The sequence below is a fragment of the Delphinapterus leucas genome, chromosome 1 (genome assembly GCF_059928025.1).
Source record: "Delphinapterus leucas isolate spDelLeu-1000000601 "Yukka" chromosome 1, BTC_Dleu_Yukka2, whole genome shotgun sequence".
NCBI classification, from domain to species: Eukaryota; Metazoa; Chordata; class Mammalia; order Artiodactyla; family Monodontidae; genus Delphinapterus; species Delphinapterus leucas.
Window position 1 is genome coordinate 164,451,893 of NC_143129.1, and position 63,277 is coordinate 164,515,169.

At 47.5% G+C, this 63,277-nt stretch overlaps 1 protein-coding gene across 4 annotated transcripts; it reads left to right on the forward strand.

Annotated features, from left to right (window-relative positions):
• The first annotated feature begins 14,968 nt into the window (after positions 1 to 14,968).
• AK2 (adenylate kinase 2) lies at positions 14,969 to 35,427 on the forward strand. 4 transcript variants are annotated; one of them, XM_022575136.3, is made up of 7 exons: positions 14,978 to 15,164; positions 24,451 to 24,576; positions 26,351 to 26,461; positions 26,590 to 26,684; positions 31,775 to 31,847; positions 33,033 to 33,228; positions 35,314 to 35,427. In XM_022575136.3, the coding sequence occupies exons 1-7, from the start codon at positions 15,066 to 15,068 to the stop codon at positions 35,316 to 35,318; spliced, it is 705 nt and encodes a 234-aa protein (XP_022430844.1). In that variant the 5' UTR covers positions 14,978 to 15,065; the 3' UTR covers positions 35,319 to 35,427. The 4 variants fall into 4 exon arrangements, with proteins under 4 accessions (XP_022430847.1, XP_089752770.1, XP_022430844.1 ...); XM_022575137.2 differs by lacking the exon at positions 35,314 to 35,427 and adding an exon at positions 18,495 to 18,526 and having other exon boundaries at positions 15,064 to 15,164; positions 33,033 to 33,399; XM_089896644.1 differs by lacking the exon at positions 35,314 to 35,427 and having other exon boundaries at positions 14,977 to 15,164; positions 33,033 to 33,399.
• The last annotated feature ends 27,850 nt before the right edge of the window (positions 35,428 to 63,277 follow it).

Consider the following 63,277-nt stretch of genomic DNA (forward strand, 5'->3'; position numbering starts at 1 on the left):
CCGTCTCACACTGCGCACACCTGCCTCATCCTTGGCAGGGCCCTGAGGAGACCAGGGCTAAGGCTCCAACACCCAGTAAGCTTTTTGAAATCCCAGGGTCCCTAGAGCAGGGACTTAGGGATCAAGGTGCTGAGTCCCTGCTCTACCACCCTCGGGCTACATGACCTTGGCCAGATGAATCCCTCCTCTGTAAAATGCGGTCATAGCTAGTAGGATGAGTGTGGGGTAGACTGAGGCAAAATGCTAAGTGCAAGGACTTCCCTGGTGGTCCAGTGGCTAAGGCTCCATGCTCCCAATGCAGCGGGCCGGGGTTCAATCCCTGGTCAAGGAACTAGATCCCACATGACTCAAGTAAAAAAAAAAAAAGATCCTGCATGCCGCAACCAAGACCCTGTGCAGCCAAATAAACAAATATTTTTTAAAAAAATGCTAATTGCAGTGGCTGGCAAAGAAAGGGTAGTGCAACTTGGTGGGACAAGGTGCCAGGTGGGACCTTCTCTGTTTATCCAGAAAGATAGAATTAACACCAGAATCCAGAGATGAGAACAAAAGGCTGGAAGTACTCCACCTTCCAAGCTCAGAGGATTGCTGGCTCCCTTCAGGGCTCGGTAGGAAGCGTCTTTTAAGCAGAGCCAGCACTACTCACAGGACACAGGCTGTGTCTCTCTCTCCCTGAGGGTCAGAGCAGGGATCGATGGATTGTTTCGTCTCGGGCTGCTATGTTCAGATATGGCCACCATAGTATCCGTTGTCCCACTTGGTCTTCTGCAGTGTAATCTGATCACTCCTCCATCAGGAGGACCAGTCACATCCCCTCCCCTTGAATGTGGGCTGGTCTTGGTGACTCACTTGTAACAACAGAATGCAGCAGAAGGTGACCCATGTGACTTCTGAGACAAGGCCAAAAGGAACCTTGCAACTTCTTCCATAGTTTCTTAGAAAGCTCACTCTGTAGACTCTCCCTCTTGAGACATTCCCTCTCGGAGCCCAGCTACTTTGCTGTGAGAAGCCAAGCCATGTGGACAGACCACATGTCGGCCCTCCAGGTGACAGTGCCAGCTGAGCCTTCAAGTCATCCCAGCTCAGGCACCAGCCCGTGAATGAAGCAGCCTTCACATGATTCCAGCCCACAGCTATTTGAGTCTTCCCAGCTAAGGGCCCAGACATCATGGAGCAATGTATTAGTTATCTATCACTGTATAACAAATTACCCCCAAAGTGTAACAGCTTAAAACAACAAACATTTATCATCTCACACAGTTTCTGACAGTTAGGAATCCGAGAGCAGCCCCTCTGGGTGGCTCTGACTCAGGGTCTCTCATGAAGTTACAGTCAAGCGGTCTGCCTAGGACTGCAGTCATCTAAGTCTTCCTCTGGGGCTAGCCGGAGGCCTCAGTTCCTCTCCAGATGGGCCTCTCCATATATGAGTGTCGTCACAACGTGGCAGCGGGCTTCCCCCAGAGTGAGTGATCCAAAAGAGAGGCCGAGCCTCAGAGTTTTTTCAACACTATTACCAGGTTTCCCCAGGGAGAAAAGTGTGCCAAGTTCAAAGTAATTTCTGTTGGCCTTATTGGGATGTGCTGGGAAATGCTCTGTATTATAATTCATTGGGGGAAATAGTATGATTTTTACTTGAGATTTTTAAATCTGGGAAAAGGTCAATCAAAATTTTTTAAAAAGAGAGAGAGAGAGAGAGGGAGTGAGGGAGTGGAGGAGGGAGGGAGAGAGAGGGGGGAGGGAGAGAGAGGGAGAGAGAGGGAGAGAGGGAGAGGGAGGGAGAGGGAGAGAGAGGGAGAGAGAGAGAGGGAGAGAGGGGGAGAGAGGGAGAGAGAGGGAGAGAGAGGGAGAGAGGGAGAGGGAGGGAGGAAGAGAGAGGGGGAGAGGGAGAGAGAGGGAGAGAGAGGGAGAGAGGGAGAGAGAGGGAGAGGGAGAGGGAGAGAGAGCGAGAGAGGGAGGGAGGGAGAGAGAGAGAGAGAGGGGGGGGGGGAGAGAGGGGGAGAGAGGGAGAGAGAGGGAGAGAGGGGGAGAGAGAGAGAGAGAGAGAGAGAGAGAGAGAGGGAGAGATGCGGGGGACACGGGTTCAAGCCCTGGTCCGGGAAGATCCCACATGCCGCGGAGCAACTAAGCCCATGTGGCACAACCATTGAGCCTGAGCTCTAGAGCCGGCAAGCCACAGCTACTGAAGCCTGTGCACCTGGAGCCTGTGCTCTGCAACAAGAGAAGCCACCGCAATGAGAAGCCCGCGCACCGCAACGAACAGTAGCCCCCGCTCGACGCAACTAGAGAAAGTCGGCGCACAGCAACGAAGACCCAACGCGGCTAAAGATAAAAAATAAATTTAATTAATTAATTTAAAAGAGAGAGAGAGAGGCAGAAACCACATTATCTTTTATAACCTAGATTCCAAAGTGACATACTATCACTTCTGCCATATGCTATTGGGCACACAGACCAACCTGATGCAAAGTGGGAGGGGACTACACAAGGGTTTGCAGACCCAGAGGCAGGGGTCATTGGGAATCATCTTGGAGGCTGCCTATAGCAAGCAGAGCCCAAGCATTTCCCCCCCGCACCCCAGGTGCCCTGTTAAATTCCTGACCCACAGTATCCATGAGCATGATCAAGTGCTGATTGCTTATGCCGTGAAGTTTGGGGTGCTTTATTACACAGTGGTAGATAATTAGAACAGAGCCAAGGGAATTATTCATCCGTTTCGGAGTGCCACCAGAGGGCGCCTCACCGCTCATTCCCCGTGGTTGTCAGCTCAGCCCCGCACCTGCCGACCCGCCCTGGTGCTACCGAGATAGGGGAAAGGGCACTGGAGAGACAAGGCCAAGGAGGTGACCGGGTGGCAACTGGGCAAGAAGAGGAAGAAAGACTGATTCTGCGCATGTCCACGGGCCCCGGGATTGGGGCTGCAGAGGGTAGAAGCTCCGCGGGCAGCAGGCCGGCGGGGGCTACGAGGTGAGCCGTGAGGCGGGAGCCCGAGGCTGCCGGCAGAGAAAGCTGTTTGACACAGAGCCATTTAGCAGCATGGCTTGGCCTTAAGCAGCCACAGAGGGGTCAGCCAGGGCCAGCTGGGGGCACCAAAGGAAACAAGTCTTTTCTTCCTTCTTGTTCCTCCACCGGAGGGCAGGGAGGAAGAGAGAACACAGCACGCCCATCTTCTCTCTCGCCACCAGTCCTGCCTGCTGCGACTTTGAATCCAACAGAGATTGACCTTTGAAAAAGGAAAAACCAAGTTAATGCCCCCAAACAAGAGACTGCACTAAAAACTAGGAAATTCCCTGGCGCTCCAGTGGTTAGGACTCCACGTTTCCACTGCAGGGGGCGCGGGTTCGATCCCTGGTTGGAGGACTGGGATCCCGCATGCCGTGAGGGGCGGCCAAAAAAAAGAGGGAAAAAAAAGAGAGAGAGAAAAACTGCACTAAAAACTAAAAATGACTGAAAGTTTTGGAACCAGCTGGAGACATCACGGTGGGGGGGAGGAGTGCCCATCAGGAAAGGGGGAGTGACAGATTCCAACTGGTATGTTATTTTTTAAACTGTTTGATATTTACCTTTAAGTATTGATATTCCTCAAACTAGTTCCTGAAGCCATTATTATTACTGTTGTTCTTGACTTCTCCTATTTCACCTCATTCATTCACTCACTCATTCACTCCCCTTTCACCTCATATATTCATTCACTCATAAGCACTTACTGTGTGCCAGGCACTGTGCTAGGCACAGTGCTATCTTAAGTACAGTAAATTAAAAGTATAGTCAACTGGTCACCAGATCCTGTCCATTCAACTTCCAAATATCTCCTAGGCCTTTTTTGTCCACCTGCCACACCCCAGATATCTGCCTTTGTTCAAGCCTCAGTAGCTACCATTTGGATTATACACTTGGCTCTGACCTCTTACCATCTAGTCCATTCTCCACCCATGAGACACCTTTCCAAATGGCAAATAGGATTAACACTCCCTGTTGAAGACAGCTAGTTGTTCCCCAGCATCCATCCTTCCTTTAGTAACAGAGCCTCTACATTTTAGATAAGCACATGTCTGTCCAGAATGAAAACCATGTTTCCCAGCACCCTGGCTGCCAGTGGTGGCCACGTGACTACATTCTGGATGGAGCAATGTGAATGACAGTGATGTGTGAAAGTTCTAGGTTATGCCTTTCAAGGGAAGGGGTGTGTCTTCCACAGCCCCTTTACTCTTCCCTGCTGGCTGAAATGCAGACGTGATGGTAGGAGCTGGAGCCGCCCTCTTGGACCACTAGAAGCAAGCTGTATATTAAAGGATGCCCGGGCAATGGGCGGGAAGGAGCCAGGGTCCCTGAGGATTGTGGAGCCACCATGCCCACTCTGGCTTACCTACCCGGGTTTTTACATAAGTGACAAGCAAACTTCTATCTTGTTTAAGCCACTGTTATTTTGGAGTCTTTGTTATAGTAGCTGAGCCTGCTTCCTAACTAATAAACACTCCAACTTAAACTCTTCCAGTGTCTCCTACTATTTCAGGCTAAGTCCAAGCAAGTGAACCCAGAACTCAGGACCCTTTGAGATTAAGTAGTGCTTGTCAGACTATCTTCTCACCTTATCTCTTGCCTCTCTTTAGTTTAAACTCTGTGTTTTAGTCATACCAAACTACTTGCACTTACCAAATGCACTAAGCTGATTCATGCTTCGAGGCCTTTGCTTAAACAGTTCCCTCTGCCTGGAACACCCTTCCTGCTTCTTCTTTGCTGCCTCCTTCCTGCTCATCCTTCAGGACTCAGTTCTGGAGTCATGTCCTTTGTAAAGTTATCCCAGAATCCCCATCCCCATCCCAGATTAGTTTATTCACCTCTACTAAATGCTTCCTTAGTACATTGTGTATATCTCTCATGTCTGGTAGACTATAAACTTCAGCAGGGCAGTGAGAATCCCTGTCTGGTTTACACTAAATGCCCAGTCCTTAGCATATCAGGAGAGCGCAATAAATACGCATCAGATGAATGAATGAGTAAATTAGCCAACCCACCTCATTTATCACACTGTAGTATCATCCTGTACTCTCTTGTCTGTGTCCACCATCACCTGAGGTCCCTGACACAGGGACCACAGAGTTCTGACCGCCAGAAATAATAGGTGCTCAATAATTGTTGTTCTAGGAGCACTTCTAACCCAGTGCCCTCTGCTCTGTGTCATCATTTTCCAATAGAACTTCTGGCTCATTCCACAAGGGTTTCCTCACAGGCAGTGTCCAATGTGCAGCATTCCCCCCAAAGCATGTATTTGTTGCTGTTAACAACATAAGCCTTTTCTTGGGAGGCTTGCGGCATTTACGGAAATTAGCATTTGGCCACAGTGACCTCAAAACACTGTGAGCTGAAAGGGTTTGCTTGTTTAGGTCTCTTGGGCTTAGCCAGCTCTTTAGACAACCACATCTCAGCATTGTGGTTTGGGTGGCAAAGGGACAGCAAGCATGCTGCAGAGATTGGGAAGTGGTGCCAGGTCAGGAGAGGTTATGGAGCCCCAGAAGGGCACAGAAGAAGGGGTGCACTCTGGCAGGTGGGAGATGTGTGTTTTGTACCAGTTGCTTATACCAGGTAGGCACATAACCAGCTCCTGCCTGAGCAATCAGGAGGAGCCAGGAGGGAACCAGACTCCTGAGAATGGGAGATGGGAGCTTCTCACACCTAGAAGAACCCTCTTTCTGTGCAGCAACAGCAGCTTACATCTTAATGTGGAACTTTGGGAGTCCTGAGCTACCCATACCTCTATCTGGGAACATGCACGTCGTCTCCTGCTTAGTGGACTCCAAACAGATATTTCCAGGGACTTCCCTGGCAGTCCAGTGGTTAAGACTTCACCTTCCAATGCAGGGGGTTCGGGTTCAATCCCTGGTCGGGGAGCTGGAATCCCACATGCCTCTCCGCCAAAAAAACAAAAAACAGAGGCAATATTGTAACAAATTCAGTAAAGACTTAAAACAAAAAACAGATGTTTCCATACCCAGGGCCATTAAAGAAAAGTTGACATTCTTTAGTTCTGCTGGTATTTTTCATTAATCATTTCACTCTCCTGATGGAACACCCCAGCCAGGCCAAAAGTTTGCATTCTAGAGCAGCTCCTCTGAGGGCAATATGGGAGAGAAACTGGAGGTTGTAGGAGGTCAGCCAGGGGGGTAGCTGCAATAATCCTGCTGAGAGGGGAAGGTGGCCTGAGCCAGGAGGTAGAAGGAGAGATGAAAGGAAGGAGACAGGCACGAGAGGTGTTAAGGAGATAGGACAGATGCAACTTGCCGACCACTTGGATCTGGGGGAGGGGGAGGAGGGAAAGGAAGGAGTCAGGCTGACTTCCAGGACTGCTCTAGGAAAGACTTTGAAAATTTGGCACCAAAAGTAACTTGACAGCAAAATCTGACCTGAAAGACAGTCTGGTTTGAAGGATATGAGACTCTGTAATCTTTAGGCATCCCATACATTTTACTGAAGAAATATTAATGTATTTCATTACATGGGGCTGCCCCGGACCACACTAACAGTGTTACATCACACACTGCTGTGCCCCGTGTCACCTTTGTCTAAAGTCCCAAAGAACTCCAAGTTCTGAATCACATCTGGTTTTAGATAAGGGACTGTGAGCCTGTTAAAATAGCAGTGGCGGCAGCTCACCACCACACTAGGCTCCTCCTAAGAGGGCATGCAGGGCTGTCCTTGTCCCCATTTGCTTTCCAGTCATCAGTCCACAGAGGTCCCTACTGCGAGCTCCTTGTAACCCCCTCAAGGCCTCTTCTAGTCCACTGGTCACCCATGCCCACCGCTCCCCAACCCACAATGGGCAACTACACATTCTGATGCCCTGCAGCACACTGGGTCAGGAGGGGGCCCATGAGGGTATCTCAGGTCCCTGGTCTTGCCCTGAATTGGGGGCGGGCGTGGGACTCTGAGATCCTATGCTTTCTTTGCCCCCCTCTCACCCCACAATCCTGCCCCCAGAAAAGTGATAGATCCTCATCTGCTCTAGGATTTCCCATACCTGTCTGGGAATCCTATCATTGCCACTCCCACACCACCTACCCCCAGGGTCCCCCATATTTATGAAAATGCTTGGTTCTGGCAGTGGGGAACGGATTCTGTTTCTTCTGTTTTTCTTTTTCCTTAGGCCAGGACCTCAACTTTTAGCATCCTCAAATGAGACTCTTTCTTTCATTCTTTGCCTTACCTAGTGTCATCCCCGGCATGAAGCATAAAGGTAGAAAAACCATAGTTGCAGAAAGAGATTGGTTGATACTAAAAATGACAGGCTGATAAAGAGCCTGCCCCTTTCTAGAAGACACCTTGCCTTCCACTTGGCTACTCCTCAGGTTATCAGCTCCCCACTGCCTCTGTCCTTTCCCTGCCCAGCCTCAGGGATGCGGAATCTCGACTCACACCTCCCCCACCTCAATCTACCCTCCACCCCAAACTCTAACTGAAACTGCTCCCTTGTTAAAGGCCATGGACAAACTCTCGGAGGCCAGTTCCATGGAGCGTTTCTCAGTCCTCATTTTGACTCCTTCACGAAGGCAGATTATATTATTGTTCATGAATCGTCACTGCTCCTTCTACTGGGGTCCTCCCAGTGGGAGAAGTATATTCCTGTCCTCATTGCCTGCAGTATGGCCATGAGACTTGCTTTGGCAAGTAGAATGTGAGTGCATGTGACCTGTGCCATTTCTGGGCAGAAGCTTTAAGACCCAACATCATTGTCCTTTTTTAGTGCTGGGCTGGTAAATGTTTAACAACAGGCTCTCTAAGGGGAAAAAATATTTGCCAATTTCTATAGTATAAATGCTCCCACTATGACTGATTTCAAGCTACCGATGTGACATCACTGAGCACGGACTTGGGAAGATATTCACACTACCAGCTGTCACTAGTACAAGCCATCTCTAACACAGCTGTGTACCTTTTGTCCCTCCCCTGAGAACAGCATTGTTCTCGATAGGGACTGCTCAGCCACCACCCCCGATGTATAACAAAACCACAGCTGACCTGCAGCTGACATGTACCCTTTTCTGTAAGTTAATATTTTGGGGTTACTTGTCACTGCAGCATGACTGAGCTGAAGCTGACTAATGCACTCCCTGAAACTCTTTCTTTGGCTTTGGTAACACTCCTTCTTATCATTTCAATCAACAAACATTTATCAGTGCCCATGGCATATGAGAGACAATGCGGCATACGGTTAACAGTACAGGCTAGGGAGCCAGGCCACCTGAGTTTGTCGTCCAGCTCAGCTCTGCCATAGACTAGCCATGACCTTGGGTAAATTACTTAACCTCTTAGTCCTTCCATTTCTTCATCTGAAGAATGGGACTAATATTAGCACCTACCTTGTAAAGTTGTCATGAGGATTAAATTATTAAATATGTGCAAATCACTTAGCACAGTGCAGGGCACAGGGTAATCAATCACTAAATGTTAGCTTGTATTATTACCCCTGGCCACGAGGCCCCACCCTAGGAGCAAAATTTCCAGTCAGGGCACCCCTGCTCTCAGGGAGTTTATTTGCAGTCTGAGGCAGGAATCACAATATAAGCAGAAAATTACAATAAATCATGACAAGTGCAAGAAAAGGAGGGTGTGCTCTGGGAGCCAGAGCATCAGGACAACTAACTCAGAGTGTGAGGCTGTGGGTCAGGTGCCCAGGAAGACTTCACAGAGAAGGGGATAAGTAAACTGGGCTTTAAAGGAAAAGTAGGAGTTTTCCAGATGAAAAAACTTATGGTGGGTAGAATGAAATTTCAAGTTTTCCTCTTAACTCTCTAATCATTCCCCAATTCTTTTGCTGGCTACCTCTTTCCCCTTAAGTTCTGGGTCCCCTGATTTAGTCTTCATTCCCGTTCTCTCTCTACCCTCTCCCGAGACAAATGCATCTGCTCCATGGTTTTGATGCAGGTAGTAATAGTTAAGGCACTGCCCTAAATACTTCATATCCATCAGCTAATTCAATACTCACCACGATCCTATGCGGCAGGTATGATCATCCTCACTCCGCAAAGAGAAACTGAGGCCCAGAGAGGTTAGGTAAGTTGCCCAAGTCCCATATGATGCCTTCAGCAGCAGGTACCAGAGTACCCAAATGAATGTGGTTTGAACATGAGGGATTTATCTCCCATCACAAGAAACTTAGAGGAAGGTGGTGCTACTAGATTGTTTAATTGAGCAGCTAGTAATGTCAGACTCTGGGTCAGCTTCTCTGAGTCTCTTGGTTCCTCCCTCATGGTCCCAGGATGGCTGTTAAACTAAGCATTGCATCCTCCCTCCACACCCAAAAGCAAGCAGGAAGGGATATGTTCCTCCTGGGCATCTCTCTTTTTACTGGAGAAGAAAGCCTTCCATAGAAGCCCCTAGGAAAATTCCTGTGAGTCCCTTCCTCCCCATCCTCTTCTTTCTTCTCTTACCCTCTCAAGTTGTAGCTTCAGTCAGGCTGACCCTCTCTCAGCTCTGTACCAATCAGGGTTTTGGTGCCTAACCTAAACAGTGAAGGAATTGATTGAATAACATGGGGTGTTTATGAATTCTAAACATGGATAGGAACCAAAAGCAGTTAGGCTAAGAACACAGGCAAAGACATGGCACAGGAAAAGCCTGGTTGGATGGCCACTACTGGCCATTGACCACCAGCTGCTGTGGGACTCTCCCCTCCCACCAAGAACAGGCTCCGCCACTTCACCTCTCTCCCTCAAAGGCCAAAGTCCTGGGCAGGAACATCCCACTGCTCAGGCCTGGTCATGTGCTCATTCCCCAGTTGCCAGGGAGGCAAGCAAGGTTCCACGCTTTCAGTTTCTGTAGGTGAGCCGTGGCTCTTTTCTCCCCAAGCCCTTTGCGGCATAGAATTTCCATGGCGTAAGAGAGGCGTTCTTCTGCTGAGTACCACGGTTCCCTCAAATTGCCATAGTCTCTCTTGCCTCCAGACTTTTGCACACACTGTTCCCTTTGTCTCCTCCCTCCTCTCTAGGCAGATCCTCCTCATTCTTGAGATTTCATCTCTCTTAGATGTCACGTCCCCTCAAATCCGGGCTAGGTGCCACTCCATTGTGCTCCTGCTGCAGCCCGTTCTTTCCCCAGCATAGCCTCCGTCACTGTACTGAAATTCACCATCTTGTCTTTTTTCCCCACTTGACTGCAAGTTCTATGAGGGTAGATACCCTACCCTTCTCGTCCACCACTGGATCCCTAGCACGAAGCACAATACTGGGCACATAATATATGCTCACTAAGTGTATATTGAATCAACCAACTGAAGAATGAATGAGATGAATATTAATGGCACCAGCATCCCCCTATTCACCTGGCCCAAGACTGGGACATTCTCATCCCCATCTGGTCTGGTGTCGAGTCGCATTAATTCTACCCCCATAGAATAGTCCAGTTCCTCATTACCTCTCTCCTGGACCTTTGGAATAGCTACCTGTGACTTGACAGCTGTCATGTCCAACAGTTCTTCCTTCTTTATTTCGGAAACTGTCATCATTTGCTTTGGGGGAATTACTTCTCCCTTCTTGAAGTCTTGAGGGGACTGTCAGTCAAGGTACTCTCCACCTTTGCCAAGGGGCGAACATGAGATCCAAGCCAAGCCAGGACTTTCACTATTGAATGGAATGGCACAGATACAGAAAACAGTTGAGCTGAGTCATTCCAATCATAGCATCCATGAGAAATTGTTTGTTTGGGGGTAGCCTCACCCAAGTTTAGAACCAAAAGAGAGATAGCTACAGAAGTAGGGCAGAGGGAGATCAGAATATCAGCTTTATTACTGACAAAGTTGTTGGGGATGTCCCTTTCAGTCCGATTGACAAGCGGGTTTACTAATACTGAACCCCCAAATTAATCTTCTCCACCCAGTCTTAGGCAGTGCTGGAAAATTGTAGTCTTTCCTGTGAAGGCCAGACCCTGGGAAGTTTAGAACATTGAGGAAGAGAGCAAAAAACATGGTTCTTGTGGGAGGTGGATCTGAAAGAGAAAGAAGGAGGAAGAGCTGAGTTGAGCTCCATTCCTTCTCCCTAAACTTACCAATCAGGTAAGTCACTCTTCCTCCTCCTCCTCTGGGGTGGATAGATGGATGAGGGGGTGCAGCAGGAAGCAAGAGTATTACTCTAAAAGGGGTCCCTCCACATGGAAAAAAGCTGGAGGAGGAAATAAACATTCCCCTCAGTATTGTGCCCTTGTTCCTGAAATCTATTGTAGATTACCCAAAGCAGCTCTGGCTCCTCTCATTCCTGGGGCTGGGAGTTGTACAGCTGTATCCTCCCAATTAACTTCTTTCTTGCTTAATGTAGCCAGAGTCTGTTTCTGTTGCTTGCACCCCAAGAACATGCATTCATTCCTATTGCTGCTGTTAACAAATTTGGTGCCTTAGAACAACACGAATGTATTATCTTCCAATTATGGAGGTCAGAAGTCCAAAATGGGTCTTATGGGGCTAAAATCAAGGTGTCGGCAGAAACTGTGCTCCTTCTGGAGGCTCTAGGGGAGACTGTTTCCTGCCTTTCCAGCTTCAGAGGCTGCCATCATTCCTTGACTTGTGGTCCCCAGCCAGCAATCACACCACTCTGACCTCTGCTTGTGTCATCACATCTTCTCTGGCTCTCTTGCCTCCCTTTTATCCTTATGAGGACCTTTGTGATTATATTGGGCCCATCCAGATAATCCAGGATAATCTTTCCATCTCAAAATCCTTAACTTAATCACATCTGCAAAGTCTGTTTTGCTGAGTATGGTAAAATGATCATAAATTCCAGGATTAGGATGTGAACGTCTTCGGGGGGCATTATTATTATTATTATTATTTTTTTGCGGTTCGCGGGCCTCTCACTGCCGCGGCCTCTCCCATTGTGGAGCATAGGCTGCGGACGCCCAGACTCCGCGGCATGTGGGATCTTCCCGGACTGGGGCACGAACCCGTGTCCCCTGCATCGGCAGGACTCTCAACCACTGCACCACCAGGGAAGCCCTGGGGGGCATTATTTTGTCTACCACAAAACACTAACAGAAAGATTTCTTAGCTTGTCTTGCGTTCATTTCTTTCCTCTGCAGTCTGTCCTGCAAGTGATCTTTATAAAATGTGAATCTAGTCATGACGATCCTACCTAAGAAACTTCCTGATTCCCCAAAGCCCATTGAATAAACCCCATAACACACCCGACTCTTGCTCCAAACGTCCTCTCAGCCTGAAATGCTCCCCCACCCCAAAGCCAAATCCTCTGTAACCTTCAAGGTCCCTCTCACAGAAACCTCCATGATCCCTCTGGCTGGAAAGCAACTGCACCATGAGTCCCACATCTGCAGAAACTGTCTTGTCACCTGGCAGTACTGGGTACCAGCCAGTCAGACAGACCTAACTTTCTGTGCCTTTGTTTCCTCTATTTAAAAAATGTAGGGACTTACCACATGGTCCAGTGGTAAAGAATCCGCCTTACAATGCAGGGAACGCAGGTTTGATCCCTGGTCCGGGTAGTAAGATCTCACATGCTGCGGGGCAACTAAGGCTGCTTGCCACAACTACTGAGCTCACGCATCTCAACTAGAGAAGAGAAAACCCACACGCCACAACTAGAGACAAGCCCGCACGCCGCAACGAAAATGTCATGCATGCCACAGCTAAGACCCAACACAGCCAAAAATAAGTAAAATAAATAAATAATAATAAAGAACGCTTTAAAAATTTTTTTAATTAAAAAATGCAGATAATAAAGTAGTTACCTCATTTATATTTTGTTGTGAGAATTAAATGAGACAATGCATATAAAGTGCTGAGCACAGTTCTGGCACACAGCACCCAATAACAGGTAGATGATAGCAGCTATTATTAAAACTTAATAGTTGGGGGACTTCCCTGCTGGCCCAGTGGATAAGGCTCTGTGCTCCCAATGCAGGGGGCCCAGGTTCGATCCCTGGTCAGGGAACGAGATCCCACACGCATGCCGCAACTAAAGATCTCGCACACCACAACGAAGATCCTGCGTGCTGCAACTAAGACCTGGTGCAGCCAAGTAAATACATAAATAAGTAAATAAAATATGTATATTTTAAATTTAATAGTTGAGTGAATAAATGAATGGAGTACTCTCTCCTTTCCCTGGGCTATCAATATTCCCTTTATGATCCTTAGTATGCCCCCAAACTAGGACATTTAAAAAACTTGAATGAAGGGCTTCCCTGGTGGTGCAGTGGTTGAGAGTCTGCCTGCCGATGCAGGGGACACGGGTTCATGCCCCGGTCTGGGAAGATCCCACATGCCGCAGAGCGGCTGGGCCTGTGAGCCATGGCCGCTGAGCCTGAGCGTCCGGAGCCTGTGCTCCGCAACGGGAGACGCCACAACAGTGAGAGGCCCGCGAACCCAAAAAAAAAAAAAAAAAAAAAAAACTTGAATGAATAAACCTGACGTTTTTTGTATTTCTGTGTAATCTAAGCTGCTTTGTCTCCCGGGGGCTCCATGCCTGGTCAGGATCACTGCCGGGAGTGATGGTAGAAGGGAAAGGCTGTTCTTATTCCCTCTTGTCTGGTGCCTCGGGCACATGAAACCTTGATAAACTCTGGTCTTCTTGGACTGAGGTGAATTTGGGGCGCATAGAGGCTTCCACCAGAGAAAATATGCTTGCTCCCCACCCTCACGCCCATGAATCTTGTGCTCTCTAGGGCACCAGCTTGCCATTCTCAGTGTTAATTGTGGCTCTGCTAACTGTGTGACTTTGGGCTGGTCACTGCATAGCTTCCTGAAAAATGGGCATAAAAATCCCTGCATCCTTTAAGGTCAGGAACCTTGTGGAAGTCCAGTGCGGGCATGAGGAATGAATGTTAACTTCTTTTGTGAGGTAAAATAGAAGAGACCAAGCTGAAAAGATAGAAAATTTATTTCCAGGATACAGAAAATGAATTTCGGGACTTCCCTGGCAGTCCAGTAGTTAAGACTCCACACTTCCACTGCAGGGGTCATGGGTTTTGATCCCTGGTCGGGGAATTAAGATCCTGCATGCCACGTGGCACGGCAGGAAAAAAGAAAAAAAGGAAATGAGTTGCAATAAGCCTGTGGGGAAACATAATTGTTTTATAATCACTCTCTGGACTAAAGGTCTTGCCAGGACCTCAGGAGTTGCTTCATGGGGGGTGTGGATGAAACTTTCACACACCAAAAATCTGTCCAAGAGAAGGTCATCTCTTTTGAGAAAAACTACCTTCTCCTGTTTATTACAGAATTCATTATAGAATTTTTTGAAAATATAAATATGCACAAAGAAGGGGAGAAGCTCCTGTAATCACACTATACATAGATCATCACTTGTAACTATCAAACAAATTGGGATTTTGTTGCAACTGTAGTTTTGTATCCCGTTTGGTGAACATTTTCCCATGCAATTAAATATTTTATGCATGGGGGGGGATTCCAGTATACAAATTTGTTGCAATTTATTTAACTAAGCTCTTATTGTTGAACATTTAGCATATTGCCTTTGTTTTTTTATTTACTTGTTTTGGACTTTGGGGCTGTTATAAGTGCTTCAATTAGTATCTTTGTGAGACAGATCTTTACGTATATCGTAGATTATGTCCTTTGAATTCCTGGAAGTGGAATTGCTGGACCAAAGGATATTTGATACATATTTGCCAATTTGTCTTCTAAGACTGATTTCACCCATTTGTACTCTCACGGGCAATTTTATAGGACTTCACTGGGGTTGCCGGTGTCACTAACTGTCAAAAGCCAACCCAGAACTCTCAGCCGGGCCTCTAGGATTGCTTCATGTTTTCCCGCCCACTCCGCATACCCGCCGCGCGCCCCACACCCGCGTCCGTGATGGCCCTCCCCTTCCTTACTCCCTTACCGATCCTGTCCAATCAAAAGCAGCCTTCCCCAGTATCGCTGAGTGGTTGGTAAGATGAAGTTTCCGTCGCTCTCAGGGGTGGGCGGAGTGGGCTGACGGACGTGTCGACGGGCCAGTGTGAACGGTGAGTGGGGCGTGCGTGGCGTGCGTGGCGCGCTGGCCTGGAAGCGGTGGACTTGGGAGGACTGCAGGCTGGTTGGGCAGCGAGAGGCTTCGGCCGCCATGGCTCCCAACGTTCCCATGGCCGAACCGGCTAGAGAGTGTCCTGAAGGCATCCGGGCCGTGCTTCTGGGGCCGCCCGGAGCCGGCAAGGGTACCCAGGTGAGTTGCTGAGCCGGGCTTGTCGGCAGAGCCCGTGGGACTCCAAGGTCAGGGCTGCCAGAGGTCTGGGTCGCCCCTGAGCCGGGCCGCTGGCTGAAGCCTGGAGGGGTACCCTGGCTGGAGTCTGGGGTTCTAGCAGGTGTTTGGGGGAGGGTCCACATTGGAGGTCGAGGGAGTCTGAGTTAGAGTTCTTGAGGGACCCAGGCTTGAGGTGCCGTGTTAGGTGATCCTAAGGACTGATTAGATCCCTTAAGGGTTTAGAAGCTGGGAAGATTTGAAGGGTAAGGTGCGCCCTGGGCTGAGGCATGTAGATTACAACCCGAGTGGACGCAGGGACCCCAGATTGCCTGCCATTTGGTAGTGGGTTGTCGAGGGTTACGTTCCAGGCACTCGGGGTAGGGGGACGTTTCTGGTAATGACTAATGCCTGAAGGTGGAGTAGCGTCTCCCACTCATGGGGGAAAGCGGGAGCTGGCCTGTGCTGGTTAGGAGTACTGCTAAGAGAAATGAGGTATGACCTGCCTGAGACAGTTAAGTTGGGGGGATGGGAGAGAGTACCTCAATATACAGGTGAGAAAACAGGGTCAGAGAGGTCAGGCGGCTTTCTCAGGTTAGCAAAATTGACTTCATGGAGCCTGGAACCTCAGGGCTCTGAGTGATTGGGGTCTGAAGTTACCTTCTGCTGACCGTGGGGCCTCACTTGGCACCTGGGACATAATGGGCCCATAGATAAAGGTTGGGATTTATGACCTCACTTAGGATTTTGAAGCCCATAGGTTGGATTATCAATATCCTCCTCCTGCCTGGGGTCTGGCATTGCCCCCCCCACCGCCGTCAAGCTTTTGCTTGCTGTTAGGGTCTAAGGAGGGAATTCCTGAAAGTGTGATCTGCTAAGGGAATGGGGTTCTGGGTGCTGCTCTATGCCCCGTCTTCTCTTCTGAGCCCTTGCAAAGATTGCAAAGTCCTGGCAGACAGATCATTTGTCTTACTCATTCTTGGGGCTCCTGTGACACCCAGCACATTATTTCATGAGGTTACTGGAAATGGATGAACACAGATTCATGTGGGTGATGAGGAGAAGGGGAGTCTTAGAGATTCAGTTCATTCCTGTGACTTTGCTTTTTGGCTGTGTCTACTAGGTGAAGAAAGACCACTTCCCCTTTTCTTTCTATAGCCAGAGCCGATTTGCCCTTGAGGGTCATTGTTACCTAACCCCCTTGTCCTCAGTAACATTGAATGCTCCTCTTTCCTGTTGCTACCACCCTCAGTTATTAGGTAACCTGCGTTTAGGAATGTTTAATCCCAAACTCTACGGACTTTTGCTGAGTGACCGAGATAAACGAGGTAGCTCAAATGCATCAGTTGTTTTTTTCTTAGTTCATATTGAAGTTAATAATTTCAGTAGTTGTGAAATGGACAACCCATCCCTGTGCTGAGACAAGGGCTTTATAGTTTAGCAAGCTTTGTAACTTCTAAGCCTCACTGCTCTCACCTGAAAAATGGGGCTAATACTTAACCTTACTCATTCAACATGTCATGAGCACCGAACATTGGAGACAGCAGTAAAGAAGACTGATAAGGTCCTTGCCCCCCTAGACCAAAAGTTAACAAGGATACTGGAAAATTATGTTATATATGTGTGTAAAGCACACCTAGATGACAACCTGGCACATAGTAGATGTTCACTAATTATTGACTCCCTATCTTAGTAACACATCCCCCCACCCCCCAACTCAGCTGTATCTCGGTGTAAAGGGTAATGTTTTCAGGAAGTTTTGAAGAAAATTATATTATGAGCTGATTTATAAGGGTGTATGTATGATAGGAGTTGGTCAGAGAAGGCCTTGTAGAAGTCGAGGAGATGTGATTAGAGCTGGGACTTAAGGGTAAGATTTACACAAGTCACTTAACCTCTGTACACCTTTCTCTCCATAACTGGAACAATAGGAATACTGGCGGTTGTAGTTTTAATGGAGTTTTAAAGAACAGTGTTCCTAAATCAGAGGTTGCAAAGTGGCAGCCTGCAGCAGAATTTAGCCTGCAGACACACCCCAGCTTTTTATTATGAAGAGTTTGAATACACAAAAGAAGACAGGATTGTGTAATGAGCCCCCATGTACCCATTATCCAGCCCCAGCTACCATCAGCTGGTGGCCATTCCTTCCCCATCCACTCTCCCTTCACAGATTATTTTAGAGCAGCTCCCAGACATTATAACACTTCATTTGTAAATATTTCAATGTGTATTTCTAAAAGACGAATTCTTTTTTGTAAACAAGCACACTATCCCCTAAAAACGATAATAACAGTAAATGTTTACATTTCCATTCATTTGTCTCACAAATATGATCATTTCAAGTCCCTTTTAATTTACAGGTTCCCCCCTTTTTTTTTCCTTGCAGCTTTTTTGTGGAAGTTGTTTATTCTGGGAGTATCCCTCTTTCTGAGAATTTTTTTATTGTATCCCCATGCCATACTTAACATCTTCTTCTTTCTTTCCTGTAAAAAAACAATTAACCAGATCTGGGTTCAATTTTTGACCCAACTACATCACAGGTGGTGGTGTGCTGTCCATTAGGAGGCATACTGTGTCTGCTTATCTCTGGTGTTCAGTGCCTGGGTCCAGGAATTCACTGTGGGTGGCAAAATGGTGATGTTCTACTTATATCATTCCCTTTTCATTTATTAGCTGAAATATTTCTATAAAGAGAAACTTCTCACCTACTATTTGGTATGGTTTGTACAGTAAGGGTAGGTTAAATGCTCGATTTATTCCCATAATTTGTCAGCTTTCAAAATAATAGGTTGACCACACAGTGTTTTCAGTTGTGAAATTTCACTTAAAAATCCAGAGCTCTCGTTTCTCTTGAGAAGTCAGATCTGGTGGTTCTGGGCCTCCGTTCCAGCGGGGCATGCAGTTGCGTGGGGATGCCGCTTTGGGTGGTCCATGTGCTCTCCTGTCCCCTGCATAGCCCTCTTCGCTGCCTGTTGCTTTATTTGACCCACTTTATTTGTGTTGCCTGCCTGGTAAATGCTTGTGATCTTTGATGTAAAATCCTAACCTGGGTTAGTGCCTAGTGCCTGCTCAGTAATGTTTGTTTTCTTCCCACTAGTGCTTCCTTTTATACCTGCATAACTCAGTATTTTAGGTATTTAATGTTGGCATGACTGAAACAATCTGTTTCCTTTTACAACTTTTTATTTTTAACTAAAATAGTTAAACATTTTTAAACTACCTGCTTTTGCATCAACATAATAATGTCTAAAACATCTGGAACACTTGGATTTGTTGTTTTGTTTAAATAACGTTACTTCCCTGTCTCCCTTTTAGGGTTAGATGTTCCTATGGTGTGGCCAAAACGGGTATGTTTTCTGTTTCCTCTGCCAGCCCCTTTCATAGTTTCTTCCATGTGTCCAGCTGACACCAGTTCTTCAAGGCCAGCACACTTAGGCCGTCAGCTGCCGTCTTGCAGGTCAGGCTCTGTCAGTTATGTCAGTGCATTGACGCTCACAGTGCAAAAACAACTCTGTGAGACCCATGCTCTTACTCCCCCTTTTACAGTAGAGAAACTAAAGCTCAAAGAGCTTGTGCTCTAGGTTACAGGGCAAGTAATTGGCTGATCTTGCATCTGAATGACTTCAGAGCTCCTGCTCTTTCTGCTGCTATCTGCTGCCCTGGGTTAGATTTGTCTCCTGCCCTATGCATGTTTTGTTGGATAAGTTCCATGCTAGAGATGCAGGGCAGGCCTTGCCCTCAAGAGGGTTTAATATTGCAAAATAGTCACCCTTTGCTGGGTTACGTGACAGACCCTACCCCCCACAGCCAAAGATGTTACAGGTGTCATCTGATTTAATCCTGCAGCCCTAGGAGGAAGGTCCTGTTGTTATCTTTGCCTTTGCCTGGTAAACTGAGGCCCAGTGTGTATCTTGCCCCAGGACATACATAAAGTAGCAAAGATAGGATTTGAATTCGTGACTGATTCTTGAACAGCATTACCATCTTATCTTTGCTACCAATCTAGGTGTAGGGGCAGAAATGAACGTGCATGCAAGCAGTACTTACTAGTGCAGAGTACCATATGGGAAGTGTGAGATGAGTGACTGACAAATGCTAGGACAGTTCAGGGTTAGAAAAGAACTATAATTTGTTGAGAATCTTCCATTCTTCCTCCTATACACCCAGTGATGTTGGTACTAATATATCCAATTTATAGTGATTAAAGGATCTCTGGCCTGAGGTTACATGGTCAGTTAACAGGCAGAGCTGAAATTCAAACACAGGTTTCTGTGCTTTTAAAAAACGTGTTTTTTTTTGTTTTTTTTTTGTGGTACGTGGGCCTCTCACTGCTGCGGCCTTTCCCGTTGCGGGGCACAGGCTCTGGACGTGCAAGCCTATGGCTCACGGGCCCAGCCGCTCCGCGCCATGTGGGATCTTCCCAGACCGGGGCACGAACCCGTGTCCCCTGCCTCAGCAGGCGGACTCTCAACCACTGCACCACCAGGGAAGCCCTAAAAAACTTTTTTTTTTTTAAACTTTTTAATTGAAGCATAATATAGAGAAAGGTACAGATATCCTAGGTGGGCAGCTTGATGAATTTTCACATGTGAACACACTTGTGTAGCTTATACCCATATGAAGAAACAGAACATTGCCAGCACTGTGAAGGCCTCCTTGTGCTCCCTTCCACACATATACACACACTTCCCCAAGGACAGCCACTAAGGCTCTGGGGGTGGGGGGGAGGTGTTAGTAAAGCCATGTGGTGTCATGGATAAGAGCTAGGGCTCGACAGTCTTGAGGCCAGTTGCCAGATCTGCTGTTACTAGCTTTGTGATCTTGGGCAACTTAGCCTCTGAATTTCATTTGTAAAATGCACATAAAAATAGTTACTACCTAACATTTGTTATGTATTATACATACTAAATACTGTAAAACAATGCATGGAAAAATTGCTTGGCATCTTGCAAACACCCAGTTAACTGATGTTTATATGATTCCTTCTTGGAGGAAGAAAGGGTACTTGGGGAGGGTTTTAGGTGGGAGAGATATGCTCAGAATTTGACTACAGAGGAGGGTAGAGCTTGGACCAGTAGGAGGAAGGGAGAGGGCATTCTTGCATAGAGAGGATCTTGAGCCGAGGACCATGGAGAGGCTTATGTTATGTAATTGGAAAGCATATATAGAGCAGCTGTTTGCCATTGTGCAGGGCATCCTGGTAGGGGACTTGTGGAGGCAAATTTGAGTAGCTTGGGAGGTATAGGAAGTTGGTTGTGGACGATACTGAGTGCTGGACTAAGGTATTGGGACTTCTCCCCTGTTGCCCTGGGGGAACGTTGAGGCTTCTGAATGTATGTTTGTTGGGGGGTGGGTAGTATGTCCAGCAGTATTTTAGGAGATGTTTGCAGCTGCATGTACAGAAGCATTGGAGGTGGAAGTGGGAAAGACAGCAGTAGAAAGATGATTTCAAGGTAAGAAAACAAGTGAGCTTGATTAAATCAAATCTTAAAGACTGACATTTTCCCTTTATTTCCCTAAATGCCAGGCACTATGCTGGATTCTTTTGCGTATATGATTTTGCCAAATCCCCATAACAGCTCTGAAAGTAGACATTGTTGTCTGTACAGTAAGTCCCCTACATACGAATGAGTTCCATTCCGAGAGCGCGTTGGTAAGTCAAATTTGTTCGTAAGTCCAACAAAGTTAGCCTAGGTACCCAACTAACACAATCAGCTGTATAGTACTGTGCTGTAATAGGTTTATAATACTTTTCACACCAGTAATACATAAAAATAAAATAAAGAAGACATTTTTAATCTTCCAGTACAGTACCTTGACAAGTACAGTGGTACAGTCCAACAGCTGGCATACAGGGGCATCGGGTGAACAGGCAAGAAGAGTTACTGGCTGGAGGAGGGAGAGGAGATGGGAGATGGTAGAGCTGAAGGATCGTCAGCTATAGGAGATGGAGGGCAAGCTGCAGTTTCACTCACGCCTGACGTTGATGGCACAGGTTCTGGTTCCTTGCTGGATTCAACTCTATCTACCCTCTTGAAAAAATGATCCAGTGATGTCTGGGCAGTACCTCTTTTTTTCTCGTCATAGATGGTACAGTACCGCTGGATTGCATTCTGAATGGCTGCTGCAACCTTCGTGTACCATTCTACTCTCAGGTGCTGTGCCTCAAAAACTAACAGTGCCTCCTCAAATAAAGAAAATCCCATTGCCATTTCCTGTGTCGTGAATCTCTTCGGTTCTTCAGTTACTTCTTCCTCTTTTCTGTCTTCGTCCTTTCTCTGGGCCTCCAATTCCTGGCACTTCTTAGCAGTACCAGCTACATCACCGCTGCTTTTACACTTGTTTCAGGACATCCTGGGCTAGAAATAAAGATACTATACTTCTGTACTCTTACACAGTACTGTACGGTAAAGTACACAAAAGCGCAGCCACTTGTAGAGGATGCACGCACGTGACAATGTATGCCAGACACGTGAACTTACATGATTGGACATGTGAACGCACGTTTGCATCTTTGAAAGTTTGCAGCTTGAAGGTTCATATGTAGGGACTTACTGTACTCTAGAGATGAAGAAACCAAGGCCTTAAGGCTATATATCTTGTTCAAGGTGACACAGTGAGTAAACTGTAAATCCCGGATCTGAACCACTGTAAAACCCAGTCTTACACCCCTGCCCCAGGGCTTCACAATCTGTGTGCATCAGAATCCCACCATGCTACCCGAAAACCACTCAATCATACATTTCAAGGGCGGGCCTGGCTTTATATTTTTAGCAAGTGCCCCGGATGATTGTGATAATACACTGATGTTTGAGAACACTAACCTCACCATGCTGCCTCCCTAGTGGTTTTAGCCATTCTGAACCACACCCCCTTCCCAAACCACAGGTTTCTCCTACAGATGGGGGGCCTATTTCTTGGGCTCAACAGTAGCCCATGGCTAGTGAGACCCATGTGTCTCGGGGCCTCAGCAGCAGCTGAGTGTGGTCCAGGGGTCAGCAGCACAGCCAGGCCTGGAAGCTGGTTTAAAATGCAGATGCTCAGGGCCCACCCTGTAGAATCAGAATCTGCATTTTAGCAGTACCCTCAGGTGGTTTGGAGTAGGGGAAGCATTCCTCTATAAAAAGTATAAGCGTGAAGTGTAAGGGGAATGAAATACAGCTATTTCATCAGGCTTCTTCTGTAGTTTGCAAGTAAAGAGTAATGCAAAAAAGAAAGACCTTGAAAGGAGGTCTTTTATTTACTGAATGCCCACGGTGTGTCTGATATTTATTTCATTTTATCCTCACAACAGCCCTATGGAGTAGACATTATCCCTATTTGACTGGTAAGGGAACTGAGATTCTGAGAAATTAAGTAACTAGCCAAAGGTCATAAAGCTATTGAGGGCAGCCAGGGCTCATGTGCAAATCTGTCTGACTCCAAATTTCATGCTCTTTGCAGCCCACCCCATTGACTTCTGTGCAGCCAGCAAGAAATGAAGGAGTTAGTCTTCCGCCGTGCCGCGTCTTCCCTCTGGGAGTGTGCTTCCACACAGCCGTAGAATCTAGTCACCTGAAATAGCACAGAAGAGTCCTGTGGTTTAGAGTGGTAAAAATTGGAAGGTTAGGTGCTAACACCTCTTCTCTGGTGTTTTGGTTACTCTTTCCCCTGGAACAAGCCTGACCTCCCAATTTTTCACCCAAGTTAATTTCAGCAACCAAGGAGAAAGATCAGCAGAAAAGCACAGCTCTCTGGGTTTGTGGCCACTGTGCCAGCCCGAAGGACCAGAAGGTTTTCCATCACCAGAGCGTCCTGACCTTCACTGGTTTCCCAAGTGTGGTTTTAAATACCTCATCTGGGTTCCATTTTGCTATGAAGTCAGTTCTCTGAGCTGAATCAGTCCGTGAGTCACAAACCAGCACTGTTGCCCTGAGCCCTATCTGTTTAGCCTTTACCATGTGCACCTAAGAAAGCTCCCAATGAACTGGTTTGAGCAAGGTTCCCACCCTACTTCTTTTCCAAAACAATTGAACCAGAAAGCAAAGTGTTAAGCTCCTTGAACTGATTCTATTCCTCATGAATTCTGCATTCTTTTTTGCCACTACAAAACCAATGTCGGACTCTCAAGGGTCTCTTCTCTTCTAGTCTTCGTTCTGTGGTATAGTCACCAAACTATGAACTCATAGAGGACGGAGTCTGTGTCTCCTATTCATCTGTTTCCCTGGTACCCAGCAAGGTTCTTAGAAGAGGCATCTTCGAAGTATTAGTATTTTCTTTCTGTATGAATGAATATGGAATTAAGACAGGGATTACAGTAACAGCTGATGTTCACTGAGCACTTACAAAGTGCCTGGCCCTGCGTATGTGGAATTCTATATAATCTCATCAACCCAGTGATATAGGTACTATTACCATCTCCATTATACCTAGAGGAAATTTAAAATTTAGAAAAGTGATATAATTCTTCTCAAGTCACATAACCAGCCATTGGTGAACCTGGTGTCTGAAACCCAGGCGTTTGACTCTCAAGCCCATGCTCTTAGCCAAAAGGCTATACTGCTCCCTAAAGCTACTAAGCACTTAATGTTTGCCAGGTGCTCTTCATATATATATCTCATCTGATCCTCACAGCTACCTTCTGAGACAGAGACTTTTTGCCTTCATTTTAGACAAATGAGAAAACTGAGACTCTTGAGAGGTTAAGTGATTTGGCCCAGATAATGCAGATACCCTAGTGACAGGGAAGGGAAGAACCGAGTCTGCCTGAGGGAGACTTCAGCGCCTGGCTCCAGCTGCCTCCCACACTGGTGACCACAGTACTTGACGGCCACACGTCCATCCCTTTGGCGAATATGCATTCAGCACGTTACATGCCAGGCATTGTGCCAGGTGCTTTATATACATGAACTCTTAAACCTCTGAGCAACCGTGTGAAGTGTTGGTACTGCTGTTCCCGTTTTTCCCATTTATAATGGGGAAACTGAGGCTTATGTGTCACTAGTGTGTCTAGTGGAAGTAGTGATAATAGCTGATATTTATGATGGCTTCCTGTGCCAGGTGCACTGTTTTAAGTGCCTATGTATTATCTCATGTAATTCTTAACTACAACCCTATAGTCATATGTTAGAATATAATGTAAGGTACTTTTATCCCAGTTACAGGTAAGGAAATAGGCATTTGTCAGAGTTCACATAGCCAGTAAGTGGCAGGGCCAGGTTCACACCCAGGCAGTCTAACTCCAAGGCCTGCACTGTTAACCATATCTTGTTTTTTGTCTTCCCCTTCATAGGCACCCAAGTTGGCTGAAAACTTCTGTGTCTGCCATTTGGCTACTGGGGACATGCTGAGAGCCATGGTGGCTTCTGGCTCAGAGCTGGGAAAAAAGCTGAAGGCAACTATGGATGCCGGGAAACTGGTAGGTTTGGTGGTACCAGTGAATGTTGATATTCCTCAGAGTCTAGATCTGCCCTGCTTAATAGGGTGAGCACCAGCTACATGTAACTACTGAAATTAATTTTAATTTAATTTAATTTAAAATTAACTTCCTCAGTTTCACTTGCCACATTTCAAGTTTTTGCTAGCCCGCACAGATATAGAACATTTTAATCATTGTAGAAAGTTCTGTTGGACAGCCCTGTGCTGCGGGGTGTTTTAACAAACTGGCACATTATATGAACTTTTACAGTAGCAAGTTACTTGGTTCATTCTGAATTTATGACACTTATTTTATTCACGGTACTCTTGAAGTTCCTTTGTGCCGGCACATTTTGTAATATACCCAGGTTTTTTTGTTTGTTTGTTTTTTACTTTTTTTTTTTTTTTAAATATCCAGTTTTAAGACCAAGAATGAAACTGCCATCCCTAGGCCAGAACTCAAGGGTGATTCAAGAGAGGACTCAGGAAGTCTCAGAAGTGTTTTTAATCTACTTTTGTGATTCTGTTCTGTGTCTTTAACAGAGAGGTTGCTTGGCAGTTGACAAAAGTAATCCTTCTTATTTGGTGAATATAATAGCATTTCCTCTTGTTTTTAGTCCAGTTGATCTGATTGGAGAAGTACAATTTATTACCTACTAAATGTTTTTTGATTAGTGCCAGAGCTTAATTGTAACTGAGTTATTCTGGGACTTGGCCTTGGGAAGAAGTCATTTTGTGCTTGGCTGTCTGGTCTTTACGTATCTTAGAATGTTGGTTGGGGCGGGTGCTGGGCCTCCCGTCAGGCTTTGAGATTCTGGACCTGGGGTAGCCCTGCCTGTGCGCCCAGCTGCCCCTTTACTTCTAGCTTTCCCTTCATGTTAATGAGGCTGTAAGTCAAGCCATAAAGCTAGATATTTTGGACTTTGGGTCTTGGTGGAAGATCCCGTACTGAGAAAAAATTGGGTTGTGGCAATGAGATTACTTATCTCCAGCCTTCACTTAGTCGCAGAGCTTATACTTTGTCCCCAAGTTCACAGCTGGTCCCAGGAGATAAGAGCATTAGCTACCAAAATGTGCAGCCTTCACTCTAATACTGGCAGGGAACTTTTCTTGCAGTGGAAGCCCAGGAGGAAAACTGGTTTTTGGAAGCTAGGAAGGATCCTTGTTGGGGTTTTTAGAGGGGCTCAGAGGAGTGTTGGGCTGGCTTCTTGGTTCCTTGGTTCTGAACCAGTCTTGCCAAGGTCAGTGAACTTCTCTGTTGCTTCCTGTCCGAGACCGCCTGGGTTGCTTTACTGTTAGCCTAATCAAAATTGTGAAACAGGTAAAGTTGGTGTGCCTTTCTACAATTCTCTCCTAGAGCCCTCCTCAGGTGGTCTCTCAGCCATATGTCCTCACTTGTGTCTTGAAGACAGCTGATTGCTGAGGAGCTGTTATCTGATTGCTAGGACTCTGACTAATGGCCAGAGAGGCCTTCAGGACCTAAGAAATGGGGGTCTTCTGGTGGGGTGATAGGCACTCCTGTTCCCTCACCCAGATTACTGGGACACAGGAGAATCTCAAGGGAAGAGAATGTGTATATGGCAACCACAGAAATAATCATGAAACTGAATCTTCCAAATGGAGCCACTCCATATTTGCTCTGATTTTTGCTTCTTTAGGTCAAGAACCTGTTTAGTAATCAGGTTATACAGACATAAACTTATGACCCTGGAGTTGGGCTAATGCCACCTAGTTAATGGATTTAACCCCAAGATTGTTTTGTTCTTGACTTCCAGGTGAGTGATGAAATGGTCGTGGAGCTCATTGAGAAGAATTTGGAGACGCCTCCATGCAAAAATGGTTTTCTTTTAGATGGCTTCCCTCGGACTGTGAGGCAGGCAGAAATGGTGAGTGGCTTGGTTTTGTATGACCATTGCATGAAAGCAAATCCTGGCCCTCTATCTCTTTATTCCTTTGAGGGAAATGGGTCTTATCAAGCTCTGGTAGCTTAGGTGGGCCACACGCTTTTTTACAGCTTGATGACCTCATGGAGAAGAGGAAAGAGAAGCTTGATTCTGTGATTGAATTCAGCATCCCAGACTCTCTGCTGATCCGGAGAATCACAGGAAGGTATTTGTCCCCTGAAGGTCCCTTCTTTTCATGCTTCCTCAGAGCTTTGTCAGACGACAGGAACTGCTCCGGCCTAATCCCAGCCATGAAGCTTAGTGCCGTTTCCACATGGATTGACCTTATGTGGTGACATGGGATGGGGATGTGGAAGGAAGAGCAAGGGATCTGAAGTCCAGCAGCAACTCAGTCCTGTCACCTTTTAACTCTGACCCTAGGCAAGTTTCTTAACCTCTCTAAGGCTGTTTCCTCATATGTAGAGAGGAAGTAATAGTACCTGCTTCGAGGACCCATTGTGCATGGTAGATAGCATGTTGTGCATATTTCAGAGCCTTGCTTACCTGGGTCCTTAAGAAGTACTAAATTCCTGGGCTTCCCTGGTGGCGCAGTGGTTGAGAGTCCTCCTGCCAATGCAGGGGACACGGGTTCGTGCCCCGGTCTGGGAAGATCCCACATGCCGCGGAGTGGCTGAGCCCATGAGTCATGGCCGCTGAGCCTGCACGTCTGGAGCCTGTGCTCCGCAGTGGGAGAGGCCACAGCAGTGAGAGGCCCGCGTACTGCAAAAAAAAAAAAAGAAATACTAAATTCCTTACATCTGTATCTCCATTTTAGTGCTTTTTAAGTCCGATTTCAGTTGAAGTTGCCATACCTTGCTGTAGGCTTTTTATTATAAAAATAATAGGACCATCTGCACAGTTTAGAAGATTGAGGAAAAACTTGCTCATGGTACAGCCAGCTTAGCGAATAACACTATAATTTTTTTGCATGTTTTGTTTTAAAGTGCTTATTTCTCTATAGTAGTTAACGTTGAACACAGAAATGCTTCTGCCTCTGATGAGTTTGCTCCTAAAAAGTGCCACTGCTTTAGGCTACAGTTTCCTCAGCCCTCTTTCACTACCACGCTACCATCTGCTTTATGCCTTCCAAAAATATGTGGGAAGCTCTCAACCACTAAGAGACCCTCCCATTCTTGTCCTTATTATGGGCTATATAGCTTTTTTTTAATCCCTCAGTCACTTTTTTAAAATTTATTTATTTATTTGTTTTTATTTTTGGCTGTGTTGGGTCTTCGTTGCTGTGCGTGGGCTCCCTCTAGTTGTGGTGAGTGGGTGCTACTCTTCGTTGCGGTGCGCGGGCTTCTCATTGCGGTGGCTTCTCTTGTTGCAGAGCACAGGCTCTAGGCACGCGGGCTTCAGTAGTTGTAGCACTGGGGCTCAGTAGTTGTGGCTCGTGGGCTCTAGAGCGCAGGCTCAGTAGTTGTGGCCCACGGGCTTAGTTGCTCCGCAGCATGTGGGATCTTCCCAGGCCAGGGCTCGAACCCGTGTCCCCTGCATGGGCAGGCGGATTCTTAACCACTGCACCACCAGGGAAGCCCCCTTAGTCACTTTAATGGAGCCTCAGGAAGGTGGTCAGCCTACCATCTTGAACCAGACTTCCATGACCATTATTTTTAATTGCTGCATGATATTTCACAGTACATGAACCATCATTTACTTAATTGTTCCCCGATTGTTGTACATTTGTGTTCTTCCAGTTTTGCATTGTTAAATTCATGCTTTGGCCGTCATAGTACATGTAAGTTTTTAAATTAAGGGGGCAGTGTTTTCTGATTATAAATGTTATTACTTTGATTTCCTAATGAGGTTGAACCTTTTTCTCCATGTGTCTGCAGTCCATATCTTTAAGGAGAGAGGCAGCAGAGTAAGTGTTAGAGGTGTTCTCCTGGAAGGCTGTGTTAGATACAGTGAGATCCACCTTATATTAATTTTCTTTTCAAATGTCCAGGTTTCATGTTTCCAGCTAGTGCATAGGCTCCTTCAGTGCAGGAATTTTGTTTCTTTGCTCTGGCACAGAGTAGGCAAGCAAAGTTGATGTAGTCCAAGAAGCAGTAGGGTTGACAAGAAGGGACATGACCAGGGCTGGGGTCCCGGACATTGCAAAGCAGATGTTAATAGTACTAGGTGACACGAGGGGCCTTTGATCTGATCGGCTCAGCTTCCTAAGGGCCTGCTTTGTGCAGGCACAGCTCTGGGAGCAGGGGACCAGTAGAGAATATAGAACAATATGCTGGTGCCCATGTCTGACCTCAGAGCGTCTACAATCCCTACGTGAAACCTGGGCTGTTTAGTGCAGTAGGGGTCCAGGAAGACAGCCTGGGGGCAGGGAGGGAAGTCTGGCTAGGACAGGTGTAAAGTCTGAGGCTTTCCCATAAGGGAGTGGAGGCAAGAATGAGTATGCATTGAGGGAGAGGCTCTAGCTAAGGCTTCTGGCAAAATGTCTGTCCAGAGCTGGAGAAATGGCCTGGGAGGCTGGGTGGTAGAATGAGTGCGGTTGGGAAGGTGGAATGGGAGCCTGGCTGGGGAAAGTCTGCCAAGGAAGAGACGGTAGACATGACTGAGTCAGGAATCATGGGATGTTCTTAAGCCACTAGGCGTTGTGGCAGATACAGCATTTTGAGAACATTAGCTTGGTCCTGGTATACAGGCTAAATTGAGGGAAATAAGAAACAGACAAGGACCCTACTTGGAGGAGCCTGATGTGATCCACCAGTGAAGTGATAGAGACTGGGGTTGGCTGGTGGGGCACTGAGAGATTCTGAAGAACAAACTCCAGAATTGTAGAGGGCGAAAGAGGCAAGACTCGGTCTCTCGGTTTGGAAGTGAGTGGTGTAGTGTGGCCCTCTCCCTTACAGAGGAGGAAACAGAACAGGTCAGACTGTGTAAAGGTGTTTTTCCAAGCCCACTTGCATATCAGTGGCAGAACTAGCACCAAAAACCTGCTTTCTGCCTCCTCGTCCACTATGCTGATTATTGCAAGAAAAAGAGTCAGGAACTAGCCAGTTTAATATGGATCTTATTTAAATCTGACATGATAAGGACCCCACTGTAAATGTCTTCAGAATTGGCTCTGACCTCACTTCTATGGGTTATTATTTTATTTCTTGCCATAAGTATGGCTGGTGGATTTTGATTTTAACCTATTCAGTGTTGGCTCTCTGGTATCATTAGCCTAATGTCTTGTACCATCCCCATTTTGTGGATGAGAAAACAGGTGTCTGAAGTATCACACCCAAGGTAGCAGTGGCTGTAGCATCCCAGCCTGATCCCTCCACATCTTCACCTCCACATCCAGGCCAGGCTCAGTGGCTTGTAGAGCTGTTTTGGTTGGTACTTAAGACCAGTCCCATTTTAAGAACTTGGAGATTGGTTTCTTTTCCCTTCTAGGGAATGAGTCTTGCCTTCTTCTTAAAATGATACTTGGAAGTGGGGAAGGAGCAGTGTTATATGTAACTGGAGGGCTGAGGGAATCTGGGAATGCGCAAGAGCTGATGTAGAGACATGGAGAGGAGAGAATTGTGTTTGTTGCAGCCTGGCTGCTATGTGCCCTGTGCTTTCTAGAAGGTGAAGAAACAAGGTCCAGGTACTTCCCTGGCGATCCAATGGTTAAGACTGCACACTTCCACCGCAGGGGGCATGGGTTCGATGCTGGTTGGGGAGCTAAGATCCTGCATGCTGCACAGCATGGCCAAAAAAACGAAACGTGGTCCACACTTCATGCCCCCAGCCCTTCCCAAAGGAAGGCTGTAGCTGAGCCCCGCAGCTTCTGCTCGTCCTCTCCTTGGGTCTCCTAGTGGGTGTCATTTCCCAGTGGATGCACCAGATGAACCCCTCCAGCAACTGAAATAAAGGAGGGCCCAACCTCGTGTTACATGATTGCAGTCACAGGCCCACTCAGTGTAACTTACTCACTCTGCTATCAATTTGTCCCCCATGCTGTAAATGGACCACCTTATTCTATAAATGGACCACTTGGCCCCCCAAAATATGCTGTCATTAAAACACAGTATCACATTTTACAAACGTGTGGCTTCGATAGTCTAACCCAGACTTTCCCAACTGATGTGCTGAGATATTGACCCCCTCAGCCACCAGAGCAAGCACGCTGAGTACTTTCTGTGTATGCCAAGAGGTGAAAAATGTTGGGAAGCTCTGGCCTAACAGACTGTCATGAGGAGAGTAGCCATCAGTTAAATAAGCAGACCTTGGTTGGCATAGAATTGGGAAGCCACGTGAAGTTGCGGGCACCAGCTGCCGAGCAGTGTTTGGCCTGCCTCCTTTCCTTCTTAGGTTTCAGGGCTCCTGTGGTGTGACCACTCCCAGTCAGGAGCGTGGGCTTGTTGCTTAAGGGGACACAGCAGAGATGCAGCTGCCAGCTACATATTCTGTGCCAAGTAAATGCTTCTTCTTGAGCTCTTTATTCTATGACTTAATATGTTGTTTTCCCTGATGCGTTGAATATTTCCCTCTGATGGCTGGGCCTTCTGTGTCTGTGTGGTCGCAGAGGTGTTCAGCATTGTCTACTGATGTCTGCATCCATAGCCCATGTTTTTCCTATAGCACCTTTCTGGTTTTATAACCAAACTAGTTTAGAAAATAAGGTTAGTTTCTCTGTCCCCCGTGGCACTTTGTCCAAATCTCTGTTAAAGGATTACCAAATTTATTGTAGTTATTTATTTCCACATTTGTCTCCCCCTCTAAATTAATCACTGTTTGTGAGCAGGGATCGTGACTCGTTGCTCTGTAGCCCCTGAATTCAGCTTAAGGCCTGAATTGGAATGGTCTCACACAGCCGAATTAGGCTGTCATTATACCAGCCTCTTCAGCCAGACACGTATTTTAATGTTGGGTCAAAAGAGAAAACAGGGCTTCCCTGGTGGCGCAGTGGTTGAGAGTCTGCCTGCCGATGCAGGGGACACGGGTTCGTGCCCCCATCCGGGAAGATCCCACATGCCGCGGAGTGGCTAGGCCCGTGAGCCATGGCCGCTGAGCCTGCGCGTCCGGAGCCTGTGCTCCGCAATGGGAGAGGCCACAACAGTGAGAGGCCCGCGTACCACAAAAAAAAAAAAAGAGAAAAAAAAGAGAAAACATACTCCCTCTGGCATATGCCCAGTTATTTTCCTAAGCAAGAGATTCCTATAACGAGGTTCTCTGCTGGATTAAAGTCCTTGCATCCAGCTTCTCTGTCTGTGCTTGTCATCTTGGAGACCCCTGGGGTTCCGGCAGCCTGATTCCTGTTCATTTGCTATCTTACAGACTGATTCACCCCGAGAGTGGCCGTTCCTACCACGAGGAGTTCAACCCCCCAAAGGAGCCCATGAAAGATGATGTATGTAAATTCAGGACGGGAAGTTTCCTTTTCTTTCCTTCCTCTCTCTTACTTCGCTTTTTTTTCTTTTTTCTTTCTTCCCTTTGTTCTTCCCGTTTTCCCTTTATTCCTACCAATATTACGAACTTAACCATGAGAAATATTGCTATCACGTAAATCACATGGGCTGTGGCTCATCTTTAGTGTGTCCCTGCAAGGGGTTTATTGCTTGACCTTGAGGTAGCCACCAGTGCCAGCCACTTCCCAGTGCCCAGTTTGTACCTGTCTTTTGTCCAGAGCAGCCCCTTCCTGGCATCATGGCAACCTAAATGGTGAACTAATCAGGAGAAGGCTGCTTGGAAGCCCCGGATTAGAGCCACGGTTGGAAGGACAGTAGTGAAGAGATGTTTGTTGACCAGTCCTGCTTCAGAAGAATGTCTTCTCTCTCTAGTGACTGTACTGTACCCTACAGATTCGGAAGAGCTTGGCCAGGTTAACACTGCCAAGTTCCTATGGCAGTCTTTAATTGTTTGCAGATGTAAAAGGGGGGTCTCACACTGTAATATTTGCCATAAATAGTTCACCTTGTCTGTTTTAGAACACGCAGGCAACAGTAAGAATTTCCTGGATTTACCTTTGTCATGCGAGACAAGTTCATCAGGTCGTACAGGTTCCAAAGCTATCTGGCAACTTCGTCACGTTTCACAGAGTTGGCAGTTCTGTCACTCAGTGTTCCCTGTCACTTGCCACTTTCAGAATGTTAATGACCGGCACCCCAGTGAAAACACTGAATACTTATGCAGCTAAGATCCTAACTGCTACTGCATCTGTGATTTTGATGTATTCTCCTGGTCTCAGGGGCCTCTGTCTTTCTTGTTTCTCACCCTAGAAGTGTTTGTCTTGGAAGCTGAACAGCCTGAGCACAAGCCATGAGAGAAAGACCTTGTCTGTCCCCCTGTCTCAGCCCTTTCCTCACTGTTGCTGTTTCAGACTCCCTGATTTCTCTGGACCAAGTGGTCTGCTCCTGGGACCAACTTGCTGGGAATAGTGAAGTTCTTTATAGTTCTTTATTGGAGGGGGTCTAGAAGGTCTTGTCTTTCCCTCTGATGGACTTTGGGATCAGACAGCATCTCAGATCTGCATCCAGCGTTGGATTAGGAGAACTTGCTGAGTCCTGGCCTTTCATCCCCCTCTTCCTGTTCTCAGATCACCGGGGAACCCTTGGTCCGCCGATCAGATGATAATGAGAAGGCCTTGAAAATCCGCCTGGAGGCCTATCACACTCAGACTGCCCCGCTGGTGGAGTACTACAGTAAACGGGGGATCCACTCTGCCATCGATGCATCCCAGACCCCTGACGTTGTGTTTGCAAGCATCCTAGCAGCCTTCTCCAAAGCCACATGTAAAGACTTGGTTATGTTTATGTAATGTTGGGTCCAAAAAGGAACTTCTTTCTTCTTCCTATCCCTGTTGAAGGAGTGGGTGGGAATGGCAGAGCAGGCAGAGGGAAGCTTCTTCAGGCCAGCAAGAGTATCATTTGATGTACTGATTAAAAAAGCACTTGCTTCATGTATCTTTGGCGTGTGTGCAACTCTCATCTCATCTGTGTGTGTGGGCGTGTGTGCGTGTGCAAATGAGTGTGTTGGTATAAGTATGTGTACACTCTCCTACTTTCTAAGTTGTAGGCAAGATTGCTTTACTAGCTGTTTATTTCTTTAGCCATACTCTAGATTTTATTTTTTGACCAAAATAAACTAACTCAGGTATCTACCAGGCATTCCAGTTCCCTAGTATTTTTTCCATCTCCAACAGCTCATTAGAAGTCCTGGGTCACATGAAGTCAGGCAGGGCCACAGTTCCTAGTGGCAGACTGTTGGCCAGAAATTCCATTTGTTTTCTCACCCGTAATGAAAAGCCAAATGAGTCAGTGTGTGGAAAGGGATCATTAATTTTTTTCCCCCTAAACAGGAAGGAAAAGGCGCTTACATTATAGATTCCAGAAATTAACTGGGAGAGGGTATCAGCATAGAAAGAGCCAGGCCAAGTTGGAATATTTCTGTGAACTGCACCATGGTTCTGTAAAGTAGGAATCATCTGGGACCTGTGTTGAATACTGAATTGCTGCCAAAGAATTAAACCAGGTGAAAGGTCCTTTTGAATTTAGACAGTCTTCTGAACATCCAGGCTGGGCATCTGAGGGCAGCCAGTCCACTTCCCCAAAGAGAGACCAGGGTAGGTTTGTTTTTATTTTTAATGTTCGCCTCTGTTTCCAAGTATGAACAAAACAGTGATTTGAGGATCATTTTGGGATCATTTTGATTAGAATTTATTCAAACCCAATCTCTCTGCAGGATGTGAAACCCAAATCAGATGTATCCCTTTTAAACTCAAACCATCTCCCTTCCAGATCCAATCCTTCACCCCTTACGTCATGATGGTGGTGGCCAGTCTCCCCAAGAAAGGATCACCCCAAAAATAAGATCACCTATGGCAGTAACCAGTTTTTATTCCTAACCTCAGCTCCCAACTACTAAACATTTCCTGAGGTCCGTGCTGTGCCTTTTGGTCTCTGGTTTGATTTGGGGCAAACAGATGAATTAATAGACTGCTGTGAGGGACCACAAAAACAGCAGCCTCTGGAAAAAAACCATGAAAAAAATCAGTGGCAGGTCCAATAAATAATGCCACCTGCCCATTGTAATCTGCTGACTCAGTTTAGTGGACTATAAAGTGCCCAGTCCCCATCTGACGTGAGTTCTCCTGCTGTCTGTGGGCCCGCCAGAGGTTCTGTCCTCTGTCCCCCTGGAAGCTGGCTATGGGTACAGCTTGCAGGTGGACAGAGTGGCCATCTCGTGTCCCTCTTTGTCTGCTTCAAGTGAGTGTCTGCTGACTCTGCTCTGCCTTGTTTCCCTGGCTGTAAACTAACTCCATCCATTCTCAGCGGAAACCCAATCTGGCACGGGGTGTTTCTGGGAAGCACATGACTTCTGGGAATGGACAAGGAAGGGCAGTGAAACCAAAACTGTCAGCTCTGTCTGTGGGGATCTGGGCTCCTTCTGTGGGTGAGGGTGGCCTCGTGAATCTTGGAGTCGACTCCTCTTCAAGTAGGGACAGTTGCAGGCATTTGGCCTCAAAGGTGAGGTCCTTGAATGTTTGCTGATAGAGTGTGCATGATCCTTACTCAGATATTTGTCATCTATCTATATGCATTCACGTGTGCACACACGTGCGTGTGATTTTTGGGCTATCAGTGAAAACTGGAAGATCGTCGGGGTTGCATATGCCCTTTTGGGGGTAGGTACGATTCAATTTTTGCTTCATTTAATTCCAGAACCTTAACCTCAGCAGGCATGAGAGCTTTCACCTGGCAGAGAAATGTCCAGTGTTTAATGCATTTGGTTGCCGGGGCGTGCATGCCAAGCTTCTCTGATATTTACTTGGTTTTTAAAAACCCATTTTGTTCTCTCTTGTTTCCTCTCTATTTCAGCCTAGTAACAGAAGGCCAGGCGAGACTGCACCACTGCTCATCACCCTGCGGCGTGATCCCTGCTCTTAGGTGCTGGGCAGAGGGGAGGGGTGGTCAGGGTAAGGATGGAGAGGGCGGAGTGGTGAGGGCTCAAGAGGAGAATGGGAAGAGCAGCAGTGCTGTAGTGAAGCAACTTCTGTTCCATGGAGTAGGAGCCTTAAAAAGTACAAGCAAAGGGAAAAATTGATTTTTTAGAACACTGATTGGAGGGTATAAATAGAAATAGGGAGATGCAGTATTATTTCTAAGGAATCACGTTGTCATTTACTCCAGACTGGTGACGATATTTTTTAAAGCCAGTGCCCTAAGACCTCAGCTTTTATCAGAACCTCATGCCAGCCCAGGAATGCCGGAAATCACACCGTTGTCCTGTCTGTCCTGTAGTTTGGAACAGGGCAGGAGTTGACTACTAACCCTGGTTCCCCATACCATGAGATCAAAAAGTCATCTCCCCATTCGAAAGAGATACAGAGTATGTTCGTGGGGGTAGTGGCTCAGCAAATCAGGTTTACTGGAGTCCTGGGGCAGGTGGAGCAGGCTGGTCTCACTCCCCTCCCAACTTACCACTGATGTGCCAGCCCGCCGGCTCTCGTGGGTAAGCTCTCGACAGCCACCCAGCATATGCCACAGCCCTACACTCTTGCCTTCCTCCACCCATGTCGTGTGAAAGGACCCTTTTTAATAAATGAGCAAGTGTCCTAAGCGACCTTATCCAAAGATTGTCCTTTCCATCCTCAAATCCTGTGACTGGGATCACTCAACAACACTGTGATGTATTATTTTCAATGAGGTGCCTTTCTTAACTGTCCAAATGCTGCCTTGTTTGGCCCCTAAATCAATAAAGTGTGTTAAATGTTTGTATCCCCTGTTGTGGCAATTTTTTAAGGGGATGTGGGCCAGTAAAATGACTGAATTCTGGATCTGACATTGAATTCTGGATCTTGTGGTCACTGGAAGTCGTGAGAAGGCAGGAAGGTCCAAGCATATGTTCATCAGAAGAGCCTGCACCCTCTTGACCTTCAGCTGATTTGCAGGATTTTCTTGAGCCCAAGGACAAGGCAGCTTGGTCTAGTGGAGACCAGCACTGTGCTTGGAGTTCAGGGGATGTACGACAAATCCCAGCCAATCATTTACTCTGCTCCTGTTTCCCATGTGAAAAAGAGACCGGTGATGCCACCTTCTCGGACTCATTGGCAATAAATGAAATTTACAAGAAGAAGCTTTTTGCTTGGTGCCTGACACACAACAGACACTGGATAAATGCTAGTTGGAACCGAGGATACACAGAAAAAATATCTGCTTCTTGCCAGGCTGGATGATTATTGAGCAGACAGTTGTCCGCAGCCTAGAAAGCCGGAGCTTCTAATCCCTAAGCCAGATTCTTGGCTGCCTTTTCAGCTGCCTCTTTAATATTCTTGGTTGCTTTGTAAATCCATTTCTTCCCCTGCAAAAATGAGCTTAAATCATTTGTCCAAACTGAAGCTCTCATGCTGTTTGGAAGGGCTGCCTTTGCTAGTGAGGTTTCTGAAAAATGACAGCTGTCCTGAAAACAGAGGAAGCTGGGCTGGAAGCGCTGTCCTTCTCCAGGCAGGTGCTCTTGCCCTGGAGAGAGGCAGGGCTGTCCCTGGCATATGAAATCTTGCCCCCTCTTCCAACTCCTCCCTCTTCTGTTCCACCACTTCCCCCACCTCTACAGAGTCATTTTCAGGTGTCAGCATGACTTATTTGTCCTGACCTTTTCATCCCCTGAGGTATTTAAATGCTCCATGAAAATTTTCTTCCCTTCCGTGATCATCGTGCAACAAACTGGGGGCAATCTTTGTCAGAGCAGCCTGGGAGCACGCATAGTATGGTTGGAAAGGATAAATTGAAAGAAGACCGGGTGAGCTGTTATTCACTCACTTCTTTGGGCTTGGTCTCCTCATCTGGAAACCGAGATTGGCTGAGGTAAGAGTCGCCACTGTGCAGGGAGGGCTGACAACGCCAGCTACTGCGCAGTGGCCTCACACCTACAACCCCACAAAGCACCCTAGGCAGTTGGAGGTGTCTTCTCCTATCACACTCGAGGAAGCCTAGCCTCGGAGTGGTGGTCACATTCCTGAGGGCAGCATAAGAAGCAGAGTTGGAACTCAGTCTCTGACACCGGAGTCTCCCCTTGACCTTGTTGCTGAAGTGATTGAGTGACTTGGCACTGCTGCAGCAGAAAGGGCTCCTCCGGATGGGTTCTTTTTTGCGGACGCCCACACCCCCAGAGCTGATTTGGGGGAAATCATTGCCAATCTGAGGACCCAAGGTGTGTGCTTAGGATTTCGTGTGCATGAAATGTCGCAGACAGGACAGAGCAGGGTGAAGAGCAGCCTTGGTCCTCAGGAAGCCTCGCCAGCCTTTTCTCAGAAAGACAGCTGAATGAGTCAGAAGACAGATTTCAGCAGCAACTCCTCCACCGCCAGCCCTCTGGCAAGTTACGGCACCTCATCAGTTGAATGGGAATGATCCCCACCCCTCAGATGTGCTGACAACACTGGTGACCAAGACATTCACGCGGGCCAGGATGCCCGGCACACAGCAGGTGCTCAGTGTATGCTGATGGGGTTCAGAGAGAAAATGTGTGTGTTGGCAAGAGCTGTTGTCTTCCTGACTCAGGAACCAGGCTAGGTTAAGGATTCTTTTTTTTTTTTTTTTTTTTAATTTAGGTATACTTGATTTACATGTTGTGCCAGTCTCTGCTATACAGCAAAGTGACTCAGTTATACACATAGAGACATTCTTGTTTTATATCCTTTTCCATTATGGTTTATCCCAGGAGACTGGATGTAGTTTCCTGTGCTCTACAGTAGGACCTTGTTGTTTATCCATTCTAAATGTAATAGGTTGCATCTACCAACCCCAAACTTCCAGTCCATCCCTCTCCCTCTCCCCCCTCCCCCTCCCCCTTGGCAACCACAAGTCTGTTCTCTATGTCTGCGAGTCTGTTTCTGTTTTGTAGATAGGTTTATTTGTGCCGTATTTTATTTTATTTTTATTTTTTATTTTTGCAGTACACGGGCCTCTCACTGTTGTGGCCTCTCCCATTGCGAGCACAGGCTCCGGACACGCAGGCTTAGCGGCCATGGCTCACGGGCCCAGCCACTCTACGGCATGTGGGATCTTCCCGGGCCGGGGCACGACCCTGTGTCCCCTGCATCGGCAGGCGGACTCCCAACCACTGCACCACCAGGGAAGCCCTATTTATTTTTTTTAATTAATTTATTTACTTATTTATTTTTGGCTGTGTTGGGACTTTGTTGCCGCACGCAGGCTTTCTTTAGTTGCAGCAAGCGGGGGCTACTCTTCCTTGCGGTGCGCAGGCTTCTCATTGCGGTGGCTTCTCTTGTTGCAGGGCCCGGGCTCTAGGCGCCCGGGCTTCAGTAGTTGCGGCATGTGGGGTCAGTAGTTGTGGCTCACAGGCTCTAGAGCACAGGCTCAGTAGTTGTGACCCATGGGCTTAGTTGCTCCGCGGCATGTGGGATCTTCCCAGACCAGGGCTGGAACCCGTGTCCCCTGCATTGGCAGGCAGATTCTTAACCACTGCACCACCAGGGAAGTCCCCTGTGCCATATTTTAGGTTCCATGTATAAGTGATATGATTTCCCCTGTGCCATATTTTAGGTTCCATGTATAAGTGATATGATATGGTATTTGTTTTTCTCTTTCTGACTTACTTCACTTAGTATGATAATCTCTGGTTGCATCCATGTTGCTGCAAATGGCATTATTTCGTTCTTTTTTCATGGCTGAGTAGTATTCCATTGTACATATGTATACCACATCTTCTTTATCCATTCGTCTGTTGTTTGACATTTAGGTTGTAAGGATTCTTTTTTTTTTTTTTTTTGCGGTACGTGGGCCTCTCACTGTTGTGGCCTCTCCCGTTGCGGAGCACAGGCTCCGGACGCACAGGCTCAGCGGCAAATGGCTCACGGGCCTAGCCGCTCCTCGTCATGTGGGATCTTCCCAGACCGGGGCATGAACCCGTGTCCCCTGCATCGGCAGGCAGACTCTCAACCACTGCGCCACCAGGGAAGCCCTGTAAGGATTCTTAACCTGAAGATCTCCTAGAAGTCTGTGGACCTCTGAAATTGTATGCAGAATTCTTGTTTTTGTATTTTCATAATGAGGTTCCGCATACATTATCTTATTTATTCTTCTCAATAACCATGTGGAAGTAAGTACTATTATTATCTCCATCTTATGTCTATGCATTTTGAGGCTCATACACCTGTGAATGGCTGAGCCTGGTCCGTGGCTCCACACCTCAGCCTCTTGCCACCGTACCAATTGTTTTGACACTTTGCTGGGAGAAGGGAAAGATTCTCAAGGCACTCGTGCGATATGGAGCAGCCTGAATGAACAGAGCAGAATTCGAGTAGGTTTGCTCTGTCACAGTGAAGGGCCTGGGTCAGGAGTGCTGCCTCAGGGTAAGGCCGTTTTCTGTGTCGTTTTTCTTTCTTGCTTCCTTGCTATGGGCGTGAAAGCACCAATGTACTGGATTTGCAAAGCTCGTAGAACCACCCCTGGTCCAGAAGGCTGAGTTGCTGTGGGAGAGAGGAGTCAGTTCCCCCCCAGTTCTGGAAAGGGTGGCAACAGGAGGCTCTGCCTCACGGTCGTCCCTCTCAGGCTGCAGCTTCATACGTCTAATGGCATTGCGTTATTCATAACCCCAGAGGGAGTGCTGTGCTCCTGACATCTTGGGAATGTGGCAGCTCTGTGTTTAGAGTCATCCAGGGCAATGTGATGGTGAGCTGCTCTCACAGAATGGCCTCTTTCAGGTGCCCAGTCTGGATGAGCTGCCCCCAGCAGAGAGCAGAAGGGAGGAGAAAGACAAGGTGTCAGAGGGCAAGGGCAAGACAAGAGTTAAGCTCCGATACTGTGCCGGTAACTCAGGCTGAATAGATCTGCACTTTGGGGGTAAAATCTCTGTAGAGCAAATTATTACATTGTACGGTGTCCCTTAAAGACTTTTAAGACAAGTCGCTCTTGAGTTTAGAGCTAGGAGATACTTTTGCTTCCTATTTAGCAGGTCTGCATTCTTCTACTAGGTAAGAAATGCTTCATTTTCTACTGTTTCCTTTCTGCCCTGGCTGTGAGGAAGCTCGCCTTATGTTCACTTGCTATGCTTTCCTCTGCCATGGTTTCTTAATAAAATTCTTACTCCACCTCATCCGAACTCCACTGTTGTAATTTTAGTTTTTTTGTGCTCGGATGTGTGTTGTAAACTGCCTTGAGTCTATTTTGGAAAAGAAGTGGGGAGTGGAGAAAGGGCTAATTATGTGGCGTAGGAGGTCAGACTGCAGAGAAGAAGGTAGCTTCGTGGAGGAGGTGGATCAGGGTGGCTTGGTGGAGGGAGGATGGGCGTTCCAGGCAGAGGGCACGGCCCGAGGGAAGGTACAGAGACCACTGGTGCTCACTGGCAGCTTTTACCTAGTGAGTCCCTAGAATTCTTGGGAAATCTACAACTGGTTGGAAATAGTGTTTTTCAAACCAAGCATAGGGACCACAGAAGGGAAGTTTTTCAGCTCAAGAGTAGTGTCGAGGGACTTCCCTGGTGGTCCAGTGGCTAAGACTCCATGCTCCCAATGCAGGGGGCCTGGGTTCGATCCCTGGTCAGGGAACTAGATCCCACATGCCGCAACTAAGAGTTGGCATGCCACAACTAAAGATCCTGCACGCGGCAATGAAGATCCCGCATGCCGCAACTAAGACCCAGCACAGCCAAATAAATAAATATTAAGAAGAAGAAGAAGAAGAATGTCGAGAACACAGAAGAGCAGGAAACAAGGACATGTACACATAGGGTTGAGAGCCCACCGTAAGCTTAGCCCACATGCCATCCTTCTTCCCTCTTCTCCCAAACTCTCCACATTGGTGCTTTGACCATGAATTGGGTGATCCTTTGCTGTGGGACTGAAGTGGAGGAAGTCCCTCAGTTTTACTGTCAGCTCAGTGTTCAGTCATGTGCCTAGTGGTGTGGACATGGGTTTGGGGATGACAAAGATGACCTGTAGTTAGATCTTGGCACTGACTGTAGCTCACTTGCGAAGCCTCAACGAACTCATCTGTAAAATGAGGATCATAGCATCCATCTGTGGGTGGGCAGAGTCAATGTGAATTGAAAAATAGCAGCTGCCCAATAAATGACCCTTTCTTTCCTCCTTTCCCATGGCCGCTTGCTGAGGATAAAAGGACCTTACCGTAGCTACCAGGTCTTTCAGAATGTCTACTTCACTCATTCCTATTCCCCAGTGCCGCCTCCATCCCCCTTGGCTACTGCACCAAACCAGGACAGGCTGCTTTTCACTGCAGTGTTTGCTGAAACCACCTCTTGGGCCGGCCATACCTGTTCTTATTCTACAGACCACTCGATGGCTGCCTGCAGGAACTGCCCTTGAAGTCAAAATGAGAGGGAGTGCAAAAGAGCATGATGGGAGAGATCTGTGTGCTTCCAAGGCAGGGGCACCAGGGAGGTGCCGGACTGGGCTGAAAATTGCCCTAAAGGAATGAGAGCAGTACCTCAGCATCGTGGTTGGCACGATTAAACAGGTTCATGTATATCAGGGGCTTTAGAACACTGATGGCCTGTGTGCTTAGTATCTGTTCCCTAGCTGGCTCTGGCTCAGCAGTTCCACTTTGTTAAACATCCTAAGGAAATGACTAAATATGAGCAGCATTTGTATGACAGGGTAAGAATTGGAAACAACCTAAATTTCCAGCAACAGGGGGGATAGGCTATGATTCATTCATGGGATGAAATAGTATGCGATCGTGAAATCATTCCAAGACAGAAAAATTTCATGATAAACTATTGAGTGAATAAACAAAGGTCATTAAACAATAGAGAATGGGCCCATTTTTTTTAAGTAAACATTTTATTTAGGAATAATTTTAAGTTTACAGAAAGGTTCCAAAGATAGTACAGAACGTTTGTGCATACACTTCACCTAGCTTCCCGTAATGTTAACATCTTTTTTTTTTTAATGTTAACATCTTACATAACTATGGTACATTTGTCAAAGCTAAGAGATTATCATTGGTACATTATTAGACTCTGACTTTATTTGGTTTTCACCAGTTCTTTCACTAGTGTTCTTTTTTTCTGTTTCAGGATCCAACCCAATATACCACATTGCATTTAGGTGTTTTTTGTTTTTAAGTTTATACACATAGAAAAAGTATCTGGAAGGTTATAGATGAAAATATTTTAACTGTGATCATAGCTGAGTGTTGGAACTAAGGAGTTTTTCTAAATTTTTTCTTGGGTCGTCTCATTTTTCTGTGTTTAATGTATCGCATACTTAACAAAAACAAAAAATGCCTTCAGGCTGAGCTGGTGCCCTCTCCGATTACTCCTAGTATGGCTATGCTGTGTTGTGATTATTTGTTCATTCGTCCTCCTCTTCAAACTGACCTCAGAAGGAGGGGTCGTGTCTGCTTCATCCCCCTTTCCCCATCTTGAAGCACGGGTGGAGGCACTGAATTACTGAATTCTGGTTGAATGAATGAGTAAAGTCAGAGAAGTTTATTGCTACCAACTCTCACAACTAGTCTTAGCACTCTCAACTCAAGGAAATCCCAGGCTTATGTTTCTCCAGTTAAGTGACCCCTGGCAGAACTACTGGACCTTTTTTTAAAGTTTGCAGTCCCAGAGTTGACTCTCGTGCCCATTACTGAATGAATCGCTGTGGCCAGGGGCATGGAATATGCCAATCAGCCAGGCCTAGGTCAGTTGATCAGCCCTTTAGATGGTGTCCGAAGAAAAGTCAGAGTTCTACGATCCAAAGGAGTGGGGATGGATGCTAAGCAGGTTAAATACAACATCAGAGTCAGCTCCCAAAGCAGTCATTCAAATCCCTGATTCCTTCCACCAGACTATAAACTTGAGGAGGGTAGGTCCACATCAGTACTGTTCATTGCTGAATCCCTAACAGCTAGCATAGAACTTGGTATGTAGCAGGGACCTAATCAATATGTAAGTGAATAAATACATCTCTCGGTAAGCAAAATTGTTCAACTAGATGGTGTTTGAATCAGGATGATTGTAGTTGCAAATAACAGAAAACTGGCTTTAAAAAGGAAATTTGTTTCGTGCAACTGAAAAGTCTAGTGGAGCATGATGGGCATGATTTGATCAGGACTCTATTTCTCTGCTAGTCCCCTAGCTCTGTATCTGTATCTCAGTATCATCCTCAGGCTGGCTTCTCTCATGACAGCAAAATGGCTGCAGCAGTTCCAGACCTCACATCTATGCTCTATACCATCTGGAGCCAGAGAGAGCATCTGTATCCCAGAATTTCCAGCAAGATTCACTGTGGACTGAATAAGGTCATCGGCCCACTTGTGAATCGGCCATTAGGGGCAGGGGTTATTTATTGGCTTAGCTTAGATCGTGTGCCTTACCCTTAGAACGGGGGTCAGGAGGGAGTAGAATCAGCTTCCCTGAAACCATATGTATTCCCAGTGGGTATTGAGACTTTGGAGAAAGGGAAAGCAGTCTAGATCCTGGAGAGGTAACAAACAGGAATCTGACTCAATCGCTGAATTGTGTGGCATAGACATGGGCTGCAGAAGTTAAGAGAAGGCAACGAGTGAGGGTTGCAGCAGCCAGAGAAGGGAGCCTTCACCGAGGAGGAGAAGAGACGGAACTAAACCCTGAGATGAACGATTTAGGCAATGGGGAGTAATGGGGTGGGTGAAGAGGAGGGAAGGACCTCCCATGAAGATGTGATGAGCATTTCCATGTGCCAGACTTCATGCTAAACCCTCTGTAGGCATTATCTCAATTAATCCCCACAGCGACGTGCAAGGTTAGTGTCTTCACCATCTCCATTTTACAGATGAGAAGCTGAAGCCCAGAGGACACACAGTAAGTGTTGAAGTTGGGACTTGGACCCAGCTTGTCTGGCTCTGGAGCCGTGATACAAGTGAGTGAAAAGGACCAAGTCACCTGAGAACCCTGTGCACTAGTGGAGTGGCCTGACCTCAAAGGTCATCATAGAGGTAGTGAAGAGTGTAAAGCTAGGCTCCAGAGTCTCATCTCCCAGCCTGTGTTCATGCTGCCTCCTCTACCTGGAATTCCTTCTCCACCTACCTTTTCAAATCCTACTTCTTCATGGCCCAGTTCAAGGCCTGAGCCCCATAATACATGATAATGCCTAGCCATGTGAATTGCATGAGACTGTCTTCCCACTAGGCTTCTGTGAGCTCCTCACAAAAACTGCACTTCATCTTCGTTTTTGGGAGGCTTGACGCAGTGAACTGCCCTTTACAGTTGCCATGGTGACCTCCTCTGAGGGCTGGAGGGACATGATAGACACAGAATGATAGAGCTCTCGGATTTGCCTTATCTAATCCTCTCACTTTATAGGAAGAGAAACAGGCCAGAGAGGTTGGGACTTGCCCAAGGAAGCAGTTGAGTATAGAACCCAGGAGTCTGGGATTCCAAAGTGATATGACTTGAAGAACATTGTTAGCTCTGGAGCCAGACTGAGCTCAAATCCCAGCTTCTCTGTGCCCAGGCTGTGTGACCTGGGCAGGTCACTTTACCTCTCTGAGCTTCATTTCTCTCAGCTGGGTAGTGGGGTTGTAATGGAGCCTACCTCCCAGGGCTGTTGTGAGAAATAAATTAGACAGCCCTAATAGAGTTTCCAGCACCTGATGGCTCTGCAGGAACTGAGGGCTTTTGTTATAGGAGTTATGAGACATGGTGACACCAGCCCCACCCAGCAGGGCCTTTGGAGTTCTTTCCTCTTCCACATCCTAGTCCACGCGTCTTCCCTTCAGAGCAGCTGAGAGACAAAAAGGAAGTTGCTGTAACTTTGGGGTGGGGGTGGGCCAGAGTCCCCCACCTTGGGATGCTGGCTTGGGCTACTATGACTCCCTTGTAGGTCAGAGCCCTCCCCTGCCCCTTGCTGCCCCACTGGCCTGAGGCCACCAAAGCCAGGCCCTGAGCCTCCACTGCCTTGGCCTCAGGCTGGCACAGGTGTGGGGAAGTTGCAGAGCTGGACGGGCTTGGGCTGGAGCCGGACCAGAGTCGCAGCCTGCAGCAGCAGCAGTGTGGTCCCTCACATGCTGTGCTCCAGACCAGCAGGACAATAGGAATGACAGCACTGGGCAGACACCCAGAATGCGAGGTCCTTTGTCTCTGGGGTGGAGGTGCTCCCAGGGCCAGAGAGCACAATCCCAGGACTGGACCACCCCCGCTCCCATCCAAAAGACATACCAGGTAATCCCCTTTGAGAGTCCCCACCCAACCCCTGCTCCTGCGCACATGAGCCCCTGACCCCCCAGGTTCTACTTCTCCCTGACTGGGCGATGGTAGACAAGTCATTTCACTCCTGTGCGCTTCCTCCCCTGTACCATGGGGATAATGATGCCTTCTTCAGAATTAAATAGAATCCCATATGTGAGAGCGTCCCATGATAGGTCTTCACACAGTGGATGCTCAATATATGTTTCTCTTCTCCTCTCTCAGCTGTGCCATTGCCAGGGCAGCAGGGATCAGAACCAAGGCATGGTTCCTTTGAAAGTTTGCCAAGCTCTGACCATGGCTGTCTGAAGTCATGCCTTCCGTCCCCACCGGATGGACTCCCAACACCTGGGCTTGGTCCTGGTTCTGCCCCTTACTAGGCAGCCTTTATGTATCATTCACATTTTATGAGCCTCAGTTTCCTCATCTGCAAAATAGACACATTCATTGATTTGACAAATTTACTCTTGTCTGTACTGGGCTCTGGGGACCAAGAAACAAAGATGAATGAGACTGCTTGCCTTCAAGGACCTCACAGTCTAGTAGGGGAGACAAACGTAAAATCAGAGACACATGGCGGGAGCAGTAAGAACACAGCAGGGAGCAACCAGCTTAGCTCAGGTGGATTGGGGAAGCCCTCAGAGGAGGGGACATCTGAGTCACACCTTGAAAGGTGAGTAGAAATTTGCCATGCAGCCACTGGGGACAGGTTTTGTGTCAGATGTGTTTTATTATTTGGGCTGCCTTTCCCTACTAGCTCCTACCTCAGCCCACCTTGCTCACAGGGGAAACAAAGAAATGCCCTAGAAACTCATCTCCAGGTCAAGAGTTCCTAGCACAAGGGGCAGGGGAGGCACATCACCTGCAGGGCAAAGTCTAGACTCACCAGCCTGCCACACAGAGGCCCGTGCACCTTCATCTTCCCCTTGTATTTTACGCTCTGGCACAACAGAACCACTTAGAGGTCCCTGAAATCAGCACCACCCTATTTCTCCTCTCTCTCCACACCCACCTGGCAACCTCCAGTTCATCTCCTGGAAACGTGATTGGGCCCAGAAGCCACCTAGGCACCTTTTTATTTATAAGTACATGGACTCATCCTACCTCCCCAAATGACTGGGCCCTCTTCAAGGACAAAACGTAGGTCTCAGTCTCCTCTGCTCCCCCAATGCCTAGCACGGGGATTGATCCAGAGCTGCATTTCTGGATGGATGGTTCAAAGTCCACTTTTTCAGCAAACACTGGGCTCCTGCCTCTGGCCTGCTGGTGCTGAGCAAGGCGTAGAGGATACAAGAAGCATAGGGTACAGTCCAGGGAGAAACACGTGTCAACAGGTAATTACAGTGTTAGGTGACATGGTGGGAACACAGATGAGAGCAACTGTAGGTTTCCCCAGCTATCCGAAAGCAGAGCATTCCACTGCAACCTTTCATAAGCTAAAACGGCATAAGGTAAAGAAGCAATTACCTTAGGACACAAGGATGCACAGAATAAATCAACATAAAGCACAGATGCTCACAGACACAGTTCAAAGCTGTGGCGGCTTGATGCTGACATGCTGAGTGTAGTTCCCAGGGAAGGAGCTTGGCAGTGCCACTTTCACTGCTCTGCTCAGGATGCACACTGCCTCTACAGCTGGATGCAAAAAAACGCTGGCGGTCTGTATATCTTCTTTGGAGAAATGTCTATTTAGGTCTTCTGCCCAGTTTTGGATTGGGTTGTTTGTTTTTTTGTTATTAAGCTGCATGAGCTGCTTATAAATTTTGGAGATTAATCCTTTGTCAGTTGCTTCATTTGCAAATATTTTCTCCCATTCTGAGGGTTGTCTTTTGGTCTTGTTTATGGTTTCCTTTGCTGTGCAAAAGCTTTGAAGTTTCATTAGGTCCCATTTGTTTATTTTTGTTTTTATTTCCATTTCTCTAGGAGGTGGGTCAGAAAGGATCTTGCTGTGATTTATGTCATAGAGTGTTCTGCCTATGATTTCCTCTAAGAGTTTGATAGTGTCTGGCCTTACCTTTAGGTCTTTAATCCATTTTGAGTTTATTTTTGTGTATGGTGTTAGGGAGTGATCTAACCTCATACTTTTACATGTACCTGTCCAGTTTTCCAACATCACTAATCATTAGAGAAATGCAAATCAAAACTACAATGAGATATCATCCCACACCAGTCAGAATGGCCATCATCAAAAAATCTAGAAACAATAAATGCTGGAGAGGGTGTGGAGAAAAGGGAACCCTCTTGCACTGTTGGTGGGAATGTAAATTGATACAGCCACTATGGAGAACAGTATGGAGGTTCCTTAAAAAAACTACAAATAGAACTACCATATGACCCAGCAATCCCACCACTACTGGGCATATACCCTGAGAAAACCATAATTCAAAAAGAGTCATGCACCAAAATGTTCATTGCAGCCCTATTTACAATAGCCCGGAGATGGAAACAACCTAAGTGTCCATCATCGGATGAATGGATAAAGAAGATGTGGCACATATATACGATGGAATATTACTCAGCCATAAAAAGAAACGAAATTGAGCTATTTGTAATGAGGTGGATAGACCTAGAGTCTGTCATACAGAGTGAAGTAAGTCAGAAAGAGAGAGACAAATACCGTATGCTAACACATATATATGGAATTTAAGGGAAAAAATGTCATGAAGAACCTAGGGGTAAGACAGGAATAAAGACACAGACCTACTAGAGAATGGACTTGAGGATATGGGGCGGGGGAAGGGTAAGCTGTGACAAAGCGAGAGAGTGGCATGGACATATATACACTACCAAACATTAGGTAGATAGCTAGTGGGAAGCAGCCGCATAGCGCAGGGAGATCAGCTCGGTGCTTTGTGACCGCCTGGAAGGGTGGGATAGGGAGAGTGGGGGGGAGGGAGACACAAGAGGGAAGAGATATGGGAACATATGTATATATATAACTGATTCATTTTGTTGTAAAGCAAAAACTAACACACCATTGTAAAGCAATTATACTCCAATAAAGATGTTAAAAAAAAAAAAAAAAACGCTGAATGCTATTTTTGCTTTTTGCCTTGTTTTGTAAAAGCAAAAATCCCCTACGGATTTCTCCTGGTTAGCAAAAACAGGTACTAATGTAATGTAGGTCTTTTGTAAAAAGCAAAGTGGTGTAAAGCAAACTTTTGAAAAGCAGGGGATACCTGTAACTTTGGGTGCACTGGGGAAGGTTTGTGGGAGTCAACTTGGACCTGGGCCTTGAAAGTGGAGCAGGAATTTGCTGGGTGGTGAAAGAAGAAAAAAAATTGTACAAGGCACAGAGGCATGAAAACGCACAGCATGCTCCAGGGACAGCAAGTATTCGTCATGGCTGGGGCCTGGGAGGAATGGCCGGGGGCTGGGAGATGGGGCAAGGGGAGCAGGCAGGGGCCGAGGAGCAGCACACCTTACCTTCATGCCAGGGAGTTTGGACACATACATGTCCTAGATCCAGTTATTGAAGATTTTCAAACAGGAACGGAATGACGTGGTCAGTTTGAATTTTAATGTAGAGGGGAGAAGCGATAGAGAGGCCAGAGAGGAGGCTGCTCTGTTAGTCCAGGGATTTGGGCCACTTAATAACAATGGTTAACACTCAGTGATCACTCTGTATGGGCCCCATTCTAATTACCTCATACAAGTCAACTGATTTAATTCTCCAAGGACCCTATTTTAAAGATCGAAAAACTGAGGCATAAAGAAGTTAAGTTCCTTGCTTTACTTGGTAAGTGGTGAAGCCTGGATTTGCACCCTGGCTGGCACACTTCAGGGCCCGTGCTTTTAGTTTCTGTGCTATATGGGTTCTCACTATCATCATAGTAATAATAATAATGCTATGCTAACGAGTGTTTGTTGAGTGCATATTCAGTGCCAGGCTCTGCTCTGTGCACTTCAGACTCTTACCTCAGGTTTAATCAAGTTCTAATCAGGTTGGCAAGGAGGACACTGTCCAGCTGGAAGGCCATCCCCAGAGCCCATAGTCCAGGCCTTGCTGTGACTTAGCCACTCAGAGGACCTGGCCACCTCCCCAAATTGCTGACAGCGACCTTTGGCAGAGGCATCCGGAGCCTCGCGCTGCAGTTGGCTGAGAGCCCAGCCAGAAGGGCTGAGCCAGTGTGGAGTGGGCAGCTGCAGGGCCTGGGCCCCAGGGGCCTCCAGGCGCCCTGGCTTAAAGCCAGGACACTGTGCTAGGCTGCTACAGCCCATAAATGGGGACCAGGCATCAGGACCCCTGGGTTTGGGCCCAGCTTGGCCACTGATGTGTTATGGGATCTTGGGCAAATCCCTACCCCTCCATGGGCCTCAGTTTCCTGGAGGGTGAATGAATAAGCTTGCCCCTGTCCTTGACCTTCCTTCCTTATATGGCCTGTGATGGGCAGGGCACTGGGAGTACCACAACGTCATCTCTCCTTCCAGGAAAGCCAGGCCCCACGTTATTTAGGATCTCTCCTTGGTGCCGGGCCCTGTGCTGTGTACCTAAGCCACAGAGAAGGGCTGAGCTGATCCCTGCCTCCAAGTAGTTCCCAGTCAGTTGTGGGGTTGGGGCACAGATGGGAAAACCAATCACAGCCCAGTGTGGTAGGTACTGCACTGCATAGAGAGAAGGGTACCCATGGAGGGGTCTGTGGGGCTCCAAGGAGGAAGCAACTGACTCTGCCTGCAATGACCTGGAAGGCCTCCAAATAGGAAGTCCACGGAGCTGGACTGTGTCTTGCATCTTCCAGGTGGAGAAGCGGGGGTGGTGCATTCCTGTTGAGGGAACAACCTATGCAAAGACCTGGAGGCAGAAAAGCCTGGGTCTGTTGAGGAAAGGGTGAGAGCCATGTGGCAGGCGGTGGAGAGGGCAGTGTGTATGTGTTCGAGGAATGGGGCTGAACGGGCAGGTGGGAGGCAGCAAGGGGCCGCACTGAGCACCAAATTGCCAAGGCACAGCTGAAGTCTCCTCAGCCAGGAAGAGCAGGGCCCACACACAGGCTCTGTGGGCAGCTGGGAGGGCCAGGAGCCTCTGGAGTCCCAGGTGGCCCATACCACCTCCTCCCTTCCTGAGGCCAAAGGCCATCCTGCCTTCCTGTTCGGGGCACTCCATCCCCTCCAGTCTGAGATAAAGCCCTTCACAGAGCTGCCCATTCATCCCAAACACCTCATCCTTGTGCGCTTCATCCTCTAGCTTCTGAATTTCTCCAGTAGTCCAGTGAGGTAGCTGAGGCTCAAAGAAGCCAGCCTCCAGGCGATGCAGAAACAGTTACTGAGCACCTGTGGGTCAGTCACCATGTTGACCTCTGGAGAACAGGCCAGACAGGATGCCTGCAAGGAGCCTACAGTCTGGCTGGGAGGACAAATGCTAAACAGGTGAGCATGCCACTAATTAATGATTTACCGTTGTTTGGGTTGTTTAGAAAAATATACGTAGCTGGAGAACTTTATAATAGGGAGCTGACCTCTCTGGGAGACAGAGAAGGCATTCCTGAGGAAGTGATGTTGCAATCCGAGCCTGAGGATGCAGAGTTGCTGGTTTACTCAGTGAAGCATCAGGGGAAGAATGTTACCAAGTCCCAGATGACTTGTCCCAGGTCATCTGGCCACAAGGGGGATCTGACTCCAGGCCCAGCGTCTCACAGTCCCCTCCCATCAGTATTTTTCTCACATTATTCAAATGTCAGCAGCAAAGAATTTCCATATCTTTGATCTTGCTGGATCCTCCCTGAGGTAGGGCCCACCTGCCCATTTAGAGGCAAACTGAAACCTAGGAAGTCCAAATGACTCACCCACTTCCACACAGCGAGTCAGAGCTAGGACAAGAACCCACATGTCTGGGCTCTGAGATAACCCGGTGAGATCATGGAGGAAAATCACCGCTGTCTTTCCCAGCATTGCCTTGGACCAGACCATCCCTGGGATGACAGACACCCAAGGGACTTCCCTGGGAAACAACTTCCTTGAGGGACATGAGAGCTGCCCAAGAGGGTGCCCAGGAACCCCTTACTGGTAGCCCAGAGCTCAGAGCAAACACTCAGACCATGGTTCTTTCTGCCCTTGATGTTGCAAACAGACTGCTTTTGAATGAAATGGAGCATAAGCAAGGGCTGGACAGGCCTCTAGGGGATGTGGGCACCACCCTCAGAAAGACCTGTGAACTATAGGAAGCTCTAAGTCCTTGAGCACTGGGCCCTCAAGCCCTGAAGTGGGATGGTTATCTTTGGACCCCAAGGGGGTCTCATTCCCATTCAGGGGACTCTGGGTCCCAGTGTGAAGACCTGTAGGTCATTACGGAGAATATCTTTTGGGGGTTCTAATGAGGGGTCTTTGGATACTGTGGACCCCGGGGAGGGGGTTCAAACAATAACAGATCACTTGTCAGAAACATGGGAACAGTTGAGGGTTTGAATATATTTGTGTGTATATATTTGCTGTGTATCTATGGAGTTGCTTCAGTCCCTTTCATTCCCAGACCACTCACTCGTTGATTATCTTATGTGTTCCACGTTGGCCCTAAGAGCTTCATCTTATGGAGCAAAAGAGATTGAAGATGGAGAAATAAAAAGAGCTGACCAAATCCCCACAGAGAGGGACACATCGAGAATTGGACCTGACCCTCTCCATCTGCCCTTGCACCCTCTGCCCATCCTCCGCCCACCCTCCCCCAACCCAGCTGGCCTTGCCTTTCCAGCCTCTGCTGAGCTGCAGGCCTTAGAAGCCAAAGAACCAATCCCCACTCCCCACCTGAGTTCTCCTCTCTGAAAAAGCCTTGCCTGGGGAGGTAGGATGAACCGGAGACCTTAATCCTGGCTCTGCCTCCTTCCCTGCATTGCGGTGAGTTTAAGTGAAATCATGGATCTGAAAGTGCTTCGTAAACTGAAAAATGTTGAACCAACACAAAGAAGGGGAAATCACCACTCTGCTCCGTACAGAGATGGGTGGTTTGGAGTCGTGCCTCTGAGGGGCTCACGGTCTGGCTACACAGACGCACAACCTCAACATGGCATGACTAGTGTGCCGGCCAAGGGATGTGCCGGGCACTGTGAGGGCACGGACAACTCCTAAGGAAGAAGGGGAAGGCCCTGAGCGGAGGACACCTTGGAGATGGGCCCTGAGGGATGTGTGAGAGTTTACCAAGTAGACAAAGGGGAAGACATGCATTTCAAAGGCAGGAACAGCTGGCGCAAAGGCAGGGGGGCCTGGAGAGGGAACGACGGTGTCCAGCTAGAGCCGGAGAGTGCAGTCAGCGATGGGGCAAAGGAGCCTTGGCAAGGCAGGCCAGGGTAGGGCAAAGAAGAGCGCTGCAGTGCTTACCAAGAAGATTTGGAGTCCTTTTCAGTAAATAATGGGACTTCTAAAGCAGGCAAGTGGTACTTACGCAAGAAACGGTTATTCGGTTTTTTTTTACAAATTTCAAAATAGATGCTCAGCGTGAGCAAGCAAATTGCCCAAAGCCCCTGTATTCGTCAGGAAAACAGAACTAATAGGAGCGATGTATATCTCCATACTTATATGTATGTATGCACTTATATTTTATATATATTTATATTATACCTATAAAAGATTTATTATACATATATGTATAATAAATATACATACATAATATATACACACATATATATAAAAGATTTTTTTATAAAGAATTGGCTTATGCGATTATGGAAGCCAGCGAGCCCCAGGATCTGCAGGGTGAGTCTGCAAAATGGAGGCCCAGGAGAATGGATGGTTTAGTTCCAGTCCAAGTCTGAAGCTATCTGGACACTCTGTGAGCAGTAAATTTGACACACAAAATTATCACAGCCTCACAGCTAAATAGTGGTAGAGCTGGGGTTCCATCCCAGGACTATCTGACTCGAGAACCCGTTGCTGCGGCAGCCTCTGGGCAGAGATCCAGGGCTCTCCTTCCCCAGCCTGGTCTCCAGCCCCACGCCAGCTGGAAGGAAGCAGCCAGTCACCAGCCAGGTTAGGCCGTGGGCCAGTCAGATAACCCAGCAGGACTTGGGGAAGGAAGGACTAAACAACAGCCTCTCTGTTTCAGGCAAGGCTTTACAAAGGGTTTTACACCCTCTTGGGAGGCAAGGTGAGGACAAGGGGGTTGGGGCTTCAGAGAAACTGCCCAGCTGGAGCAGAACCTGCTCCGCCCTAGTCAGGCATCTGAGCAGCTAAGCCTCCTCGGTCTCCCATCTCCAGCCCACCCCCGGCGCCCCCCCACCCCCCACCCCACTCCCTGGCTTGGAGAGCCATTGTTTTCAAGATTGCTGGAACTGGAAAAGCCCCCAAACTTCCCTTCTTCAAATCAATTCCACACCATTATGCAGATGGCAAAACAGAGGTCCGAAGGGCTTTCCCACTCAGCGAATCCAGTTCTTGTCAACCCATGTTTATAGGTCTCACTGTTTTCTATTGTGTAGGGGCTTAAATGGTAAAGGGATTGGATAGGCAAGTCCAGAAGCGTGCTTTAGTGACACTTTCCCCACCAGCCTGGAGCCTCTAAGGAATAAAAATGGACCCACCCCTGGGCCTCCAGCGTGAGTACAGGGCCTAGCGTAGAGAAGGTGTGGGGCTATTCAGTAGTGTCCCCACATGTTCCACAAGGTCCTGAGGTACCTGTGAGAGACACAGAGAACAGAATCTACATGAGGCTAGTATAAATGTGGGTGGTAAGAGTCAAGGAGTTGAGGATAATACATCCCAGGTTCCAGGCTTCAGCTTCTGGGTACATGGGGGTATCCTTCTCTAATTTTAAGGACAGTTGGAAGAAGTGCAGATCTAGAGAGAAGGTGACAAGAACAGTTGGGACCTTGAACTCATGAGTAAAGGTCTGGAGAAGGAAAAGTAAGAGGCTTGTTTAGGGAAGGCTTTTGGTGTGTCTTGGAGAGCGGCAAGAATTAGGTATGAGTGGTAGAGGGTTTTGAATGGAGGATGAGGTTAGTCCTTGATTCCCTCGGGGCAGTGGAGGGCCACTGAAGGTCGGTAAGCAGATCCTCGGAGAGATGATTCCAAAGGGCACTTCCAGCAAGCGCCATGGGAATAGCACCCTCAGATTCCTCAGGGAGTAGGGGGAGATGAAGCCAGGCTGTACCCACATCAGCGTCCACTTTCTTCCCTGTTCACCTCACTTGAGCTCAGCAACCCTGAGAGTGGGGAGGGGTAAATGCACATTGGGCAGATGAGAAACTAAGACGCTGAGAGGTGAAGTGTGTGCCCAGGGTCACAGCTGGGAAGAGAATCACTTGGAGCCCATCCCCCTCTTACTTTACAGAGAAAGAACGAGAGGCCCAGAGGGGAATATCCCCATTTTGCCCATGAAGAAGTAGAAACACAGGAAGGTTGGGTCTTCTCCAAGCTGTTCAGTAAATAGTGGTCAAGCCCTCCAACTGTCCTAGGTATTTTTTCATCTCTCCACAGAACTGGGCCCTTCTACGGTCCCCAAGCCCAGAGTTTACAAAATATTTGTCTTGGCCACTATATCTTCGGTTCTAGATAATGCCACTGCAGAGCCAGATGCAATCTTACCCTCCGTACTGAGATCCAGGGAGGAGGAACAACCTCCCATGTCACCCAGAAAATCAGGATCTAACTCCAACTATTTCCCTGGGCTGTCCCTTGGACTGGCAGAATAGAGGCTCGACTGGTGGTGGAACCTGCCTCTGGGCGACCATGGGAAACCTCTCTGTGGAGAGGAAGGTTCTGAGGCCCGGAGATGGCAAGGGGCTGGCCTGAGGCTCCACGAGCTAAGACATGTTGCTACCCTATCACACCACTTGGCGAACACCAGGTACTTTCTGGCGGTGATGGAGGATGGGCTGGGCCCCAGTGCCTGCCCCACATCCCACCATGAAAGCACATCAGGAGCGAGGGGCTTTCCACCCAGATCTCCGAGAGAAGTTGCTCCATCACCCTGTCTCACCACAACCATTTCCTTCTCTAAAAACTCCCTTCGCCACAGGCTCTGAGGCCAGCCAGGCTGTCAACATGGAGGACCCAGACTAGCTTCTCTAGCTATAGCCACACCAGGCTCAGGAATGTCCCAGGAGGCCCTCTTGCCTCTGCTACTGCCACAGCTGAGGGTGTGTGCAGGGTTAGCCTCAGACTAACACGCTCCCATTGTTGCAAAGCCATCACACATCACACACAACAGCTCACTTAATCCTCACAGCCATCCCATGGGGGTGGGAACAGTTATTATCAATGGCCCTTTTACAGGTAAGGAAACTGAAAGCAGGAAAGAGCTCTGAGTAACGACTTTTCCCTCTGACTGAGCAACCTTCTCCTCCTAAGGGTCAGCTCAGTAGTGTCGAGTATCACGTTCTGAGTTTGTTTAGCTTTCGGAGGTTATTTTGGAGGTTGCCTGGGAAAGAGTTAAGCTTCGCAATGCGCCAAAGCGGAAGGGTCCCCCGGGGTTGGGGAAACTGGAGCGGGAAAGGAGACCTGACTTAGGGAAGGTCACACGGCAAGCGAACTAACTAACTGGCTGGGGTCAGACTTGGCGGCGGGAAGCACCTGCCAGGCTTGCACCCTGACACCAGGGCTGCCGCCTCCCATCCCTTAAGTCCTCAGCTTCTCGGCTCTCTGGGCGGGGAGCCCTTCCAGAGCTCATGCCTCCGGTGGCGCCGCAGACTATGGGAGCTGTGCCTGCGGAAACCTTTTCATCTGCAGAGATTCTCGCCCCGCCCCCTTTGGCGCGGGCAGTTCCTTCAGCCACCTCTAGCTTCCCTGACCCCTCCAGCCCTGCCTCCGCCCCGCCCCCTGTACCCCAAGCACCAGAGGACTTGAAAGGCTCCGCCCCCAGCGGTGCGCCAGGTGTAAGAGGCAGAGCCTCTCGTCCCAGCGGGGCCAGGCGGGAGCCCCGCCCCTCTACCTGAGGAGGCCCACCTTGGGAGGTGAAAGGTTCGCTCCTCATAGGAGAAAGAGGGTCTGGCTGGTGGGCAATGCCTGCTGCTACTGACTCATTCATACACTCATCCATTCATGCATTCAACCTCCCTGATGTTCATTCGTGCACTCCATCAGCAAATTCTTATCCCAGAACCTTCTAATTCTCTCGCTAGACTCCTCCGGACAGCCACACTGGGTCACGCCTTTTGCTGGACTCTGGGGACACAGAAATGAACAAGGTGTACATGGTCTCTGCTCTGGAGGAGTTTAAGAGTGTAAGGAGGGACTTCCCTGATGGTGCAGTGGTTAAGAATCCACCTGCCAATGCAGGGGTCATGGAGTCGATCCCTGGTACGGAAAGACCCCACATGCCGCAGAGCAACTGGGCCCCTGCGCCACAACTACTGAGGCCCGCCTGCCTAGAGCCCGTGCTCCGCAATGAGAAGCTGCAATGAGAAGTCCGCGCACCGCAACGAAGAGTAGGCGCTGCTGACCACAACTAGAGAAAGCCCTTGCGCAGCATGAACACCCAAGACAGCCAAAAATAAATTAATTCATTAAAAAAAAAAAAAAAGTGTAAGGGGCACAGCAGCGTGTGTCTGATGCTATAACAGAAGGATGGGCACAGGACAGCAACAAGACGGGGAGGGAGCCTCAAGTGTGAGCAGCCAGGCAAGGCTACAAACGGGAGTGGCATCTGACCTGGATCAGGAAAGGAGCAACAGATGGCCAGGTGAAGTTAATAATAGTGACAACCCAAATATAAGCTCTTTGCAGGTTCTTACTGTCGGTTTTATTTCCATTACTTTTCATCTTTACTACAGTCTTGGGAAGTAGATATTATCACCTTCATTTTACACATGAGGAGACTGAGGCTTCAAGAGTTTACATAAATTGTCCAAAGTGATAGAACCAATAAATTTTTAAAAAGCCAGAATCTGAACCAGGTCTATCTCCAAGTTTAGACCTAGATTTAAGTTTAAAAATACCAAATGTTAACTATAAAGGCCTGGAGGCTATACCCAAAATATTAGCAAAGGTAGTCTCTGGGAGATGAGTTTACATTGTTATGCATTTGAATTATGTATGAGACGAGATGTCTGTATATGTTGGAATTCAAAATTTCCCTATGGCAGATTAGTTTTGTTTTCTCCTATTCTTTTTCTTCCTCCAGAAATGGAAATTGCTTGGCTGTGGGGGTTTTTTTCTTCTTTGATTACAAAAATATAGTATCATTTTTTGAAAATCAGTCCTTTTAAAAATAACCGTTTTCAGTGATTATTTTCCCTCTGTGTTTTCCTAATTTACTGCATCAAGCATGAATTACCTTTGTAATTCGAAAGTAAATGCTATTTTTAAGAAATGAATTGCACTCGTCAAGGACTCAATGACCTGAACCACCAGAGCTCAGGCAGTTCCTGAGAAAAAGGCTTGGGGGTATTGGTTGACCTCAGACAAGAGTGAGTCATCTCAGTGAAGTAACTGCCAAACAGTGGGCAGACAAGTAGAAACGGGGGCCCCAGATTGGAGAAGCAAACCTCCCCTGCCGCCTCAGGGCTGGTCAGACCTCATCTGAGCCTCAGGCAAGCTGGAGAGCTGCCCTGCAGCTGGGGAGAGACCTAAGTACAGTTGAGGGATCTTGCAGAAGAGACACCTGGGGAGAGGTCTTCACAATACACACACAATTGGCGTGCAGGTATGAGCAGGGCGACCAGGGGGCTTAACTTGTCTGGAGAAATAGTGAGCAAGGAGAGGCTGCAAGACCACCTCATTAAAGGGTAGCTGTGTGGGTGATAGATCGCATTAGGAGACCTCCCTAATATGTACAATGTTAGTCAGATATGACGGGAGAGAGATACATCCCCAACTCAACATCTCAGAGGGAATATGCTGGAACTATCAGTAGTAAACAGCAGTGATAACAATAATGAGAATTGTTTGTTGAGTGCCTATTGTGTGCCAGGCTCTTTATGCCTAGCACATTATATGTAATATATAGTAATACATGTAATTATATACAATATATAATATAAATTATGTCAATTATTATATATGGTATGTTATATAATATAAAATATAATGTTTATAATATAACTATATATATATAGAGAGAGAGAGAGAGAGAGAGTTAGGCATAAAGAGCCTGGTGATATATATACCAGTGACTTTCAAATTTTAGCTACACTAGAATCCTCTGGAAGGCCTCTTGCCACACAGATTGCTGGGTCCCACCCCAAGGGTTTCTGATTCAGTATGTCAGGGGTGGGGCTAATTCACAGGTGATTAAACGCAGCTGGTCTGGGAACCACACTTTGAGAACCACAATATACATTTGTCACAACCGCCTTACAGTAGAGGTTCTGTTATCAGCCCCATTTTACAGATCAAAAAACAAACAAAACAAGACACATCCGATGTTCCTCACGGAGGTAAAATTACTGCTTACAGCTAGTAAGCGGCAGAGCCTAGATTTGAATCCAGGTTTTTTTGACTCCAAATTTCAGACTTAACCAAAACAATCAGTTCTTTTTTTCAGGTAACTAATAAATAGAAATCAAGATTCTATTGTTTGAAATTAACATAACATTGTAAATCAACTATACTTCAATAACATTTTTTAAAAAAGATTTTCTTATTTGGTAGCAAACCTGTAAATTTTCCTTCAAGTTATTAAAGAAATAAAAATTTTGATCCTGGAAGAGGCTGGGCAGGAGTCACCAGTATTCCAGAGACGAGAAAAAGCAAAGCCTTGCAGGGGAGGCGGGAGTGATGATTAAGTTCTTCCCTCCATGTGGGAGGGGCTTTGGATTATACCTTGCCCAGCATTTCTCAGTTCTTACAGCTTCAGGATCTCGTGTTGGGGGCTCTCTGCTGGGGCAGTCGTTCTTCCCTTTCTTAGGATGCAATTGACCAAACACGTATTGAGCATCTTGTTCGATAGAGCAGGGTAGGCTGAATAATGGCCACCCAATGATACCAGGTCCTAATCCCCAGAACCTGTGAATGTTACCTTATACGGCAAAAGGGATTTCACAGATGTGTCTACATCAAGAAACTTAAAATGGGGAGATCATCCTGGGTTATCAGGGTGGGCCCAATATAGTCACAAGGGTCTTTATAAGAGAGAAGGCAAGCACAGAGAGAGAGATTGGAAGATGCTTCGCTGCTACCTTTGAAGATGGAGGAAGGGCCACAAGCCAAGGGATGCAGCTTTAGAAGCTGAAAAAGCAAGGAAACAGATTCTTTCCTAAAGCCTCCAGAAGAAATGCAAGCCCTGCCAACACCTTGATTTTAACCCCTGCAAGACCCATTTTAGCCCCGCAAGACCCATTTTGGACTTCTGACCTCCAACTATAAGATAATAAAATTGTCTTGTTTTAAGCCACTAAATTTATTGTAATTTGTTACAGAGGCTATAGGAAACTGGTATGAATATGTGCCAAAAATAGAAAACTGCCTCTAGTTGTTCCATAAATGTGTGAGCCAATAAATACACACACATCCACGTTCTGCCTTGTGCCTGCTTCTGCCTTGTGCATGCAGGGGAGCAGGTGCATACGGTGGCCTCAGTGGCATCCGGCCTCAAAGAGTGAGAGTACCTGGAGCCACCTAGACCCACCCAGACCACTTCTGGGCTTACTTCCACAAGTAAGCAAAGGTGATTCATTTCCTCAATAAACATTTACTGAGTACCTGCTCTGGGCCCAGCTTGGTGCCAGATATGGGTATGAAAGATAAGCCAAATGGATCTTCATGGGGCTTCTGGTCTGGGGGTGGGACCATAATTCATAATTATAGTGTGGGTGTCTCAGAAGGGGGTTCAGTTCTAAAGTCAGCACCCAGGAGGAAAGGATATATCATTCAAAATTACATTTGAAAGCCCTTAAATTACCTATAATGCACAATAATTCTTTTGCATGCTTGGGTCTGAGAACTCAGCTGAAGGGAATAACTAAAGGAAAGGCTGTCTTGAGATATCTGTACATTGAAGCTGCTCTGCCTTTAAGAAAAAGACCCCATCTCTAGGGATGAATTGAGGTTGGGCAGAGAATTTGGGAGTGCTCCTGGCACCTGCAGGGTGATTCCAGTCTGCTTTTACATTACGCATGTATCATCTTAGTGCATGTTAAAAGATTAGTTTGTTTTTATGAGGATAATACAAATTCTGGAGCTGCATCTTTGGAGGTCAGTGGTTGGAGGATAAGGTCGTATTATTTAAATATGCCTCGGATATGAATCCACAGGGCAAACTGTGGGCAGTATTATTATGGAAAAGAGCTGAACCCATGAGAAACTATGGTTGGAAGAACACGGGGTCCCACGGAGGTCTTCCCAGAGGAAGTGACGTTGAACTGACACCTGCAGGACAGGGGGACAGGTGAACATTAACCAGCAAAGAGGACTGACCGGGAGAATATTCCAGGCATGCAAACTACCTCAGTAAGTGGCTAGAGTTGAGACCTCCTCTGTAGACCCAAGAGAGTGACACCCACAGTCCCCTTGCTGCCCAAAGATACCCTGGGACTCTCTGCCCTAACCCTGAGACCTTTAAGAGATCCTTGTCTGTGAACCCTAGGCACAGTTCTACTTCCTAGAAAATGCTGGGGATTTCTTAAGATTTGGGATTTCTTGTTCATGCCTGGGGCACTTTTTGTTTTCTGGAACAGTGTGGTGAAGCTTTGCAGGGAGTGCTCCTAGACTCTGTTCTGACATCAGCTTGCTGTGTGATCTTGGACAAGTCAGGTCTCTCTGGGCCTTGATCTGTCCATCTGTAAAGTGGGTTGAGCCCTTCCAGCCCTGACACAGTCCCTCTGGGACTGTGGAGAAATAGCGCCCTACAGTGGTTTGAAATCGCAGACTGTGGCACCAGCTCTGAGTGGGAGTCCTGACTCCACCATTTACTGGGACCTGGGGCAAGTCATTTCACCTCTCTCAGGCTCCATTTCCTCATCTGTTTTACAGATGAGGCCTTTGTTCCCATCCCTGTGGATTGTACGAGGATTAAATGAGATCAGGGACATAAAGCATTTGTTGCTGTTGCAGCTGTGGTCATTTTTTGTTATGGTTGTGAAATGGAACGAGTTAACTGCTGATTTCTGCAGAAGGCACCACCCTCAGGGTTTACCACCAGTGCAATCTCAGCAAACAGCGTCAGAAGGTCCTCTGATGGGTGTTCAGGGAAACACCCAGAACTGGGTGGCTGCATTTGGCAGGAACTGAGGAAACTCCCCACAGGGAGTTATGACGGGTGGGCGGTGGCTGCACTAACTTGTGAGTACGAAGATGATTCCCAGACTGAGCTGCAGGAGTAGGCCTGGGATGGAGTCTGGGTAGCCTGAAATAGTTCAGGGTGGGAAGGGAAATGTCCCTTGCCCTCAGCTGGTAACCAGGGCCAGGACAGGCTGGGACAGGATGGAAAGGAGGAGGACCGAGTCTTCCCTCACCTATGACCAGCCCCTGAGCCTCTGGCCCTGCCCCACTTTGATTCTGACCACCTGGTGTCTATTCATATTGCAGCTTAGACAGTCTGACTGCTCTTGATACAAGGGATAGGAAACTGAGTCCCAGAAAGGGGTAGGGACTTGCCCAAGATCACACAGAAAATCAGAACCAGAATTGAAGTCTCCAGGTCTCAGATCCAAGAATCTCTGACAGCATCCAAGAATCTCTAAGGCTATGTGAGCTTAGTCAGGTCACTCCACCTCTCTGAGTTGGTTCCCTCATCTGTAAAGTGGGGTTCATCATATCTACCTCTCAGGTCTGGATAAGGAGCAAATGAAAAAATGACTCAGATCCAAGACTTGGTCAAGTGAGTGAGTAGTTGGTTGTTGCCTGGCAACTGCAGCAGCCCCAGATGTTTTCTATCTCCACACTTCCATGGGAATCAGGCCACCCAGTGACAACTGGGCTCAGACCTCAGAGAGAAAAGTCTCGGGCTTATGGGGCGGTAGGGAGGAAGGCTTCTCCTTCTGAAGCACTGACCCAGGCGAGGCACAGTCAGTTCCCTTCCAGGTCCTAGAGGTCCTCCCAGGCAGCCCAAACTTGTCTATCTTTCTAGCTTAGGGACAGATTTACATGACTTCTTCTCTCTAGGCAGAGCTGAGCTGTGGGCTGTCAGCACACACAGCAGCAAGTGCTGGAGGAGAAAAGCCTGCCGGGGCCTTTTCATCACCACTGAGAGGCACCTTAACAGAGTAATCTGGAGACACACCTGGGCCCAAACCCTGGCTCTGCCACTCATTGGCTATGTGACCTTAGGTCACTCCACCTCTCTGAGTTGGTTGCCTCATCTGTAAAGTGGGATTCATCATTTCTACCTCTCAGGTCTGGATAAGGAGCAAATGAAAAAATGAATGTAAAGTACCAGGCCTAGAAGTGGGCACTCAGCACTGGATCAGTTAGCTTTCTCAATTGCAAACAAGGCCACTCTAGGTCACCTTGCAGAAAAGGGCCAGAGAATCAGGCTGAGAGGCTATACAGCGAAAAACAACACCCCCAGAGTGCAAGTACACGGCACGGATAGGGCAGCATGCACCAGGGATGCTCTGCAGGCTCGCTTCCCTGACACCACTGCTTAACCGCTGCATCCTTCTTCTCCTCCTCCACCTTCAGCACTCCCTGACCTCCTCACCCTGCTTAGCCCTTATCACCCTCTGACATAACTTACTTATTATGTTTACAAGTTGTCTACTTTCCCTCGTTAAGCACCATGAGAGCATGGATCTTTGTTCTGTTCACTGAACAAAGTATGGCACATAGTAGGTGCTCAAAAAT

Bases quoted from the DNA above. Each gene is read 5' to 3' on its own strand.
- AK2 (XM_089896644.1), top strand. From the start codon at position 15,066: ATGGCTCCCAACGTTCCCATGGCCGAACCGGCTAGAGAGTGTCCTGAA. The intron at 26,462-26,589 runs GTGAGTGGCTTG...GCTTTTTTACAG, and splicing joins CTGTGAGGCAGGCAGAAATG to CTTGATGACCTCATGGAGAA. The intron at 26,685-31,774 runs GTATTTGTCCCC...GCTATCTTACAG, and splicing joins ATCCGGAGAATCACAGGAAG to ACTGATTCACCCCGAGAGTG.